We start from the raw sequence: 70,926 nt of genomic DNA on the forward strand, positions 1-70,926 counted from the left end.
TGGCTGAATGTAAAACGCAAACATGTAACATGTAATATTACATATACAATGATTAGACAATGTGTTGTTGTTATTCAGGTGTAACAACCCTCAATTTTTAAGAGCACATTTTTCCCACCAGGCCTGTGAAACAGATACACTCCTATTGATAGATGAAGGTCACCCACTTGAATTATTAAGATCCCTTTTAAGGCCAAATGATTATTGGATAAGTGTAGCAAAACACCTGAAAGCATTATTTATTTACCTTGTGTGTTATTATTGTTTTTAATGTCTCATTAGAATGTGATGCGTTACCAGAGTTTGAAAAAGTAGCACCAATTTGAATTTAAAAAATAAGAGTGTGACAAAGAACTTTGCTGAGTGATATAGAAGGGCCAGCAATTTGACACCCATCAAAATATGTCATGTTAGGATGAGTGGCTTTCTAGAAATTAGATATGGTATGTGATGTCTGTCTTCAAGAGATCCTTTTCACTTAAAGATTTAATAAAGTAGTATAAAGTAACCTCTTCAACAATCTTAAACCATAAACAAAACTATAGTCTTGCTTGAGATGTTATGCAACACACAAGATGCAACACACAAGATGCACACAAGGGATCATTTATAAAACTGGTTTGAAAGAACCATTCTATCATCAATTGCTCATTGTTCTTAGTGACTGTATTAGCTTGAATAGGTGAATGTGTGGACATATAATGCAAAAGAATGCACAGATGTATCTTGTACCTGCACATTTATGAGTTAAAGGATTTATGGCTTCATTTTAGATCTTATGCAAGACAGCATTATGACAGCATTATGATTCTGAGACTGTAATTATGCAAAATACTCTTCACCAGAGTTATAGGAGTGGACAACTCATGGTTTTGATAGAACAGTGACTAGAACATCTTGCTTTGGTCTGAGCACTGATCTCTGTCCCACTGTCCTACCTGTGCCTCCAGAGGTGAAACCAAACTCTTGGTAGCCATGAAGAAAGGAAAGTCAAAGGCACCCAAAGACAAAGGTCAAAATCAAGGTGAGTGCCACAGAAGAGAATTAGGCCTTATATCCATACACTAGTGAATATTGGAATCCTTAGGTGACATACAGACATAAGAAAAAAGTTAACCCTAGTTATCAACACAGTATTTTCAAACAGTGATATGCTCGTGACTATGGTGACATATTTTTGTACTTTGAATATGCTTTTCAATTCGGAAAATAGTGTTCAAACTCCCAAGTTTCTATATGTGATTGTCTCTGTTTTACACATTGCTGTAGTATCACTTTTCAGATTGTATAAATGTTACATCCCATTTCCTTATCTCTGTTCCCTGTGATTCCTAGATGAGCCAGCTGTCCTGGAAACAGAGGACCTGGACCGAAGGTTTGGAGGCGGCCCAGACCCTGACACCATCTCCCTGGCCTCTGTTACTGCGGTAACCACCAATGTATCCAATAAGAGGTGAGAGGAAATCCTACCGCGAACATTCAATTCTGACACTGACAAGTTAAGCATCAACTTCAGTATTCTATCTCCAACACATAAGTAGAAAATAACTTTGATTTGTACAAAATTGTGCAGGTCTAAGCCTGACATAAAGATGGAGCCTGGAGCTGGAAGGCCAATGGACTTCCAAGTAAGTTGTCAGTAACCCCAGATAAAATGCATCACATCTCCTAGTTAGTTAAGGGCTGCATGCCACACTGCTTAGATGCAGACGTTTGCAATGCCACAGTGCCCTCTGCTGGAAATACATTAAAAATAGGTCACACAAGAGGCCTTCACCTATCAGCACTCAGTGTAGGATCTGATAGGATTCCATGTGTACTGAAAGGGGGTCATTTCCAGTAAAGAAAATTCTCAATCAAATAAAACACTCTGTGTTTTTACAGGTGAGTGTTACAGTCATTGAGGCCAGACAGCTGGTGGGCCTCAATATGGACCCAGTGGTCTGTGTGGAGATTGGAGATGACAAGAAATACACATCAATGAAGGAGTCGACCAACTGCCCATACTACAATGAGGTGACCATGACATGAACGATCTTGATATAAAGTGCTTTGATATGCAGTGTGGACTGTTTTGAAATGAAAAAAAAAAAAAGTTGTCAATGTTCAGTCATTAACCATGATCCTCTTTTTCCATTTCTCTTTCAGTACTTTGTATTTGACTTCCATGTCCCTCCTGACCTCATGTTTGATAAGATCCTGAAGGTTTCGGTGAGTCTTCCCGGCTATTGAATGTGTGGCTGAAATGTTATCCTGTTTACCTGTCCGTAAGGCAAACCTAATTTCTTCCCTCAGGTCATTCACTCTAAAAACCTACTGAGAAGTGGCACACTGGTCGGGACTTTTAAAATGGATGTGGGCACGGTATACTCACAGCCTGGTAAGACTGAGAGTGGTACACATTACCGTTGTGACCCCAAGACCCAAGTCAATCTATAAGATTACTACTAAATTAAATGGCTGTGATTTATATATTTTCAGAGCATAACTTTTACCACAAGTGGGCCATCTTGTCTGACCCTGATGACATCACGGCTGGCTGCAAGGGCTATGTGAAGTGTGATGTTGCTGTGGTTGCAAAGGGCGATAACATCAAGACACCCCATAAATCCACTGAAACAGACGAGGATGATATAGAGGGGTAAGGATGAGTGCAGGACTATACACATCTCTAACCAATGCCTCCAACAAAAAACAAACAAACTGCAAATAACACACTAATACAGGGGGCTAACTTCAGGGGTACCAGTGCATGCTAATACAAAATATTAGGTTAAACATAGAAAAAGAGGGGACTGTGATTGGATAAATTGAACTGTATGGCTGCTGGAACACTGTCTGTCTGTCTGTCTGTCTAACCACCTCTGTCAGCTACATGAACATGTAGATAACAAATACATTGTTATTTTTTCTGTCTTTTTCAGGAACCTCCTGCTGCCTGAAGGTGTACCCATGGAGAGACAGTGGGCACGCTACTATGTGAAGATCTACAGGGCCGAGGGGCTGCCTAAGATGAACACCAGCATTATGGCCAATGTGAAAAAGGCCATCATTGGAGAAAACAAAGACCTATTGGATCCATACGTTCAAGTCTTGTTTGCTGGCCAGAAGGTATAACTGTTCATTCATATCACAGAAAGAATTCTAAAAATGATGCATGTGGGATTAAAATGTCTGAAATATGGATATAATCTCATGACAATTTTATCTTGACCATTTCAGGGCAAGACCACTGTGCAGAAAAGCAACTATGAGCCAATATGGAATGAACAAGTCGTCTTCACGGAAATGTTCCCCCCTCTATGCAAGAGAATGAAAGTCCAAATCCGTGACTCAGATAAAGTGAATGATGTGGCTATAGGAACACACTTCATAGACCTTAGAAACATTGCTAATGATGGTGACAAAGGTGAGACTTCTGTTGATTTACTTAAGAGCTGGAAGCAATGTCAATAAAAGACGTCAGACACTGTTGAGTTTAAATTAAACAAGAGGTTTGTAGGAACAGAATATGTTAATTATAGATCATGAGAAATAATTCTTTACTAGACCTTGAAAATGTGTGCGCATCAAGTGAATTGATGAATCTGTTGTGTGTCCAGGCTTTCTTCCAACTCTGGGCCCTGCCTGGGTGAACATGTATGGCTCCACAAGGAACTACAGCTTGATGGATGAGTACCAGGACCTGAACGAGGGCCTAGGAGAGGGGGTATCATTCAGGGCCCGTCTCCTAATCAGCCTGGCTGTAGAGATCCTAGACACAGGCTCCCCAGACGTAATGAGCAACACAGAAGTGCAGGTGGAGGGAGTGCCCAAAATTGCTGAGGTGCATCTTCTCTTCTCTCCTGTCCACCTGTTTCTGAACAACTAAATACAGCAGATGGAAGACATGCTATTGTCATGAGGCTGTGAAAAGTAAATTATTGAGCACCTTTACTTAACAGCAATGCATTATTTAAGCGAGGCTGGGAATAGCAGTCTTTTGTATGGAAGTGAATTAGATATGCACAGGTGATTTGGGAGCTCAGTGGGACGTGGAATTTATAATCCTCATTCAAAATTCTATGTGTGAGATAACACTAAGAGGAAAACAACATTGATACAATTGGCAATTATAGGCCCATTGCAATTAGCAAATTATAACAACACACATATGTGTATTACCTTAGAATATATTTGTGTAGTCTGCTCGTTTGCGATCGATAGCCTACCATCCTTTCACAGTGAAGATTGGAAACGGTGTCTTTCCAGCAGCCACAGGCATTGTGCTATACCGTATCCTGGTTGCAAACATGTTGCAAACTTGCGACTAGGAAACCCCGCAAAAAGCTTTGTATTCTTAACGTCGGTGTAGGCCTATCCCTAGCCCTAGCGATAGGCCTAAGCTTAGCCTTAGCGATATATCGTTGATACCTCGGCGCACAAACTTGCTTCTATTTGGTACAGACGCAGGCCACTGCTGTTGCTGTTTACAGGACTAATTGTTTTGCTAGTTTGCTAGCTCGCTAGTTTCAGACAAGTTAAAGCTTCTAAGGGATAATACGTATTGTTCATACAATCATACAATATACATAAGTTACTTAAATAACTAAGTTGGGTAGGAAAACTGACCCTCTAACTGAATTTTCTTTCCCCCAGAATGCCACTGGAAAGGTCGAGGAATTTTTACTGTATGGGGCCTTCCTTGAAGCCACCATGATTGACAGGAAGATTGGTGATAAGCCAATCACTTTTGAGGTTACCATAGGTCAGCAGTTACAACCTTTCTCTTTTACTCTTTAATATACTTATACATTGCCGTTCAAAAGTTTGGTCAATTGAAATTTCCATTCCACTCTATTATAGACAGAGATCAGTTGCATTGTTTTTTTTTTTTTTTTTTTATCAGGGCAGCAGTTTTCAGATTAAATGATGTGCTTACAAAAGCATTCTCCAATGTTTTCTCAGTTAGCTTTTTAAAATGATATCAGAATAGTAAACAGAATGTGCCTTTGGAACATTGGATGAATAGTTGCTGATAATGGGCATCTGTATATTTATGTAGATATTGAATTAAAGATCAGCCATTTCTTTAACATTAATTATTACAGTACATTTAGCAGACACTTCTTGACCATTAATGATGAAAACAAGGAAATTTCTACGTAACTCCTAACTTTTGAACGGTATAGTGTAGGCCTAAGTGTATGGTCGAAGACATACTAACAAAATCTTAATTTAAACAGGTAACTATGGGAACGAGATAGATGGGATGATAAAGCCCAAGTCACGGAGGAAGAAGAAAGGAGGGGATAGTGATGAAGAGGAGACTGACTTGATCCAGGGCTCCAGTGATGAAGAGATGGAGGATGATGGAGATTTAGTGTCCGTAGCATCCACCCCACCCATGAAACCCCTCATCACAGATAGGTACGGTCAATCATCAAGATGAGAGGCCGGTAAAGACAGAACTTTTATACATTAAATAGAAATGTTATCCACTGATACACAACACTGACATATTTTATGGTTCATGTTTAGGAACTACTTCCATCTGCCGTACTTTGAGAGGAAGCCCTGCATCTATATTAGAAACTGGTGGCAAGATCAGAAGAGACGCCTATACAACTCCAACATCATAGACAACATAGCAGATAAACTGGTCAGTTATTTGCCAGAAACCCATTCTTGCTTTATTGAACTTGTAGAAAGGTTGAAAACTACATAAGTAGCGCACCACATGATAATGGATTATTTTGCTTTGATTTAACAGGAAGAGGGGCTGAATGATGTGCAGGAGGTCATAAAGACAGAGAAGGCCTATCCGGAACGCAGACTGAGAGGAGTCCTGGAGGAGCTCAGCAACGGCTGCAGGTTCAGACAAATCTAACTGTTTCTGTGCACTCTGCATCCAAAGCAGATGCCACCAAGCTCTCACTGACTGACAGCTCTTTTCAATAATGAACAATGTGATTTACTACTGTCAAGCACACTGTTAATTGTCAAAAGCAATTTCTTGGTATCTCCACATTATTGCTGACATATCCTTATCCCACTTTCCCATTCTCCCAATTTAGTCAGTTCCTTAACCTGGCGAATAAGGACCAGAACCAGACAGGAAAGACCAAGCTGGATCGGGAGCGACTGAAATTCTGTATGAGGGAGTTGGTAAGAGTCCTGAAGTAGTTTAGAAGATACAGTATATGAGTCCTCTGTCTACGCTATCAGATGGTACATACATAAATTGAGTATGCTGATTGCAGTCAGTACCTAACAAGCTGTCTGTCTCTCTCTTTGATGTCACATCACAGGAAACCTTGGGTCAGCAGGCCAAGACCATTCGCTCACAGGTGAAGAAGAACACAGTAAAAGACAAGATAAAACTGGTGCAGAACTTCTTGCAAAAGCTTCGCTTCCTGGCAGTAGAGGTAAATTTCCTTAATGAAGAAGTATGCAACTTTCCACTCTCTGAAACATTATTTTACATGTACATTTGTTCATTTAGCAGACACTGTTGTCCAAAGTGATTTACATATGTCAACTTTATAACAAGGGGTTTTATAACACTTGTTCCTGAATTTGGGGTTAAGTGTTTTGCTCAAGGGCACAACGGTGGAATCTGAGAATTGAACCCACAACTTTCAGCTCCTAAACCACTACACTACCACCGCCCCAATTTTCTAAAGAACTAGTATGGATGGATATCAACTTCAAATGAATTTGGCCTATCTTCCAAAAAGCCTATATTTTAAAACTACTTTGGATTAAGTAATTGCACTTCCTTATCACCTACTAAATCACATAGCTAGTATATTATATGTATATTTCCATCTCTTCTGTACTGATCATTGATTTCCATTGCTGTCACAAATAAATTAATATTAACTGGTGTTTAAACTTCTGCATTATATGTTATTAGCCACAACACAGCGTCCCAGACATTTTTATTTGGATGCTGAGTAACAACAAGCGCATTGCCTACGCCCGAGTTCCTTCCAAAGACATCCTTTACTCTCCAGTGGAGGAAGAGAAAGGGAAAGACTGCGCCAAAGTCAAGACCATTTTCCTCAAGGTATGCATCAGGATTTGGGACTTTAGTTTTATCCTCACGTTCCCCCAGTTCATATACCAGTAAACATTTAACTATCAAGACAACTATATACTACTAACTTACCTGCCACTAATCTCTAGATTCTGGACTCATAATGACACAAATATCTCTTTCTTACTCTCTTGCTCCAGCTGCCCGGTAAGAAGAGCTTTGGGCCAGCAGGCTGGACGGTGCAGGCCAAGACTGAGATGTACCTGTGGCTGGGCCTGAGCCGGCAGCGTAGGGATTTCCTGAGCGGTTTGCCCAATGGCTTTGAGGAGGCCAAGGTCTCCACGGGACCTGGCATGCAGACTGCCCCACCCATCAGTCTTATCTATACCAGTAAGCCTCCAGAACCACACCATCCAATGCAACAGAATACCTACAATATTTTATACTTTTTATACACAACCTGAGCAGACCTACATGAACCGTGTTCACTCATACTCAGCTTTCGTTAATGTAATAATACCTTCAAGGGATGAAGGTTAGGGATAACACTTCACAATTGCAGAGGCACACTACCTGTAACAGGGATACAACCACCACCACCACTTGGAGTGGAATTAGAAATAGACATGCTGTTCATAAAACCAAAATCACGGCTTGAAATGACCCAGATCTATAAATGTTCTCCCCCCAGTGAAGCAGGTCTTCCAGCTGAGGGTGCACATGTACCAAGCACGCAGCCTGTTTGCTGCAGACAGCTCTGGCCTTTCTGACCCCTTTGCCAGGGTATTCTTCTCCACACACAGCCAAGTCACAGAGGTAAGTCATACACTCTTACTAGAAACACACATTAAGGGGAATAAAAATGCCTAATTGCCTACAGATGGAACACCCTCAGGAAGCTTCACACTGAATGATCTGTGATCAGTGCTGATTATATGATTGCTCTGCTGTAGGTCCTGAATGAGACTCTCTGTCCAACTTGGGACCAGCTGCTGGTGTTTGATAATGTGGAGCTCTACGGGGAAGCTTGTGAGCTGAGAGACGATCCACCAATCATTGTCATAGAGATCTATGATCAGGATGCTGTGGTATGTTGACATGTTAACACTCGCGCTTGCACAGTATCATTTTAGTATATCTTAATCACATTGTTAGTGCCTTGTTTCTTGCATGCATCTGTTGGTGTTTGTGTAATATAAGCTCTGGGGCGCGTTTTCCAAAACCATAGTTGCTAACCTGTTAGCAACTTTGTTGGTTGGCAATGGGAAACCAACTATGGTTAGCAACTATGGTTTTGGGGAACGCGCCCCTGAATGATATTGTGGTTGAATAGGGCAAGGCAGAGTTCATGGGAAGGACATTTGCTAAGCCCATCACCAAGATGTCAGATGAGTATTATGGACCCCCACGCTTCCCTCCCCAACTGGAGTACTACCAGATCTATAGAGGAAACTGCACTGCTGGTGAAATGCTGGCAGCCTTTGAACTCCTACAGGTGATGCTAATAGGACACACACACATAGACACAAACATAATAGACACAAGCTCATAGACACAAACAAAAACTCACACATTTGTATTGATTAACAATAGAAATTCAAAATAGCTGACTGCTGGTGTGTCTCTTGTAGATTGGTGCTGGTGGAAAGGCGGAGTTGCCTCCTATTGATGGGCCTACTGAGTTGGACCGTGGGCCCATCCTCCCCGTACCTATGGGCATACGCCCTGTCCTCAGCAAGTACCGCATCGAGGTGAGGGGCTAAAGTGGTCACCTGACTGAAGATAATTCAATAATTAATTCCAAGTTTATGTATCTGTGTCATCGCATATTATTATATGCACATACTACAAGCTAAATTGTCACATACCACAGCCAAATTAGAAACTTTGTGGTATAGAAACTCTATGGTGATGAATATCCAGTTTTGTATGGATATGCTCCCCTTCTTCTTGTACACTGTTATATTAACTGTCCTCCTTCTTGGCTACAGGTGCTGTTCTGGGGCCTACGGGACCTGAAGCGGGTGAATTTGGCCCAGGTGGACCGACCAAGAGTGGACATTGAGTGTGCTGGAAAGGGGGTGCAATCTGCCCTTATCCAGAACTACAAGAAGAACCCGAACTTTAGCACCCTTGTCAAGTGGTTTGAAGTGGTAAGCTGTTAAAATGTAGCACTACACTAGACATTCATAGTAGTACAGTGAATAGGTATTTTTGTCACAATATTGGAAAGTCAGAAGAGCATGCAGCATTAATTTTCCACACAGCTCTTACCCACTTGTGCACTTGAAGCACACAGCACTGAGAAAAAGAAAGACAAAGCGTGTTTACAAATACAGGTCTCAAAAGTAGTTATTGTTGTGTCTGAGTGACTTTTTTTTGACATACCAGAGTAACATTCCTGTTTAGTTGTGGCATTCAGAGAACTGAGGAAACAAATTACAGGTGGTGGCTCATTTCACAAAATTCATTCATGCAAAAAAGTGAAATCGAGGGAAATAGAAATACGGTAAGTACACACGGTACGGTTGTGTGTGATCCATTTGGTAATATTGACAAGGCTTTGAGGAGGTTTTGTTCAATTCTGTAATTCTAATTGAATAGGATGTACATACAGTAGGGTTGAGGAAATAGAGAGAAGAGTTGTGATTGCACATGGCTGAGTTGGAGGGACCGTAGACATGCGAACAGAGGCATTGTAGACGGTGGCTACTGTATTTCAGCTTGCCTGCTGACCACAGCCCCTCACTGAGCCTCTACTCCACAGGACCTGCCCGAGAATGAGCTTCTGCACCCTCCGCTCAACATCCGCGTCGTGGACTGCCGTGCCTTCGGCCGCTACACGCTGGTGGGCTCCCAGGCTGTCTCGTCGCTCCGCAAGTTCATCTATCGTGCCACAGACAAGCACGCCAACAACTACTCTACTAATGGTACACCCTGCCCCGCAGAGACAGTGCTTCAGTATATTGGACACTACGGTGTCCTTATTTGTACTATTTTATAATTTAATGAAGAAGGAATTGATATGATTAAGGCCATGATATGAGTTTGGGTGATATTTTTGAAGTAGGCAATATCAGAGGAAATGATGCTCAGATTTTGTAATGTAAGGGCAGAATACTGAGAATCAGGATATTAATCTTCCAGATGAGATTATCTGTAACGCGGAGCCAGAGCCTCCAGTGAAGAAGATGGAGACAGTGGTCAAACTCGACTGTGTACGTTTCTTCCAGTGTGAAACACTCCAAACACCCACTGTCTCATATGTTTGACTTACTACAGTATACAACCAGATAGTTTGCATTTCATTCTGTTTACTCTCTTTTATTAGGGGTCTGATGCAGTGGTCAAGGTTGATATGGTAAGACCTTAACACTTAACATTCTGTCGTTGATGTTGTTGAGTTGTATTTGGTGTTATGGAAGGTTTTATTGGTTCTGAGGTGTAATTTGAGCCACTCTGAAGAAATAGAAATGCTGAAAGGAATGTTAAAAAGGAAAGATGGTTTGAAGGATGGTTTTGTTCTTTTCCTTTACAGCCAGATGATGACAAGAAGGGCAAGAAGAAGAAGAATAAGGGAGGCGAGGTGGAGGAGGAGGAGGTGGACGAGAGCATGCTGGACTGGTGGTCCAAGTACTTCGCCTCCATTGAGACACTGAAGGAGGTGAGGGTGCTGGGTCGCAACAATAATTCTCACTGTTTCACCTGAAACCTCATATGTGGAATTAAGTGAACAAACTCCAGACCTTACATGACTTCATTAAAATACATGACATTTGAGTTCTCTGCCCCCCCTCCTCTCTCTGTCTCTCTCTCTCTCTCTTCGCCCCCCCCTCTCTTTGTCTCTCCCTGTCTTTGGGTGTGCTATCAGATATTAAAGGCCCAGGAGGCTGCTCTGGCGGAAGCTGAGCGTGACGAGGATGCAGATCCACCACCTGAGGGGGGAGGTAACATCACTTACCACGGGACACATTACTCTGCAGAGTCCCATGGCCACTCCAAGCATGGCACCATTTAGTAAATTCAGTTACTAGGGGTTTGGCTTGCATTTTAATAGTAGTCGCATTCTATTATAAATATTCTGCTTTAGGGTGCAATGGATAATGATACAACTACCAAAATATAATAAATATAACTAACATAATATAAACTAAACAGCTTTAATAAAAATTACATTAAATGAGCTTGGACCCACATATGATGTATTCATTTTTGAACCATATTAGCTGTTAGCCTGAGCTCTGAAAAGTCTAAGCTGTTTGTATTTTAACCCCACATTTAAGCATTTTGAGATGTCTTACTCAGACAGCAAACATGTCTATCATTAAGCTGTACCTCAGGTGTCACATTGACCTAAGAGTGAGATTCTTTTAAGATGCAATGACCCAAGGAACCTCTAGACTAACTCTGAAAGCAGAAACTTGATTGAGCTGAAAGTCAATTTATTTGCAGATGCCCTCCCATTACTGCTCTTACCCAAGTCTTTGCATGCTCCCCTATTTAAGCATCAGCAAATATGTTCCCAATAAAATCTCAGCAGGAGTGACTAAATTGACTTTGTAATAGGTGACTTTGAGCAGCCATTTCCCTCTCCTTGTAGCAGTAGTGCTTCTAGAGTATCCCAACTTCTCTCCTAAATCCCATTACTGCATAGAGCGGTAAAATGTGAAAAAGACATGAATGGGGCAATAAACACATAAAAACATAGAGGCCTCTGTTTTACCTCATCTAATTGTGTTCCAATCTAGATGTGCAAAACAGAGGCTCTGGCCCTCCACTCCCACTGGCATGACACACAAGCACATGCCTGCCATGAAAGTTGTCAAAGGAAAGTCTGGTGTAATAAATGAAAGTAAATAAGTTAAATAAAATCATAGAAATGTATTAACAATGAACTAATTAAATTAAAATATATAACTCCACATAACAACAACATGTAAAATAACTAAATAACTATTAATTACATAAAAGGTAATTCAATATTTATTTTAAATAACATTAGTAACAACTTTAGCTTTTAAACATGCTGTATGAGAACAAACAACGTGGAGTATAAGGGATACCTACAGTGTACAGCATAACTAATTACTGAGACCCCTAGTTGTAGAATCCAAAGGGGAATACTTAAAGAAAAGTACATTGCTTGGCAACTTTCATGAAGAGTTCATGTCTGGAGTGCTGTGCCTCCACCTCCCCTCCCTACCCCCCTGCCTCACCCCTGCTCAGAAATCAACCCTGATGAATCTCCTGTAAAAGGAAAGAAAAAAGGGAAGAAGAAGAAGGCGGCAGCAGCGGCGGCGGCAGCAGCGGCGGCAGCTTTGGACGGGCCGGCGGAGAGGAAGCGACCCAGGATCGATGAGCTGAAGGTGAAGGATGCAGAGACTCTTTCAAAAGCTGGCCTGCAACATACCTACCTGGTTGAGAGGCTTAATCACCAGTCACCAGTCTGTTGCTTTTCCCCCAACAGAACATGTCTACTTTGAATGTGCAGCACTATTGTAAATGAAGAGCCAAGTGGACAAATACACTTATTTAACAGAATTGGATAGCATACTGTACATTATTTGACCTGGTTTTTATCTATTCAGCTCATGTGTTGAAACTCTTCTGTATGTATTTCTGTCTCCTTTCATCTCCTCTCACCCTGCTTATGGTCTGACCTCCTCAGGTGTACAACAGGGAGTTAGACCATGAGTTTGACGGCTTTGAGGACTGGCTCCACTCGTTCAACCTGTACAGAGGGAAGGGCGGTGATGATGATGACCAAAACATGCCTGATGAGGACAGACTTGTTGGCAAATTTAAAGTAAAAACAAAAGCTATGGCTAGACGTGAGATCAATGAACAGTAAGAGAGCTTGGTTTAGTTAAATTGTCATTTTTGTTCTGTGACAGGGCTCCTTGTGTATATACAAAGTCCCGATGTCAGATGAGATGTCCAGAGAGGTTGGCTATGATTCAAACATGGGCATGTTCCAGAACATTCCTCAGAACAACCCCATAAACATTTTAGTTCGAGTGTATGTCGTCAGGGTAGGTACAGCAAAGTCAAACAGCAGCATACTGCATACAAATGTCAATACTTTTGTTTATGATTCTTATCCCATCTTTCTTTAGATCACCAATTTTCCTATTTGTACTCTTTCCTTTGAAATATGCCTTGAGATTTGTTTCTAATTTTCCCTTCCTTCCATGTCCTGTCTTTCAGGCTACAGATTTGCATCCAGCTGACATTAATGGGAAGGCAGATCCTTATATAGCTATCAAGCTGGGAAAAACTGAAATCAAAGACAAAGAGAATTACATCTCCAAACAGCTGAACCCTGTGTTTGGAAAGTAAGTCCTAGGCTACCACAAACCTACAGAAAAGACTCACTGTCCATTTCCAGTGACCACTGATGTAAAGACTATAAACTATACACAAAAAACACACTAGAACAGACTTGATGTTCTTCCCTTAGGTCCTTTGACATTGAGGCCACGTTCCCAATGGACTCCTCCTTGACAGTCTCAATCTATGACTGGGATCTAGTCGGCACTGACGACCTCATCGGCGAGACCAAAATCGACCTGGAGAACCGCTACTACAGCAAACACAGAGCAACATGTGGCATTGCCTCAACATACTCCCTGTGAGTTCTCAGTTACTTAAATCAACACCACATAGTGTAGTTCTTTGGGGGTACATTGAACAATGACAAGATGTATAAATACCAGTTCTTACACTGTGTTGCATTGTTGATCTGGTGAATAAGTGTTTGTGGATCTGATTTGCTGCACACTGATGTGTTTGCTACAGATATGGTTACAATGTGTGGAGAGACCCGATGAAGCCCACTCAGATCCTGAGTAAACTCTGCAAGGACGGCAAGGTGGATGGGCCCCACTTTGGCCCCGGGGGAAGGGTGAAGGTGGCCAATCGTGTTTACTTTGGACCAACGGAAATAGAGGATGAAAACGGTGTGTTGATGTAATCAGGGACAAAGTTTATATGCAGAACATCGTTTTTCTGAACTGACTAAAGCTCAGGAATGACTGAGAACTAAATGGTTAATTTTTTGAACATGCCTGAGCTAACTGGTATCAAAAGCCCTGCTAAAACGATCGGCACGAAACTTGGGCGTTGTAATTGATGACCGACTTAACTTCTCTGAGCATATAGCTTCTATTGCAAAATCATGCCGGTTTATGCTTTACAACATTAGGAAGATCAGACCTTATCTGACACAAGATTCCACACAACTTCTTGTTCAGACCATGGTCATCTCTAAGCTGGACTATTGTAATTCACTATTAGCTGGCTTACCCGCTTGTGTAACAAGATCATTACAGCTGATTCAAAATGCTGGAGCACGCCTGGTCTTCAATCAGCCAAAGAGGACACATGTAACTCCTCTCCTAGTTACTCTCCATTGGCTCCCTATAGTAGCCAGAATTAAATTTAAATCTCTCACTTTGGCCTATAGGACACTAACTAGATCTGCTCCTAGTTATTTTAATTCAATAATCAAGCCTTACATCCCCAACCGCCCACTGCGGTCTTCTGGTGAGCGTATGTTGTGTCGACCAGTCATAAAAACTGGGTCTAATTCCAGACTCTTTTCTTCAGTGGTTCCATGTTGGTGGAATGAACTGCCCAGTGCTCTCCGTTCCTGTGGTAGTTTTGGGTCGTTTAAGAGGGGTCTAAAGACATTCCTATTCAACATATACTTAGTTGTTTAAGCGCTTATGTGTTATGGTTTATATAATGTTGTTTTATTTTAATTGGGCTGTTAATTAATTTGACATTATTGTTTATTATTGATATTCTCCTTAATGTAGTCTTAGCATGTTATTGTTTTTATATTATTGATTGAATTGACATTATTGTTTTATTATTGCCTTTCCCCTTTTTTACATTGCTTTTTTTATTAGGCTATTGATTGAATTGATATTATTGTGTACTACAACTATTCTCCTTACTATATTTGACCTAGATTTTAATCTGTTCCCTGTTCATTTTTAAATATTATTATGTTGTTTTGTATTTATATGTCGCTTTGGACAAAGGCGTCTGCTAAATCCATAACCATAACCATAACCATAACCATAACCATAAAAACATGCAATAGCAATAGCCATAGAAAACAATTGTATGATCAGTGGTATATGGTTCACATAGAAATATTGATTAAAAGTATTAAAAGGTCCTCTCTGAATTCACTGAATACTCACTGTTGGACAGGTCTGAAGAAGCAGAGTGATGAGCACCTGGCCCTGACCGTGCTGAAACACTGGGAGGACATGCCACGAGTCGGATGCAAGCTCGTCCCCGAGCACGTGGAGACGCGCCCGCTGCTCAACCCAGACAAGCCCGGCATTGAGCAGGTAACCAGGGCTACCTATGGACTGCTCATGTAAACATGGGCTGCTGGGTTTAGGGCTGCAGTTTGGCCCTGTTCCCAAATGGACTATTAGTATGGATTTACGGCTTAATGTAGAGATAGCATATAGCGGAATGGAGAATTTAAATTTGACTAATATGGATGAGTGTCTGTGTCCCATAGGGCAGGATTGAGATGTGGGTGGACATGTATCCCAAGGATATGGCAGCACCTGGTCCAGCCCTTGATATTTCTCCACGAAAACCAAAGAAGTAAGATACCAACTTGATGATTCTGAATCCCTGATTGATTGATCAATTGATTGAGATCAATTCTGTATACCGGTATAATGACTACCTGCAAAATGTATATCAAAAAGCAAAAGTATACTGATAAGTACATCTATACATGTAAGGTGTACCTGTTCTGCTGAAGATGATGTGTGCCCCCCCCCCCTCCCCCTACAGGTTTGAGTTGAGGGTGATCATCTGGAACACAGATGAAGTTGTTTTGGAAGATGACGACATCTTCACAGGGGAGAAGTCCAGTGACATTTTTGTCAGGGGGTAAAAAGAAATTTGGATATTTGATATTTACTCACATAACGTAACTTAACTGAACTCTGTATGAGTGTTATGCCTTTTTTAGGTGTTTTATGAATGGTCAACAGAACATGTACTGTATGAGGAAAGCTGAAGGTCGATTATTAAGTGCTGGTGTTAACTTACTCTGTGCCAGTTGGCTCAAAGGGCAGCAGGAGGACAAGCAGGACACCGATGTGCATTACCACTCACTGACCGGTGAAGGCAATTTCAACTGGCGGTTTGTCTACCCCTTCGATTACCTGATGGCAGAGGAGAAGATTGTAATCTCCAAGAAGGAGTCCATGTTTGCATGGGATGAAACAGAATACAAGATCCCACCCCGGCTCAACATTCAAGTGTGGGACGCTGATCACTTCTCCGCAGATGACTTCTTGGGTGTGGAGATTAATTTTTTTCCATCATGTGTTCACCACTTTGGATTTTACTGTTTATCTGTCTGAATATTCTCACTGAGAGAGATGAAATTGATAAATTGAAAAAATACTTTCTACAGTATTATGAGTCTCATAATAAGCTTATAATGACCTTATAATTGTGGTCTTCTGTCCTTGGTGGTTCATGTGTTGTTTTGTGGTATGCTAATTGTTGCCATTGAATTCCTAATATTCCCTTAGCTGTGATGGGCATTACGCACAAAGCGAATGCCCACACAACAAATCAACAGACAATAGCAATAACAGGCTGACCTCCCTTACTCCCTTAATTAATGAGCATTAAAATCATAAGAGTGAAACTAAACCTTAATAGGTCATGAGACTTCATAACCTGTCTTCTTAGTCTTATTACTGTAAGATATATGTTGATTTTCATACACAGGGGCAATTGAGCTGGACCTCAACCGATTTGTTCGTGGGGCCAAGACAGCAAAACAATGCAGCCTTGACATGGTTGAGAATGAGCAGGACATGCCAATGGTGTCCATCTTCAAGCAGAAGAGAATCAAGGGCTGGTGGCCATTTTTGGCCCGAGATGAGAATGATGAGCTAGAGATCACGGTATGTGACACTTTAGCTTTATCACTCTTACACACACTAACACTGAACTAAAACATGAGGAAGCAAATCACCATCATAGCAGCCAAATCTACATAGCATGGCTTTCCCTACCAGTATTTTGTAAGTTTGAAGGGTGAGTGTCTGAATTTCTGGGAAATAATTTGACTGAAGCATATGGTGACGGGAAGAATTTAAAGAGAGTTATATTGGGTGTGCACATAAGGAGAGCCTGTGTTCTGTCCCTCAGGGGAAAGTGGAGGCTGAACTGCACCTGGTCACCGGGGAGGAGGCGGAGAAGAGTCCAGTCGGAGAGGGACGCAATGAGCCAGAGCCGCTGGAGAAACCAAAGTAAGCCCCGTCAGGGTCCACTGTCCACCTCACTCTCACAAGGACCAGTCTTCACACCCAGCAGGTCCTCACTCACCAGGTCCACACACCTCATGATAACCCATACCACCTCTCCTTTCCTTAATGAACCCACAGGAAGCAGGGAATTTCTTTCTTCAAATATGGTTTTCTCTGAGCTAGATGTCATCTGCTCAATTTATTGGAACCACAGAAGCGTTTTCTTTTATACATCAGGCCCAGGTTTCAAACTGTGCCTCTCCGACGTTGGTAGAGCTATAATTAAGCAACAGAACGAATTGTGTTACACTACACCCTAAAATGGATTCCTCCCTGCATCATGGAATATTATTAGTCAATTTTGGCAAATGACAATTTTGCGTTCATGGTCCGGATTTTGCAAACATTCACCTTATTTTTATGGTAAGTAGCTGTTACAGGCTCTTGTACTGCATGTATAGGCTTGTACAGTAGTCTTGAATCAAATTATGCTATTAGTCTTATTTTAAATATCAGGCATTCTTTGGAATTGGGACCGGCATCACTTTAAATATCACCAAGTTTCCTTGTACATCCACAAAGCCTCTTAATTAATTTACTGAATTCTGATGAATTCAGCCAACCTCTGCTTGGGACTGCCAGAGGTCTGTCTCTTGCAGCCACCTGCATACATGGCACCTGCTGTACCAATATGAACAGCCTGTTATAATCAGGTTTAACCTAATAGTGCGTGCTTTCACTCAAGGCAGCTTGCACAGAACTATTTACATACATTTTTCAACATTATGCCTTGCCAAAACATACACTCTTAAAAAGAATGTGTTGAAAACAACACAACTTGCATTCTTGCATCTCTGTGTCCAGACAGGAACAACACGGTTTGTGTTGTTTCCAACACATTCTTTTTAAGAGTGTATGAACCCATGACCATGAATGACTGATGAACTGTAGATCAAGTGCATTGTACATCTACCTGTAGAATCTACAGTACAGCACGTTCAGCATGTGAATGATCCAACTAGTGCCTCTAGAGGCCAGTTACTTGAACTTGTAGTTGACAAAAGTAGTAATTTAGTACGTATTAGTCCAAATTCTAATACCATATAAAACCTGTATTATAACATCCACATGATAAGGATCCTTTCTGACTGACTGTGTCTCTGCTTCACCAGTCGTCCAGACACCGCTATGTTGTGGTTCCTCACGCCGCTGAAGGCCATCCGCCACCTGGTCTGTACCCAGTACAAGTGGCTCGTCATCAAGATTGTGGTGGCGCTGCTGGTGTTGGCCATGCTAGGCCTCTTCCTCTACAGCATGCCGGGCTACATGGTGAAGAAGCTGCTGGGAGCTTAAGGACGAGACAGGGAGAGATGCAGAGCATGAGATGAGAAGGAAAGAGCGAGGGCAACTGTCCCATAGTCATACCACCTGTTTTTAATATGATCTTATATATATGAAAACATAATGTAGAGAAATCATGTCAGCAAAGTCAACTTTAACCTCGCTTATTATAAAAAATACACATTTTGATAGGAACTTTTCAACACTCTTTTACATCTAACTTCTATGACTATTTAAACAAATATGTTTTAAGATTTAACTAAGATTACTAAGAAAGATGAACAGTTTACTGAAACAACCTGACACTCTCTAAAGCCCACACTAAAAAAAGATCTAAATTAAAACAATGTTTCCCTTCTTCTTTCAGCAACGAAATTGCCTGCACTTAAAATACATTAGATTTAGATTAGATTTCAAGCTTACCTATAGATTGAACTGTGATTGTGTATTATTTGTATTTATTGATATTTCCCACCTTTTCTCAGAATCAATAAAAGTGTCCGTAATGGTGTCTTTACTGCACAGTGTGCAGTAAATGTGTGCTTTAATTCTGATAATGGGAAAATAAATTAAGAAATAAAATACGTTATCTGTTTCAACATCATACAGAAATAACCCTTGCTTCATAAGACTAAGGCTAATAATGCTTAACTGTCAATTTTACTTCAAATCTAACATCAACTTACAATTCTTGTTGCCTAACCTCTCCTACTAACTCAAACCTAAACCTGCCCCTTAATCTTAACCCCAGACTTTAACCTGATCTTAAACCCTCAACTACAAACACTTCTGAGTCTGTTCAGTACTCAATGTAATTCTGTCTTTACAAATGACTATGTTCCTTTAACCCCAACACCTCGCTTTACTTTCAGTTTAATGCATTGCCATTTTCTTTCCATTGAATCTTAACAAAAGACACTTTTCTAAAAGCTTTTTTTTCCGCAAACTGGAATTCTTAGGCCCAAGGGATGCCTCTAGTGACCATCATGAGGACAAAACACTCTAATAGAGGACGACACCATCAACAGAGTCTGGCTCAAGTGAAAGCCAATCCTACTCTAGTTGACACAAGAGAGTAGTGCTGTTGGTGGAAGACTAGAACAATCTATTGAGAGCAAGTTGTAGACAATAAGAGGGTAGATGCCAAGTAGGATAAACAGGCTATCCGGTAACATATGAGGGGCAAGATGTCCATAAAGACAGGTAGGTTCTGAAGTAACGTCCAGAGCTGAGAAGGTGAGTGATTGGCCTAACCCATGAGAGTGTAGCAGTGCAACAGCTACTGTATAGTAGGGCCCTAGAGTCAAGTGTCTGGAGATATTTTGAAGCTATGACTCTTAGACAAGGTAGGTGAGAATAACATCATTGCAAGGTGTATGGGAGTGTGATTGAACTGGATCAGAGTATTGAAGCAGTGCTGATAGGGACAACTGGACTAGGGAGACACTGACAAGTGCCTGTTGGTCTGATAGAAAGCACAGGCTTGACGTCATGCGTAGTCTGTCGGATAGTTGTCCTCAACCATAGATAAGACCAATCTGCACATCTTCTTGTGGCTCAACTGTAGGACTCATTCAAAAGGTGAGTTTCAAGCCTTTGTCGTGGCAGTGTGTCTGCAGGGCTTAATGTGTTCAGGTACGTGCCTGAATTCAGGCGTGAGCTGGTATGCATAAGAATTGAAAATAGGCAATAAGACTACAGTATATGACATCCTCATCAATGTCTGATAACTTCAGGCACAGACATTTCTATTGCTTTATGCCCTGTGTCTATTTCTGAACACAAGCACCTTTCCAGAATGGGAATATTTTAAGCCATACAGTAGCAGAATCATGCGACCACAGGCTGTAAGAAATGTTGGATCTGAGATTGCCACATAACAAAAAGAGATTGCCACATAACAAAATTCAGCTACAAACATTACACAGTACTATGCATGTATTTTATGTGTTGTACAATTATATGTGTAGTGTAGAGACTTTACCTTACACCATGACCCAGTCCTCAAAGTAAATACAGGATGTACTTAGCTAGCCATGTCAAACCATTACTGTAGTGCTGTGTTGATCATCGTTAAAGGATTGGAATGCACTGAGATGCTCTTTAGATCACAGATGTCCAAGATGTTATGAGTTCCTTTACTTGCCCCGAGCTGCCACAACTCCCAATTTATTTATTGTAAGGCTTCAGTTGTGATACAATTGGCAGAAGTTTCCATGTTTAATAACTTGCCAGTATTTAATACAGATGTGCTTGGTTTAAGCAAGGAAGCTAAAACTAGAAGATGAACTTTAAATGTTTAGCTATGTGCGACATGCAGTGTGACATAACAGGCAGGCTTTTGAGTGAAGATTAATGGCAACTCTGTTGAAGAATTGCAGTAATTGATTACTTCTAACACTTACAAGTCATTTGATATGGACTGTTCCCAGACTAATTAGCAGGAAATGAGGTCACTCTGTTTATTTGAAAGGTCAGCTGAGTTGAGAGATGCGGTCAGGGTTTGACAGTGGTGAAACAAATATATCAGTGTTTCGTTTTGTTTATTTTCCATGCTTATTTCTCTCTTTTCTTCCAGCAAATCATGAATGTTTGTGTTTCAATTAGATGTTTCTTGTTTGCATTGGGGGTAAAGCTAATTAAAATGTATTTATATAGGCCGTTTTCTGGCACAATGGCTACCTAATAGTTAGGAACAGTCTATGCTATGAATAGTCTGTTATGTTTTATACTGCAATGTGACATGGCAAAATGGTAGTGGAAATGCGAAGGGAATGGCAGAGCATGACCCATCAAACCTTTACGTGATATTACCCTCTTCTTTAATGCATATAACCCACTTCAGTGCCAGAAGAGCTTCTTCTGAATGACATATGATTTATAGGATGAAGAAGAAGCGTCAACAATTAAAAGGGCTCAGTCACTGACTGAACGCATAGAAGGGGATGATCTTGTTTGCAAAACAAAACATTCACTGAATGAATGGATGAGTGTACATTTGGAACATGAACAAAAGGATCCAATCAGATGTAACTGGGTAAGGTAACTGGGTCTGTCACGCAGCAAATCAGGGAGCAAGTAAGCATGAAGTAACCTTCACAACAAACAGTCTGAGGTTAAGATATCACAGGTAACCTATCACAGTAAATATCAACAGTACATATCAAATATCAAATGAGCCATCCAAAAGTTCCTAATAATTTGATTAAGAGGAGGGATTCTAATTAAAAGTTTAGAAGAAAAATAAAGCAGAGAAACTTATTTGCGACACTGTTTCCTATTATTTGTTTTTTTTCCCGTTCATTTTTGGTCAACGTTTACCGGGTCACCGAAACACCGGGGAACATGAAACTTGGTGGACATGTAGCCCCACTAGATTTTTACAGAAAATGCGTTTGGTCCCCGGGGGGCATTCCCCGCCCACACTGGGTCCCCCGAAACCCCAAAAATGCAGTTTTTGCCAAATAACTACTAGGGCCTCATTATGACCGCCGCGCAGCGAAGGTTTAGTCAGATTTTTTTTTTTTTTTTTTTTTCTTCGCATGCCCAAATTTCTGTCAATGATTCCCGGGACACTGAAAGACCGGGGTACACGAAACTTGGTGGGCATGTAACCCCACATTGATAGCATGGAACCATCGTTTTTCGTTTTGATCTGTAGCCCCCCCGCTGGACTGGACCCCCGAAAGGAGGGTAGGGCAGACACAGTTTTCTGTGAATATCTCGAAAACCGTAGGGTTTAGGAGGACCATTTTTTTTTTGTATGTTGATCTCAAGGGGCCATGTCAACCCATTCCATAACCACTCATTTCATGTATAGCGCCACCTAGTTAAACACAAAAAAGTAAAAATTAGGTGTTGTAATTGAAGGTATCTGTGACCTAACAAAGTCAAAACTGTACAAAATTGGAAGTGTAGGATCATTATGACACCCTCTGTATGCACGCCAAGTTTCGTGGAATTCCGTTCATGGGGGGCCACACAATAAATTAATTTATGTTACTATACACCAACTGGCCTGTAGGTGGCCGGAGACAGTTTTCTGTGAATATCTCGATAACCGTAGGGCCTAGGAGGTCCACCTTTTTTATGTATGTTGGTCTTAAGGGGGCATGTCAACCCATCCCATTACCACTTATTTTATGTATAGCGCCACCTAGTTAAAAATGAAAAAGCAAAAAATTAGGTGTTTTCATCACAATATCTCTGGCTGACAAGGTCAAAACTGCACGAAATTAAAAGTGTAGGATCATTATGACACCCTCCGAATGCATGCCAAGTTTTGTGTACTTTCGTTCATGGGGGGCCTTACAATAAAATAATTTATGTGTACATTTAGTGACGTACACCAACAAGGATTCCCGGGACACTGAAAGACCGGGGTACACAAAACTTGGTGGGCATGTACCCCCACATGGATAGCATGGAACCGTAATTTTTCGTTTTGATCTGTAGCCCCCCCGCTGGACTGGACCCCCCGAAAGAAGGGTAGGGCAGACACAGTTCTCTGTGAATATCTTGAGAACTGTAGGGCCTAGGATGACCATTTTTTTCCGTATGTTTGCCTCCAGGGGTCATGTTAACCCATTTCATGTGCACACATGTGCACAAACAGATACACACACACACACACACACATACATTCACAGTAATCATACGTATGACACATACTCACACAGTAGACATATGTACGCTTGCATGCACAGGCACATACGCAGGCACACACACAAGCACGCACACACACACACACACACACACACACACGGATAACATAAACATGTACATGCACACAATTCAAGAATTTCTCAGAATTATGAACAGGCAAGATGGAGGTGGGGTTGTATAAAATTAATTTTACATGTGAAATCTATGAACTAATCATGTTTTGGTACTTGTTGTCTAGCAGATATCAGTGAGAATTGAGTATGGATAATGCAATTTAGTGAGACAGAATGATATAGGCCTTTCAGCGTGATTTATTTTTGTGGAAAAAATGTGCTGGACTGGGCGGCGGTCATATTTTGTACCGATCTGCGGTACATCTAGCTTATAAAAGTGTTGCGTAGAAACCATCCTTTATTTGATCTTAGATCATTTCTGAAATGATCGTACGTGTGATTCAGAGAACACGAACGTACGCACAAAAAAACGTGCGTATGCCACCCTTCCAGATGTGCCCAAATCACAAATGAACGTCAAATTGTGCGCAGCCGGATGGTTTTAGGTCTCCGCCTTGTAAACACCCCCTCATCAATATCATTAGCATATGTTTTAATGAAATCAATGGCCTAAAAGCTGTAGCCTATGTAAAATTATATATTGAAAACATTGTATAGGCCTAGCCTATGCCATCTGATGTTAACTAGCCTATATGCGTCAGTTCGAATAGCTTAACTAAAACTAAAGCAAAGCTTTCTGGAAAGAGATCGTATGCATCCAAGTCCATTGTCCTCTGCTCGCTTTCATTCCTTTTGCTTGCAGTAATGTGAATAATCAACCTTTAGTAGCCTATGTTTAGGCCTACTTTGTAGAAAAAAAAATTGGGTAGGCCTACCTTATGAAGGAAAGACCTAGGCCTACAGCATAATCCTGTACGTTATGGTACAGTAGGCTACTGTACGTTTCCAATATGACCCAGGGTAATATGCTGATTTAGTCTACAAAACAGAGGACTAAATTAAGCGTGATATGTCATGTAGGCTTAACGTTTCTTTTAGGATATGTTTTTGCTGAAAAAGTACCCTAGTTCGCCGGTCATTATTCATTCATTCTGCATATCTTTGCTATCATTTTCTTTCAATAATGTCCAATGGCTTAAACATTGTCCTTTATTGTTTGCTTTAGGGCTACCTTTATATTTTAGCCTACATTATTCAACTCACGTACTGTCATCTGATATTGGGCACTGCCAGTCAAAAAAAGCAAACAGGTGCGCGCTCTGCACCTCTTTACGCAACTCCGACGCAACACTAGATATGAAGATGCCTTGCTTTCAGAAGATAACTTCCGTCCCTTGGTTGTGTAGGCTATATATGATATAGAATATCTATAGCATACATTGTATAGCTTACATTCAAATATTACCTTTCTGTTACGAAGCTGTGAATAGGCCTATGAGCGCAAATTAGGATGTAGTGGAGGCTAAACGCGAGTAAACACAGTTTATCCACCTCTGACATTTCAGAAATAGAGTTTAGGCCTACCCACCTCTTATTAGAGTTTAACCACCTCTCAAAAGAGTTTATTCACTTTTAACATTCAAAACTGTATTATCCAATACTATCCTATATTCCCAATACTGTACAATAACCTCCACCATTATCAAACATGTTCTGAATGCCTTTTAAAAAAATCCGATACCGCATGGCGCAGTCTACCTCACCGAGATTGCAGAATTCATAGTTCACCCACCTTTTATTTTACCACTACATCCCTGGCACAAATGTACTTTTCCTCTCCTAAACGAGGGCAATTGGACATTTTATGGTCAATATTAGATTGGTGAGAACACTAAATATAGCCTACTAGATCACCTGTAAGAATGTTTCAATCATTCTATCGTAGGTCTTGGTGTTTTTTTTTTAGATATAAGTAGGCCTAAGCTATACGTTTTTTCACTTTCTTAAGTGGGCTATAGTTCTCATTAGCAGTTTTATGCTAAACCATGAAACATTAAGCTGCGTCCAAAAACGTCTTTAGAAATCTTCTGATATTGATCATGCATATGGCAAAGAAAGACATGAGATCGTTGGTCTTCACTGCAAACTCTGCTTATCTAACAAAATCTGACCAAGTGTTATTAATCTTATATCAAGATAGAAAAAACTAGTTGGTATTGTTTTCAGTATAAAGAGACTTACCTAGCGCTTTCTTGTGAAATCATTTGACTTAATTAAAAAAAAAGACTTATTTTAAGACATTTCATCTTGAAAACAAGCAAATTTGTCTGCCAGTGCATTAAGCAAATTTGTCCTAAAAACAAGCAAATTTGTCTGCCAGTGCGTTGAGCAAATTTGTCTTGATAAGACTCCTTAAAATAAGTTAAAGTCTTCTTAAATTAAGTCAAAATGATCTTTTGAGAGGGCGCTAGGTAAGTCTTTTCATACTAAAAATAATAACAAATAGATTTTTTAATCTTAATATAAGATCAATAACACTTGGTTAGAATTCATTTTTTGCAGTGTTGGAATTTTGATCGCACTTAGTTGCAGTACCCCGGCATTACCACAAGGAAATGGTCGTACGTCAAGTTTGAACCTGACGTGGAGATAAGCACTTTTCCACATCAAAGACGGTTTTTATAAATCTGAGCGTTGGCATGGATTTGAGCGTATGCACGGTCTAAGATCAAATCTGTGCGTAAGAACGCTTTATAAATCAGGGAACTGTTGCACCCAAGATGACAAAATATTTATATGTTGGTCTCAAAGGCCCACATCAACCTAGCTAACCACTAATTTGCCAACCGTTCCGTAAAATACAGTAAAATACATCGTCCCGTATTTGAAAGGAAAAAGATGTGTTCCGTATTTAGCTGATATGGAACGCCTTTTGTATAAGTTATTATAAGTTATACTATGAACAAAGAATACACGATGCATTGCATGAGATAAAGAGAAACCTTGCTGCTGTCATTTATCCTTCTCGGTTTGTCTATCATCTCTCTCCCAACAGATAATGCACTTTTCATTTGAGCCACTTGGAGTCACGTAAATTACGCTGATAGTACGTGAGATGACATGTCTAGCTCAGAGTTTTACAGTGCATCTGTGCTACAAGACTACAAAATTATTAATTATTTTTGCATCAAAATGATTCTTGTTTTGCACTGGATAGAAAATGAGTAGGCTAGTAGCCTATTAATTCAATACGGAGGCATCATTGACATTATCGACATAAGAGTGACATGACACTGTCATGAACATATGACACTGTCATGACACATGAACCCTAACCCTAATCCTAACCTCCAACCCTAACCCTAAATTGTTATGACAAAAACCGAATGTCACTTCATAACAGAAGCGTTATGTCATAAATGTTTATGACTTGTTTATGACACATTCATGACAGTGACATGTCACTCTTATGTCGATACTGTCAAGTAAAGTGTAACCGTTTTTTTTTTATTTGTTGTATATTGTGAGAATGTGCGCTCGTTTTATTAAATTATGCTCATTTTACGAGATTGTGCATGAAATGTAGTATATTATCCATTCATTTTAGTAAATAAGCTAAAGTGCGTTCATTTGACACAATTTAGTAAACAGGCCCACAGTTTTGTAAAATGATGCACTATTTAGTAAAACAATACACACACAATCTTGCAATACACACACACACACACACACACACACACACATAGCCTATATCAACCCCCCCCCCCCCCTTATTTTCATATCAGAAAGTTGGCAACCATAATTGCACCCCCCAGTAAAAAAGGTAAATGCAACATTCGCTTTAATCACCACTATCTTCGTTCTGAACGGCACCAAATTTTATGCGTATGATACCCTGACAGCCTCTGGGGGTATGCCAAGTTTCGTGGAATTTCATCACATTTAGTGACTTCCAACCCACCGGCCTGTAGATGTTGGTGTTGAGTGAAGGGTTGCTAGGGAATGTGGAGATATTACACATACACACACACATACACATTCATAAATTGGGACACAGACACAGAAGCAAACACACATAGAGAAGCAAACACACACACACACACACACACACACACTCCTACAGAGGCACACACACACAGTAGCACAAACACAGGTACACCTCCACACACACACAAACCACACAAACACACACATGAACACGCGCATACACGAGTGAACAGACACACAAACACCTAGAAGCACACACACTTACAGAAGCAAACACACACACACACACACTCACTTACATACACATATCATGAGTTGCAAGAGTAGGGGATGGAGTAGGAGATGCAGACAAAATGACAAGAGTGATTTCTTTTTTGTGAAGAGAATGTGCAGAACTGTCTAGTTTAGAGAATGCTAGTGTATTTAGAGTAGGTGCTGCAAGTTGCTGGTTTGAGTCCAGGAAAGTGCAAGGCTGACCCACATGGTCACCACAACACAGGTTACATTGGTGCCATGACCTGGATGGGAGTGATGTTTAGGGGTGTGAGTGCAATGGTAGCCAGCTGGTGCCTAGCTGTGTAGTATGCACTGTAAGTTAGGTAAAACCTCCCTCTCGAGGCATGCTAGTGAGATGCTCAGCTCGCATGGCTCCTAATCCAAGGTGCTGCAAGTTGTGGGTTCGAGTCTGGGCTAGTGCAGAGCTGTGCCACGTGGTCAACACAACATAGGTTACACACAGAACCTTTGCAGTGAAGATTTTTTTGTGAAGTTTTAAGTAGGCTATCCTGGTCTGTATGGTCCATGTACTGTCTATATTTTCAGTCACCGAGAAAAGCGATCAAACCAGCACAATTATTCTCTGCCTTCTCTGAGAATAATAACTCATAACTCAATCAATCATTAAAACTGTCTCAAAACTCTCAATGTTTTTTTCTTCCCTCACCAGCCGTCCAGACACTGCTATGTTGTGGTTCCTTATGCCTCTGAAGGCCATCCGCCACCTAGTGTGTAACCAGTACAAGTGGCTCGCCATCAAGATTGTTCTCGCACTGCTACTGCTGGCCATGTTCGGGCTCTTCCTCTACAGCATGCCGGGCTACATGGTCAAGAAGATGCTGGGGGTCTGAGGAAATTAAAAAATCAGTACCTGCATACCAACTGTAATTTGGTAGCTGCAGCAAAATTTAGAGCATTGGAAAATACAGAATGCAATATTCTCATCAGCTTTCCAGACAGTTAGAGTGACGATGGCTTAAAAGAAAGTTTTTTTTAAGTTTGTTGGAATTGCCTTTTGATAGAGTCAATAATAAGGAATCATTAACTGATTGTTTGGCAAACATGCATGAGCCTACAGTAAATAGCATAAATGGTTCACAATGTCTAAAAACAACACAAGTTTATTAACTAATTCGGAACAAACACTTTGTATTGCCAAGCAATACATCAATTCGATGTAGTGCTGTTGTTGCCATTATTGTTATGCTGACAGCAGTACTTGCTAATGAAATCCTATATGTATTTATATGAGTATGTATGTTGATTTTGGCTATGTGCTTATTGTGTTGTAACTAAGTTGAGACTCTTATTTGCTGTGTTAGGACATTTAGCTTTATAGATTATTGTAGCTGAAATAGGTCTGATGTGTTAAGTCACAGTGTGGAGTTTAGAGATAGTATAGTTATTAAGTGGCTTGGCACCAACTGTTGGTTTTAAGAGCTTGCATTGTATGTTGTCGATGTCTTGAGTCTTCAATAGGTTCCATCTTTGAGAGCAACATATTTGATGTGAGTTAAGATATGTAAAGTTGTGAGTCATTTGTAAAACAGTGCAGTGTTATTTGTTGCCTAGTTCCATTCTTATCCAAAGAGACTTTTGACAAGGAAAAGGGGTCCAAGGAGTCATCCTTGCGGAACTAATCTCTTGTGAAGGCGTTTTATTGAACATAATGGCAATTGTGAAGTGCAACCCCAGAAATAATAGATTATTTTATTAGTACCATTGTCATTGTTAGTCATAAATATTTTTATTTTAATCAAAAAATAGAATTAAACCTGGATTTGTATGTCTTCCTGTAGTGTGCAGTAATTGGTGTGATAAATGAGTAATGAAGAATAAAGGAAACATATGCAAAGTAATTCCTGTCTTTTTTGTTGTAAATCACTTGTTTTGAGCCACACTACCATATCCTTGGTTTTCCTTTAACACTGAAATGTCCTGGATGTAGTTTTTGTCAAAATGCTTTTAATCAAATGTCAATGTAATTCTGATATTATTGCAAAAAGACTATTTTCCTCAGTGTTTATGTGCAGTCTAAGGATCTTGTTTCTACGTTTCAGGTGTCTTAAACATTTGTTTACCATTTTAAGAGGTAGAAAAATGTGAACAAATTCAACAAACACTCCTGATGTAGACTCAAGAAACACACTTGAATATTTGGAAACATCGTCTTTTTATCGCACCATTAGAATTATATAGACCTTGAAGCATTTTATCTTTTAACAACAAAAACTACATAATGCATCTCTTGACTTAAAATGTTCAATGCTAATCCTGAACATCCTATTTCAAACCCCAACTCTTTGTTTTGTCTTCATCAGCCGCCCAGACATCGCCATGTTGTGGTTCCTTATGCCACTGAAGGCCATCCGCCACCTAGTGTGTAACCAGTACAAGTGGCTCGTCATCAAGATTGTGTTCGCACTGCTGATTCTGGCCTTGTTCGGGCTCTTCCTCTACAACATGCCTGGTTACATGGTCAAGAAGCTGCTTGGAGCTTGAGGAGGAGATGGAAAAATCAGTACCTGAATTTTTTTTTTACTCTAATGCAGTGTTGGTGATAATGCTAGCAAATACAGAAATACTTATGTTGAAGTATCTCCACAAAGGGACTTCATAACATATGTATATGCATTGTATAACTTATGAAACCAGTCAAAAGTAAGTGATTTTAGAGTAATTTAAAAAAAAAAATTAAATCCAAATATTATTTTTCAGTGTAATAGACAAGTAAGGGTTACACTTTACTTTACAGTGTCGACATAAGAGTGACATGACACTGTCATGAACGTGTCATAAACAAGTCATAAACGTTTTTGATATAACGCTTCTGTTATTAAGTGACATTCGGTTTTAGGGTTAGGGTTAGGGTTAGATTTAGGGTTAGGGTTAGGTTTAGAGTTAGGGTTGGGGTTATAGGATTAGGGTTAGAGTTTAGGATTAGGAAATTAGAATTAAAAATTTATTTTAGTGTGTAGTTGGTTTTACTATTTGTGCACTGGCCAGTTGTTCTCGCCCCACTATTCCCATCTAAAAGTCAAATAAAATAAAATAAAATAAAATGGAGTAGAAGTTAAAAAGAAGAGATAAAAGAGAGGAGCTGTAAAAAAAGACACAGGGTGGTTTAAAACTTTAATTTAATTTTTCATTAAGACCTTGTGGGTGTAGTGTTTGAAGTTTTAAAATCCACAATCTCTCTGTTCTTTTTCTCTGTAAAATTGTCCAGCCTGGGTTCCCTTCAAGGCCACAGACCCTCAAATGTGTGATGGTGTGTGTCTGGAAGTGTGTGACGAGATAAGTGTTGAGTGTATTTTTGTGTATGTTGTGTAGATGTTGTTTGAGGCGTATGCGTAGTGTATGTCCAGTTTCCCCGATGTATAACATGTGACAGTGAGTGCAGGTGATAACATAAACTAAATTGGGAGTGTCTAAATTTAATGGGTTAGTGGGTGCAGAACAGTGACTATGGATATTAGTGATAAATAAGTGAGGGGTGAAATGTAGGTTTTCTTTAGGGGGTGGGGGTTGTAAGTGCCGGGTGAAGGTGGTGCGTATGAGGAGGTCTTTGAGGTTTTTATTGCGTCTATATGCGGAGATGAGTGTGTGGTGTTGGAAGGTGGGGTGTGTTGTTTGGAATTCAGTATAGTGTTGTTTCAGTGTGTGGTGAAGGTGTTGTATGCCGTGTGAGTAGGTGCCAATAAGGGGCAGGAGATGGGGTGGGTCAGGGTTGGGGTTAGGAAGAGGGTTGGGGTTAGGGTTAGGAAGAGAGTTGGGGTTAGGGTTAGGATTAGGGTTAGGGTTAGGGTTAGGGTTAGGTTTCATGTGTCATGACAGTTTCATGTGTCATGTCACTCTTATGTCGATACTGTCAAGTAAAGTGTTACCCAAGTAAGTTACCTCTGAGTTGTGAACTAACTCGAAGAACATTGGCTTAATAGAAAACATGTCTATTGTATAAGTTCTTAAACCCAACTAGCCCAAAATCCAATAGGGGTTCAAGAAAATAGCGTTTAGTCTAGGACAAGGCTTAATGTATGGGAAACTGGACTAATGTGTTTTGTATGGTGTATCAACTTCACTCAACCTCTGTGCACTGAAGGGTACAGTAGTTTGTTTTAAACTTTTGACAGGGACTTTGGTGAAAAAAAACATAGTTTAGTATATCTGAGTAGTTCGTCAGTATTCAAAAGATGCTAAGATGAAGTGAAGTGTGAGATTTTCTTTGTAATCTTTCTTTAGTTTGACCTTATGCACAAATTGGTCCTGATGAGAGTGACACCAGTTCTTATAGGATCTTTTTAGGTATTCATCATGTTTTTTGTGCAAAAACGATACCCCCTGAAGTCAACAGCATTAATTATTATCTTTATGAAGCGTCATGGTACTTGTAGAACAAAGTCATTGATATACTCAAATGACATTTACTTATCTGCATACTGGAAATACTTACACTACTGATACTTTACTATAACTTTTTACAAGTTATATACAATGAGTATGGGTATATTATGAAGTCCCTATTGAAAGACATCAAATAGTATTTCTCCTGGAGATATTTCTAACGTGCACAGCATACCCTGGTTTTGTGTGTTCTCTGTATGCTCCATTCTAAATGTCAACTTTAAGCAGGTAGACAAGCTAGCAGTAGATAATTTTAACTGCTCTAAATGTGATCTATACTGATTAGCTTCTCATCATTTACATTTTAATTTGTTTACATTTGGCCTCCAGCTGTTTTATATCCAAATGCGTTTATTCAAGACATTAATAAATGCATGAATTAACAAAGATCAACCAGTTGAGATAAACAAGTGAAGGAACTTACCCATCTCTTATTTTGCTCTGAGTAAGCAGCAAGGGCTTTTGCACTTTGGAACATTCGATAAAGTATTTTGCGCATGAACAATTAAAAACCAAGACATTTTGACATTTTCACAACAGTTTATTTACTCAATAAAACTCAAACAGATGCAAGTTATGCAAACACTGATGTGGCCATCTGTTATTTCTCAAGTCACTGTGAGAATGGTAATGAGTTTCCCGATACTATTGGTTGCAGATCTGAATGAGAATGAGTTACCCTATTCTATTGGCTACTGATTGAAATGAGGGAGAGCGCCTCCCAATGCTACCAGTCAAGAATCAGAATGAGAGTGAGCTTTATACAGTCAGTGCTGCAGCACTGCATGTGTCAGTGGTGCTGTGCTTAACTGCAGTGATCCAATTTTGTTGTTTCTTTTTGTTGAAACAAGAGATGATCGCCATGGCTACGACCGATGAAAATGTGGCTGCACAAGCAAATTAGGCAGGTTAAAAGAATTAAATGCTGTGGCTATGTTTTTATTCAAAACGCCTTCCACAGAAAGCCTTAGCTTTAGCACCATTTAGCTCTGTTTGGATCTCACTCTGTATATATGGTGCCCAAACAATACCCTGTGCATGTAGAGCAGATCTGATGCTAGGTCTTGCAGAGGTGTGCCAGTTAGGATAGAAGCAAACCTCTTAAATACCTACTGGACTTGTCTTTTCTAACGTGCCGGCACGTGGGACAGAATGTTTGTAAGAAGTTTTTGAATCGTAAACAAGGGACTTGAGGTGATGGCAGGGAAATGGCCGGGATACAGACCCCATGAGATCCATAACAAACTTTGATGCAGTAGAAGACACCCACAAAATATTCTCCTTACAATGTCACCACCTGCTGGAGAATACTGGGTGGATGTCAGTCAGTGGCACTGAAGAGATTTGTCAGAAGAGTCTTTGAGATTTGGTTATACAGCTCTATCATTGTATGTAGTATGTTGTATGTTTTAACCAGCAACAGGTGTTTCTGATAAACGGATTGTTGTGTATTTTGACAATATACCAGTAGCCCACCTTTACATCCAAGCTCTCGGCTTCAAAAAAGAAACTGACAATGTGCTGGACACACCTTTCTCCCAATATGGTCAGTGCTGCACTATTATACATCCTGACTATGTTATTAAACGCCCCATGGGACTAGAAAAAAGCATCGCTTGTGTGCAATTTAATAAATATAAAAACAAGTAAAACAGAAACTGAGCAAAATTAGCAGCAAAACATGATAACATGGAATCGTACCAATTTAATCTACACATTTATCTTACCAAAAGAAAAAATAAATTCACAGTAACAATGAAAACTTTTGCACCACCATGCTGAATAAACACCGTAACGATTTCAGGTTTGCACATCAACTCCTGAACTCCACACCAGTTGCAAAGGCAGTGGAAATAAATAAGACCCTTTGATTGAAAACAAAATTATTTTTACAAATGCGTCACTCATTCACTGTCAATGAATCACATTCACATGCTCAGCCATTGTAGATACAGATGTGTTTGCAAAAAGATAGTCAGTAAGAGATCCTATCGAAACTTTCCTTTCATTTCCGATTGTTATTGTCTGTTGCGATTGTTATTCTTCAATTTGTTTTGCTTACATCACTTTTCAATATCAAACTTTTTTTTTTAATCAATTAAATTTTATGAAAAATCTACCTAACGGGAAACGGAAAGCCAACATCCCAGGAGATTCTTCTTGCCTGCGTGGGTGTGGGAGTCAGTGAGAGTTTTTTGTTCTGGACTGAGGTACACAAGAGCATGGAATGAGGATGAGTTCATGCTGGAAGAGCCGTTTTTGTTCGGTCTGTGTGGAGTCCCGTGTGGAGCCAATAGACAAAAAAAAAAGCAACAGAAAAAAGGAGGCCTTCCGGATCGCAGCCAATCTTTCGATCACTCCCTCTCTGACTATTTACAAAAGGGTTGCCCTTTGTGCTACTCACCCACCCCGACCCCCACCCGACCCCACAACATGGCCTGGATTTTTTTCTGTTTGTTTGTACGACATTGCGGTGGATCATGCTGAGGTGTTTCTAAGATATGTTAAACTGCTTTTTGCTACGGTCTGCATGCCTGTCGGGGTCTGATGTTAGTCCATGTGGTGAGGTGGGGTGGCAGACAGACAAAACAGACAGACAGACAGACAGACAGACAGACAAGCAGACAGACAGACAGTATGACTGATACAAGGGGAACACAGAAGATCATAGGTGCGTGCAGAGGAGAGGAGGGAGGGGAGGATTTCAAAGTGGAGTAAAAGAGGGGGACCGACAGGATGAGAGGTGATGGAGGGACAGGATCAGTATTCATCCTGGTCCAGGTGGGCATGTTCGTCAAGTTCATCATCTTCTGGAGGCGCGAAGCCATCCTAGAGAACACAAATGCACAAAACACAGCTGAGCTTACACCCTTAAGCATAGAGAGCATAAACTCCAAAATATCAATTAAGGTTGAGATACAGTGATTTGTTAATACTGAAATCTCCTCCAGTGTAGTCCTTTGGGATTATAAGAATATACAGTGAGACAACCAATCAGTAATAGTCAAACATGCTGCTACAAACATTTAAAGGAGAAATCCGGCAATTTTTCACATATTGTAGATATCTGTTTCTGGAGGTCATGAGTATTGTCGGTACGAAAACCCCCCGAAAACAATCGGTTTTACCAAGCTCTAGTTGCTGCAGCCAACAGTTAGAGCTTACAGGCAGCCTGTTCATGCCCCCAGAGTGTAGCACTGTAGCAGCCTGGCTACTTTAGCTGTTGGCTGCAACAACTTGAGCTAGGTAAAACTGATTGTTTTGGGGTTTTTTCATATCGACAGTACTTGGTGACCTCAAGGGATGGATATCTATGTGAAAAATCGCTGGATTTCTCCTTTAATTTTATGTTTTTTTTTATGTTCTAACTTCTGAAACTGCTTTCACTTTAAAGCCTTAAAGACATCAGAGCTGTCTGGGAAGCAGTCAATGAGCTGTTAGACAGGTTGCGTACCTCTGTAGCATAGAGTATGTCTATTATTCGGGAGAGGATGGGGCTGGATTCACCCTCATTTTCTTGGCAGATTAGCTCAATGTCCCTCAGTTTACTGAAGTAGAAATCTCTTTCCTTTTCAAGTCCGTCCACAGTCAGTTTCAGTTCCATTAACTTCACAGAACAAGAGAGGAAGAAAAATGAGAGGACAGTCAGCTGATTCATTTTAGTCAGGAACACACATTCAGTATATTTACTTTGACTGCATGGCTGCGATAGGTATATGGTAATATCAGCCAACATTCTTGCTAACCTTGTCGACATAGAAATTTAATTATTTGACACTGGTGACCAAACATTTGCCAACAAATTAGATTTTATTTGGTAGAAATGTGATGTCAGACAGTAATACCAACAGCCTCTCAACAGGCTAACAGGCTTACAGCTATAATATAACATTGAAAAGCATCAAAGAGCCCACAGCTATCATATCACCACTCTAACGGGGCTTCCTTGACTAAGTGAAGTCTACCTTTTCTTAGGACCCTACCTGCTGATTGAGCTCCATGATCTCGGCATCGCTGCCTCCGTTCCGTGAGAGGGCCGGGTTCTTTCTGATGGTGGTGTTCATGACTCTCTGTGGCGTGGGCATGTTCTTGGGGACTGTTGGTGACGTTCTCTGTGGTCCTGAAAAAAACCCAAATGAACAAGGCTTAGTTAGCTAACTGCCAAAGCAACATTCAAACCCTCTGAATGTAACTGGGCTCATGCAATCAAAGCAGGATATGAAGGGTTTTTTTTCCCAAGCTGCTCACAAGTGTAGCATGTTAGCTGTGATGCGCAGCTGTGCCTCTTCCCTACAAAATTAATGGAATGCTTTTCAGTTGTGCAATGTTACAACACAGAGAGACAGGGGTAGTCTAGACTTTCCACAATTTAAAGACCCATGGTCCTCTCTGGCCCAATTCTCTGTGGATTCCACCACTCCCCTAAAAAAGCTAAGTATTCCAGATTAGAGATTTTCAATCTAAGGAAACATTTCACTGATAACAGAAAGCATCAAAAGAATCCCAAAATATTCCACATAATTCCCAGTTAAAAAAAATGAGAGTGAGAGTGATAGTGTGGGGCACTCAACACTATCTAGAGGCATATTTGCAAATTTGCACTACCATGTTCAGCACACTGCCTTAAAAGGGCTTCATCCGGGTCTGCAGGAGAACACCCTGACCTTTCCACGTGTCCCAATACCTCCCTGTGAGTAGCCCCTCTCCGCACCACCTGTCCAGCAGGACACATCACAGCCGCTTCTACAGTATCAACATGTTGCTGTTTCCTGTGCATGAGTCACAAAGAAGCTGCGTGTCGAAAGGCTATTTCTGCCGCTCTCCTAAGAGACTTCACGGCTATTTCAAGTTGACAGTCAGCAGTCTCATAATGACTGTAGAGAAACTATTTCACCCATAGAATTAGAAACATGTAACTTCCAATTCTATGGCTGCACCACTAGCTCTTGCCCAAGAGTACAGTCAACCATGTGTCTTAAGGGTCTGGCCAGTGAGGGCCAATCTGTGTGCCTGGAATTGGAACCAGAAACAATTCCTTCATCCTATGACTTAGATAGGTACCCAAAGGATTTCGAGTTTGGGAAAGCCTTTCCAAGAGAGCACACTGCCACGCTATAGTGCAAAGAAGCAAAGCAGGGTAACAGAAGCTAGCGTTGAAGAGTCAAGATTAAATGCTTAGTGTGGGGATAAAGATATTACTATAAAACTGGTAAATGATAATAAGCATCTTTAGGTCATTTATTTCTAGTGATATGCCCACCACTAAAGATTCAGTTTAGTGTAAAATTGTTTGTCACTTTACATAGTTAAGAGGTAGATATACTTAACTAATCAAAGCAAGCTTATGAATGGAGGTGTCATTCTGGAGGTCGTGCACTGACGTGAGGCCAGGGCGTTTAGCGGTCAGCGGTAACAAGGCAGCGAGAGAAACAGGAGCAGTGGGTTACCTGGGGGGCCACAACTTTTCTTGGGTTTGTGGGAAAAGTGTTCACCTGGATTAGGCGGAGGGGCCACATCTTGGCCCTGCCTTGCCTGCAGTGGGTCGTACTCCTTGCCGTCGTAGTTGGCTTCGAAGAATTTTTTAAACCACTGGACGAACTCAAAGTTGTCTTGGAATTTACCCTTCACAAGCCTCTCCACGGGAATAATCTACAAAAGCCATGGGCAAAAAAGTACATTGAGACCTCAGTTAAGCATGGTGCCGCCTGGAACAATCAGAATATTGTTACGGTAGCTCAGTCAATTTTTACTAAAAAACTAAAAAACAAAGAGCCTTGTGAGCACAGTGACTGAGCAGAAATGTTTTCAAATTAGCTGGCTACAGAATGTGTCTAAATATCTAGTCTTGCTTTGCTTAAAAAAAGCTCTCCTGGGTAAAGATGATCTGTGGCACTAAAACTCAAGCTTGTCAGAAGACAAAAGAGCTATTCCTTTGACACTTGTGACTACAGTTGGCAGCTAAAGATGAATAAAAATAAAGCATAAGGAGGATGGAGGAAAAACAAGTGCAATATTCACTTTGAAAACAGCCAAATGAATAGCAAAAGCCTGATCATTTTCCCCCACATTATTTGCACCTCAGGAATTGTGAAAGTAAGGAACAGTGGGAATGAAATATAAAAATGTGCTGACTTTGTCGACGTTCATCCTTTTGAAGGCAGCCTGGAGCACTTTAAAGTTGTGGATGTACTCATGCTCCAGCTTCGCTTGGAACTTCACCTTCTTCAGCAGGATGCAACCAGGGAAGAGCATGTCCATGAACTGGCAGTAGGCTGCCCCTACAAGAGTGAGGGGGGGGAGGCAGAGAAGAGAGAAGTGAGTAGGAAAGGGAGGTCAAGGGTGAAAGATGAAAGGTTGAGGTAGTTAGCACATAGGCTAATCTACACCCAGCAAAAATAAAAAGCTGTTTACACGTCTAGTGGTCTATCCTTACTGCATTTGTCAGACAATAAAGGTAAAACAAATCACAACAATTAGGATCCCAAAGAACCATTCACCTGATTAGTTTATTAAATCCTGATATAGGACAATACAGATGATTTATCAAATTAAACCTCATGATTAAAAGCAAGTCTGTGCTGATTACCCTACACAGTGCCCTTATCTTCATAAATAAGACCAATCTACAGGCATTATCAATGGACCAGACAATAAAGACAAACCCGTTAGACATACTGTGGGTGACAAAATCATAATCTACAGGTCAGTAAACCTGCTGAATACAGAGCAGAGTCAAGAGATATTGAGTCAGGTTCAGTAACATGGACCTAATCTAGAGATCAGTAGAGCTAACAGCTGAGAAACAGTGGAGACATTCTTGCTGTGACTCCAGAGAAAGTGAGGGGCCTCACCTGAACAGAGCTGCTCTATCTTGGTGTAGATGAGCTGCAGAGAGTCATTGACCCAGGCCAGCATGTCATGTCGGCTCAGGTTCTCGTTGGTCACAGAGGTGGAATACACGTTCACAGCCATGATTGACCTTACAGTGACCAGAGACACACAAACCAGTCACCAGCAGGGTCAGCAGAGTCACTCCTGAATGTGTTCACTCTCCTCTCTTGCTTTCCACAGACTGTACATCCACATACACTATGGTTTATCATCATATTAAACAGGAACATTTCAAACTCATACAAAAGCAAAATTAGGACATTAAAGAGTATTCGTCTGTAAAAACTGTAATACAGGACAAGGGCGTGCTCATAAGTGATAATGTATGTGCTGATCAGTGGGACACAAAAAAGGGGAAAAGCAATCACTTCTTCAACTTCCAATCCACTGCTGTTAATCCTTTCAGATTAGAGGGAGTTCTGCTGTGCATGTGTCAGATACTTCGCTTGCCACATCTGGTCTTCCTCACCACAATCAAAGGTGGCATGATGGTAAACATGGATGAAATAGTAGAGTATCTATACAGCAACTCACATTTCCATTGATGTTTTTTTTTTTAATTTTTCTTTTTTATGCTAAATTATAAGCAAACATTGTGGAATGCTTTGATTTTATCTGGCAACACTCGTCCAGCATATTACTCAATATATAATAACTAGTTATCACTTTTAAATTATTCTATTTTTAAATTAACACAATAGTAAAAACTATCGACTTCGTCTTGCGAAACTATGCTATCTCATGCTGGTCCTCGCCTGCACGAGAATACGTCAAGAGCAGCGGCCTGTTACACCCTCCTCCCGCGGTGCGCAGTGCTTTGGACTACACACGCCGGATTCATCCTCAGCGGCGGCACAGATATCCATTGTAATCTCCCCGTGTATAATATTGCAATGTGGCGATGTTTGTGCGTCCAAAGCCTATGCAAACATCATACAGTACCAACAGAAGCTCAAACAACCATGCCAATTAAGTTATGGTATCAGTTCCAATGACTGCCCGTTTTGCAATGACAGTCATGTTATTCTTGTGCGCAGATCCGAGGTAATGTGCTGTGTAGGCCTCCGTGAGCTAACATCCCAATATTCTGGCTTGGGTTGGACACATTCCTTCACCTCACTACGCAAAATAAAATAAAATTGTGTGGCTTCCCCACGTTTGCAAGAAAATACATGCACCGTTATTATAACAGAAACAACCGATTCGACCCCCTCTGCAGGCCCCACCGAATATTTACCCACAACATTGTTACTGTACGCGAACATTTTCAATGGATGCAAGACACGCCGCTGACACAATAAATCACATCTCTTAATGCCTCAAGTCTAAGTTAAAATCAGTTATCTGGGAGTAAAACCGCATAAGACTATAATTTAACATGTGTATCTCACTTACAGTGTTAAGAGTGCGTCCGTCTGTGCCGTTATATCGCTGGCGGTATACCTTCTGTCAGCCCCCAGCTCGCAGATCCTCGGCTGATGGGAGACGGCCACCCCGTGCGCCTGCAATAAAGCCGTGGCGACGGCTTAGCGCATGCGCGCTGCAGCCATAGAGGCGCAGCTTTTACGCAGGACTGGCTGACCGAGATACGGCGGGGCGTATCGACAGTCTGGCCCCTGCTCCAACAATTTAAAGCACCGTAATTTGTCTACAATCCCTGTCATGTCCACTGCCATTCATCATATAAGAACGGCGGCATTGGCTCATGCGAAACCCAGAAACCTGTTTTCTTTTCTTTTTTAAAACACGTTTTATTCCAATTTATAAATGTCCAATTTAAAGAGTAATTCAAAGACTGCACTTAACCAGTAGACTTGATGATGCTTTATTTGCACTTACTTGTGTGGTGAACATGTTTAAAACCATAAAACCATTAAGTGCATAACAGAGCACTGGTTTACAATACAATAAGAAAACAGTGCATTAGATTATTGAAAATAAAATAACACATACATGAAAATATTGAGCACCAATAGAAATTTGTACACCACCCTCATCTGTCCTGTCATTCATGAGGAAAAAATAAAGACTTGGTCCAAACATTCACTTCAGTGCAGATCTTTTCACATGTGAGAGTCGGTTTTTGTATCCTCATGGACAGAGAAGAACAGTGAGAGGACAGGAGAAGTGGAGGAAAGGATGGGATAAGAAGAAGAAAGGAAAAGAAGAGGAGAGAACAAAATAAAAGAAAGAAGTGATTAGAGAGTGGAGCCCGGCAGAGTTGACACCAAGAGCTAGGGGTCCAGTCACTTCAAACTAGAAATAAAACTAAAAATAAAACATGTACCTGCTTCCAAGCAGGATCAAGGCCAGTTGCAATTAAAACTGTAGACATACAATTGTAAAGTTTGAGAAAAACAGATTAAAATAGGCTGTAACTTGAAACAATCATACATTAGTACCATATTCCAGTGCTTTAATTTCTAGTAAACGTAATATCCTGGCCTACCATTGTGGTGGTGGAGCATGAGTGACTCAAGACCAGAAGTACAGAAACTTGTGCAGGAACAGTTTTGTGAGACATTCGTAGGCATTACTGGACATCAGGTGGATTAACGTTGTTCAAGTGAGGAAACAGGCCACAGGAAGGTGCTACATCGTGGCTAGATTGCTGCCAACAGACTTAATAGGAAATATGATCCACACTAAGGCTTAACATGTGATAAATCTAACCGATTTCAGTTCATTCAATTTGACTTCCATTTTTTTTTTTTTTACAATACGGAGGTAACCAGTCTATTGATCAGAAAATGTCAGTGAACTATAGAGGCATAGGTGCAGGCTAATGGTCATTCCAGTCTTTACACACATATTTCCAGCTGATTTCACTCCACACAAAAACAATAGGAAGGCAGGAACGCTTTTAAGAGTACAAGTGCAACTCCAAATGTACCATAATGAGGTAAACATACAATTATGTGCCTGAAGAATAAAATATAAAAAATACTATTAGATCAATCCAGACTGACTCAAATAAATAACAATAAGGAGGTCTGGTACGTCTGAGAAAAACTCAAAGTCACTGAAACCAGACACCGCAAAGAAAGATGGATGCTGTGTGGTTAATGAGGTAACAAAAGAGATGAGTATAAGCTTCAAACCTCTGGTTCTAATTGGACCACTGATGCATTCATTCGATCATATAACCCTCATATCCAAATGTCAAAATTCACTTTCTTTGGGACTTTTCTAATTGCAGCTTTGTTTCTACACATTTCCTATAACTCACATTGAAAACAATCAAATCATTCACAGGCAACAATGAAACCATCCAGGTATCTTTCTGTGTTGAATTAGGCAGAATAGTGCTACTTTTTTTGCTCAGTATTTATTGTGGGGTGCACCATGAGCTTTAGATACATGAGGGGGCCTGGTGGGAAGTAGGGGGTGGGGGTCTTCCTAACGAAATCTGGCTCAGTCGTTTTGGTCCAGGAGTGGTGTGTGTCCGAGTTACCAGATGCCGCTGGAGCGGCCACCGGGGGGCGCCAGGATGCGGGCGGAGGCCCTCTTCGGGACGTTATCATCAATCTGGGCACCTGCCAGAACCAATGGGAGAGAGACCACACAGATTAGCCATATAGCATTAGCTGCAGTAAGCAGGGATCCCCTTTGTAATACGAGGATTGCATTACCTTTAAGAGGTTGTTGCTGGTGTGTGCTTATCACACAGGCTTAACCAGGACACTTTGTACTGTGTGATGTCTGATTAGTGAATGTGTTGGTGTCTCTCTCTCTCTGTGTATGTGTGTGTGTGTTTGTGTGTGTGTGTGTGTGTGTGTGTGTGTGTGTGTGTGTGTGTGTGTGTGTGTGTGTGTGTGTGTGTGCGTGTGTGTGCATATGTGTCTGTGTGTGTGTGTGTGTGTGTGTTTGTGTGTGTGTTTGTGTGTGTGTGTGTGTGTGTGTGTGCGTGTGTGTGCATATGTGTGTGTGTGTGTGTGTGTGTGTGTGTGTTAGTATTTTTGTGTAAGTTGCATGTGCTTATGTGTTTGAGAGAAACAAATACAGAGAGAGAGGGAGAGGAGAGAGAGATAGAGAGAAAGAGAGAGAAAAAGAGAGAAAGAGAGTTTACCAGATAGACTGAAGCTGGACTCGTGCAGGTCTCTCACTCCTCCATGACGGGTGGATGGGCGAGATGAGGGCGTTTCTCCATCTGAAGCACCGCAGTCCTTCTTTCCTGAGTTCACCGCCGCTACGTCACCCTCATAGGGAGTACGCTCCACTCCCTTCAGAGCCTGGCACTGATCATCACACACACACACACACACACACACACACACACACACACACACACAAGCAGATATCATGTTAAAATCACTGGAATTACACAACTCATTTCTGCTAACGTATGCTAGCTTTTGGGCACTACTGCACTGTTGCCAACTGGACAGCACCTTCTCTCTCTGGACCATCTTCTTGTACAGGTAATCAGGGAATGTCCGCAGGGGGTAGAACTTTCCAGAGCCCTCGGCACAGGTGAAGATGCCATTCTCATACACCACACGGCCACGGCTGATTGTGACCAGAGGGACGCCATGGCAACGCAAGCCCTCATAAAGGTTTACGTCTCCTCCTTGCACTTGTGTGTCCACAGAGATCGTCCTAGGAGTGCGCGCGCGCACACACACACACACACACACAGAAACATACAATCAATACTTCCAGTAGCCTACCACAGCGCTGGTTATATTTGATGAGTTTATAAGGAATACGTACTGTATAAGGAATACGCTTTATCTAACATTGACATAAAGTAACATTGACACAAAATGACAGTGCTTTAGTCAACAGAGCAGAGCTAAACGTCCAGCAAGGGAGCGTCCTCCCTAGACAGCAGCATGCTCTGTACCTGGCTGCATCAGGGTCCCAGACCACCACATCGGCGTCAGCCCCTGGGATGATGCGACCCTTGCGTGGGTAAAGGTTGTAGATTTTGGCTGCGTTCGAGCTGGTCACAGCAACGAATCGGTTCTCATCCATTTTACCTCCAACCTGGAAGCCAAATACAAAGTTGTCTTACATTAATATTCGTTTTCACTTGCATGGCATCAGCATACTATTTAAAGATAATCTAATAACAAAGATAACTTATGGCTAAGTTGTGGTTTGTCATGTTTTTTCTGATTTTCATCCCTTACCACTCCTCTCTCCCAGATGACACTCATGCGGTCCTGGATGCCAGGGACTCCGTGCGGAATCTTGGTAAAGTCATCTTTGCCCATGGCTTTCTGCTTGGTGGTGAAGGGCCGGTGGTCTGACACCACTACATTTAGAGTGTCACTGATGCAAGATAATCAAATCACCTTCATTTAGACAACAGTCGCTCTACTATTATATCAGATCACACATGACATCAGATATTCATCAAATCATGTTATAGAGATACAGTAGATCAGATTAAAGATGATTTGCAGACTTTTAACCCTCTCTCTCAGATAAATGGCTCTTGTACCTAAACCCTTACTAGCATCAAAGAGTATAGAAGTAACTTACTTACTTAAGTTACTTCTATACTCTTTGCTAGCATTGTTAGCTCTAAACATCTAAACCACATCTAGTGCAGGAACTCTAGCTGCAGAGCCTGTAACGACCAGGTACCGGAGGGGTGGACTCACTTTCCCAGGAGACCCATTAGGTAGTTAGGGGTGCTGGGGTCGAGCCTCAGGGGGGGCACAGTGACGTAGGCAGCAGCGTGGACCCAGTCCTGGTGGTAGTACTGGAGCCCGTTCATCACAGCGTGGGCCATGGTCGTCTCGCCATGGACCACCTTCCCTGTGTGTGTGAATGAACACACACAAAGACACACCTCACACACACACACACACACACACACACACACACACACACACAAAGACACACCTCACACACACACACACAGACACACACACACACATACACACACACACACACACACACACACACACACACACACACACACACACACACACACACACACAGACACACACAAACAGAGAGATATCTGTCTTAATCAAACTAGCATAAAGTAGATCCAATGACAAATGTTATTTAAAATAGTACACCATTACCTACAAATATACACACAAAAAGATATTATCTTTAGTAGGCTTTGCGCTCTGGCAATGACAAAATATACAAATGATTATGGCACCCCTTGAATGATGTTGGCCATTGTGACATTATGATAATTATTATCATATTGTTTTCACCTACCTTGCATCTTGGCAGTAGCCACAACATCCCCAGCAGACATACTCGAAACATTCACCAGGTAGATGGGGCAGTGTGCCTGTGGAGAAATATTCATATATTCACCACCCCAGTATAAATACTGTTCCAAATGAATTGTCTACAGTATTTGGCACTGTAATGTTTTGGATGTTTCTGTAATGTCATACTCACTCTGTTGGCAATGGTAATGGCACGGTGGGTAGCTTCTGCCTCCAGCTGTGGATGAATGAAGATTTCAACCATTAAAGAGTGAGAATTCTCCTGCACTAATGAGTTATAGCAGTTAGCGCTGGCTACATGTTAGAACTAGTGAGACCGCAAGAGAGGAGTCAGAATTCCAAATCCTCACCTCCTCTGGGCGGCTGATCTCAATGCCCTCTGGGCCACTGATGCCGAGGTCTAAAGCCTCTTTCGCTCCCTAAAGGACAAAACAAAAAGGCTTGTGACTGAATGCATTCTCAAAGGAGACAACACCTCTCAACTGTGGTTCTGTTCTAGTCGTTGGAAGACCACGAGCATCTCTGACCTCAGCAACCAGCTCTCCGTTCTCGGCGTGGACACGGGCGACGGCGCCGATGTCCTTGCAGTGCTGCAGCACCTGGAAGAGCTCGCTGTCCCTCAGCATGTACAGGTCCTTATAGGCCATGAACATGTGGAAGGAGTTCACGCCCTTCTCCCGTACCAGCGACTCCATCTGGGCACGAACCTGCACCATCACAGAGAAGCAAGGGTACACTCACTCAGTTATTGTTTGGTGTTCAGGGTTTTTGACATTGGGTTAGGGTTAACAATAAGGGCCAGTGCATGGAGGTACAAAATGATTAAGAATAGTAATCTTTTCTCCCTTTGTAAATGGTCTGAAAGGCCAGAAAAACAAATACCTGCAAACACTACACTCTTCATGGAAACGTAAAAGGTCAAAATCATTTTTGCTTGGATGCAGGTCAAAATAGTGTCGTATTATCTCAGCAAACTGTCCCATCTTACGTAAATGCAGTGCCCCTGTGGCCCAGCAGAGGATGCCAACATGCTGAGAGATGGCATCTGTACAACACCACACCCCTCTGTGCCCTGTTCTGTCACAGCTAGATTTTTCAGCTCGCTCTGGTGCTAAGGCTGGTCCTCTGTTTCAGTTCTTGTAAAAATGGAGGAACGCTGGGGACATCTTGGTCCCCTAAATGAGACGAGGAGATGCATACATGATCCTGTCCTGGCTGTAACTAAAAGATTAGATGTAGACATTGTGACTGAATGTCAATATACAGATGGAGGTGGGTTTTTGTTTTTCTGAAAGTGTGTAACCATTGTTCAACTGACGGGGCAAGGAGCTGATAATGCCAAAGCCATGGATTTGCATCCATTGAAGCACACAGAGTTGTACAACATGTAGTCCTACTGTCCTGCAAGTTTTGAGTTTCTACTGAGTCGTTTTTGTGAGGATATCAGTGAAACTCAAGCACACATTAAGAATGTGCACTCCTGCTGTATCACTCTGAACTGTGTCTGTGAGGGTGATTGGTGCAGTGTGGATGTAGGGCAGGGATTCTCAGGTGTAGGTGTGGGGTGCGGTGTGGTGTGGTGGGGTGTTTGTGTTACCTTGGGTCCCCACCAGGTGACGCCCACATGTAGGGCGTAGTCACAGCAGGTCTTGGCATCGGCCACAGAGCGAGTGTTCTCATACGCGTCCAGCAGAGACTCATTCCTCTCGGGCAGTACCAGATCAATCACCATAGTGGTGCCTCCAGCCAGAGCAGCCTATGGAGAGGGATTACAATGAATAGATTAGATTAGAACAAATTAGATTCAGATTAAATGTCATTGAGCAGGTACAATGCAGATGTAATGCAATTTGCATCTAACCAAAGGTGCAAAGAAATTGCTTTATTTACAGATAAAGGTGTAATAAGGGATTAAATTATACTATACCATGCTATATGCAAGGTATAAGTACAGAGGTAGACAATTTATACAACTGTTTATGTCTAAACTTCATATTCATATATGAAATTTCATATTCCTATGGTTTATGTTACATGAAACATACAAAGGAACTTTAAAAAAATATTCTAAAAATAAGAAAATGTAAATAGATAAGGTATGAACTAAATACACCATTATAAGAAATAAGGAATGTGTGCGTGTGTGTGTTCTCATGAGTGTGCATCGTTCCTGAGTGCCTTTGCTCTTTAAGCCTCGATGAGAGGCAAGTAGGGGGTGGGGGGCACGAGGTATTTGACGGCCATTGTCTATGAGCACAATGAGTCAACTGAAAAGACTTTGCAGCAGTCTTTACAGCAGTCCCTCCGTCTCTATGGCAACAGAAACCGATCTGCATTTGTGTATGTGTAAGGCCACGCCCACGACAACCGTCAGGGGAGGAGTATGTATAAGAGGAGGGTGTACGGGAAGAGAAAGAGAGTGAGAGTGAGAGAGAGAGTGATATTGAGAGAAAGAATGAGAGAGAGGAGAGAGAGAAAGAATAGAGAAAGAGGGAGGGGGAGAGGAGAAATGCCACTTGTATCTGCAACACCAAACAATGACCATTTAGAAACAGCTCACTCATTCTCAAGTCTTCTCAAGCACAGCTTGGTCCACTGTGTGTGTGTGTGTGTGTGTGTGTGTGTGTGTGTGTGTGTGTGTGTTTGCTTGTGTGTGTGTGTGTGTGTGTGTGTGTGTGTGTGTGTGTGTGTGTGTGTGTGTGTGCTTGGTAATGCACTGTGACGGTACTAAGACCAGACTTAAGCCCTCATTCAGTCTCTGTTAAGTGAGCTATAGAAACTGCCTGGTTCTACAGTATATTCACCTCTATAATACAGCAACAGTGTATTGTCCCAATTAACAAACTGTCTATAGAAGTAAAGTGCTAGTGGAGACTATCCCGATTCAATACAGTGCACTATGCCTAACTGTAATATTCAGAACAGTGTGGCACACGCTTGATTAAACGTCCCTACTACCCCAAGACATATTCAAATCAATGTTGTCCTTAAATATAAACTGATTTGTGTAAGCTTAAGTGTATTAGCCTGTGCTTTGCCAATCTACGCAATGGGGAAAACAAGTCCATTTGCGTTGATAGAGCATCCTCTCAGAATTCCCACGAGAGCACCACTTGTGGGATTTGTTGGGATGGGGTGGGAGACGGATATGGGAGGAGATGAGAGGTGGAGGAAGGAGACAAGGAGAGAGGAGAGCACACATAATAAACTTAGGAATTCTACTGGATGTGTCAAGAAGGAAGAGGAGAGAAGAATAGAGAAGAGAGGTGAAGAAAAGAGAAGAGGAGAGAGATTGAGAGAAGATAATTAAAAATAAATTGAACCAATGAATCCTACAGGGAGAGGAGACGAGGAAAGAGGAAAAGAGCTGACAGCAGAGGAGAGAGGGAGGAAGGGGAGGGGAGGAGAGGAAAGGGGAGGAGAAGGGAGAGAGGGAGGGAGGGGAGGAGAGGAGAGGAGAAGGGAGAGAGGGAGGGAGGGGAGGAGAGGAGAGGAGAGGAGAAGGGAGGAGAAGGGAGAGAGGGAGGCAGGGGAGGAGAGGAGAGGAGAGGAGAGGAGAGGAGAGGGAAGGAGAAGGGAGAGAGGGAGGCAGGGGAGGAGAGGAGAGGAGAGGGGAGGAGAAGGGAGAGAGGGAGGCAGGGGAGGAGAGGAGACGAGAGGAGAAGGGAGGAACGGAGTAAGACTGATGGGATTCAGTGGGAAGAGAGAGAGAGAGAGCAGGAGAGAGAGTAGGAGAGAGGGAGGGCAGCCACGCTGGGGAGTGTGGAGATGAAAGGGGGTAGCAGATGGCTCCACAGACGAGTGAAATACCCCCTGATCGATTTCCCTCTCCACTTTCACCCTACTGTTCCACTGAACCCCACCACAGACACACATGCACACCCAATCCCGTTCCCCCACCCCACTCTCAAAGCTGTTTCACCTTCCACAAGTGTCCTAACAACACTGTTGACCCATTAGTTATTACGCCGCGCCCCTTCAATCGATTTCCATGCATATAGCAACACATACATGCATACTGTAGTTCACAATGCCCCAATGCCCCAAAATAACATCCAATTTGACAATGTACATTATGTAACTTCCAACTAGTTTTGAGGTTTGTTGTCTTACAGAGCACTGATATATAATGCAGACATTGCAGACAAGTGCCATGTCTGAGTATATTGTATATGGCCTGTATAGACTAATATATCGAGCAATGATCTCTTACAATGGTCAGTAGCCCCCCCCCCCCTTTTTTACTCAGGGGGGTGTTTTTGGTAAATCTGTCTCGATTACACAGGACTAATCAGATGACGAGATAAGAACTGTGAGACAGTTTATAAGCCCTGTGCGTGTCAGATGGTGCTGGATCAGTAAGACGATACACAAGATGGCATCAGTAAGAAAGTCAAAGCCAATCTGTGGGTGTGATATATTCCTCTTTCATCTGTACAGGAGGAAAATGCCAATTACAGTAAAGACTGATGAAGCTCAGCAGAGAAAATCTACAGCCTGTCATTTAGAAAAGTGCAGTAACTGAGCATCCAATGAAAGAATCTATTTAGCCAAAAAAGTGGTGCACATCTCAGCTTTGGAAATACTTGAAGCTGATCATTGAACCCCTGGTCAAGTCATCCTTCTGCACTGACAACCTAACATAACAGAACCACTCTGTCAACTCTTTCAAGTTATTTTTAATTTGAAAAGAGTTTATTTTTAGCACCTCATGCTCTCCATGTGCACCGGCTTCCATCAGCCTTTTTCATGGTGATTACGGGCTGAAGGCTTCTCACAGGGACAGAATCCCAACTAAGACAGCCCCAGGCCTTTTGGGGTGGGATCTCGGTTTGGCTCCTTAAATTGTTCTCAGACTCAGACTCCACATCACTCTGAGATATTCAGATATTCAGCAATACTGTATATCCATGGTGTAGATGTGGAGAATTATGCAGAAGAGAATGCAAGTGGGAATCTAGGCGTGTTTAGAGCTCAAGGCAAAATATTCTACTTCTTTTCCATGAAAAATATAATATTTTAGTGGGTCGGCGGGCTGTCGTTGTGAACGACCCTCTCCAGTAAAAAATCTGTTTGACTTCCAGTGCTGTTGCCCGAGGCAAATGGCAATACTGCCTCAACCAAGACACTCAACAGAGCATAGATGTGTGGGGTACAACATCTGGAGCAAACACTTTAGCACAGTATCTCAGGAAATGACCCAAATCTCCAATTCAAACCTAAGTACTTGCACCAGAGGCAGCACATCAGCGCTGATAAAGGATTTACAAACCATTCTGCAAGTGAGGCAAGCGATTAAGTCAATGCAGCTGCAATTTCAAGTCATCAGAGCATTTGCTGTATATTCATCATGTCAATATTATCACATTGACTTGCACTGTTACATATTGGAAGATGACACTGTTGTATGCCATTCACTATGTTAAAATGTAAGTCTAAATCTAAGTAAGACTATTTTTGCATGCACAAAAAACAGAGTGACCCCTGCATGGGCTGATAGGCACCCACCTTGGTACCACTGTAGAAGTCATCGGCGGGTGTGGCGTTCATGAAGCTCTGGTTCAGGTGCACGCAGGTGTCCAAACCACCGGGCATCACCAGCTTTCCCGAGGCATCAATGACCTTGGCGCCACCTGGAATCATCAGCTCCTTGCCCACCTGCTGGATGACTCCGTTCTCGATGTAGACGTCGGCCTCCTGCGTGAAGTCATCGTTCACCACCTTCCCCCCCTTAATGAGGATCCGTGCTGTTGATGCACTGGAAGACATGATTCTGACAGAGAGGGGAGGAGAGAGGAAGTTAGAAGAGAAAAAGTCAGAAGAAAGAGACGGATATGAAAACGGAGTCAAATGGAGAAGGAAAGAGAGGGAGAGAGCGCCGGGACGATCCAATGGAGAGAAAGACAAAGAACAGAGAGAACACAAGAGAAAAGGATACCGAGAGAAGGAGGGGTGGGAAGGTTTAGAAGATCCAATAAGAAGCAGTGGAAGAGACAAGGAGGAGGGAAACCAAGTGATGGGAGAGATAGAGAGAGAGATAAAGACACTGGAATAATTAAGGGAGGCACAGCAGACATGAGACATCAACTCATTGATATGAGGCTAGCGCTGATGTGACATCTCTTGGAGGCTCGGAGTGACAGACCTCGAGCGAGACGTGTGATGATGACATCAGTCTGGCAGTCGAGTTCAGAGGGGAAGGGAAGAGAGAGAGAGAGAGAGAGAAAGAGAGAGAGAGAGAGAGAGAGAGACATTCTTCGGGTGCTGCCTCTCAGAGCACAGCTGAGGAGCGTCACTCGGTTCTGACGATGAGCACACGGTCTGCGCCTGTCTCAAACTAGGCCACCCCCCCCCCCCCTCCACCACACCCCAAGAGTGCTTAGTTTGAAGGGTGGAGTAAGTGCTACAGCATGTTGGACTGACTGACTGGGAGCTGATGTTGGGGAGAGAGCCCAAGTGGGCCTCTTGCCCAGGCTGAGTTATCTAAGAGGTGGTGGTGGAACTCCAGTAAGGGCTTAATGCACAGTCAATATGAATAGGCATTTGAGAGCTTGTGTGTGTGTGTGTGTGTGTGTGTGAAGTGTTTGTGTGTTGTTTAGTTGTTGTTGAGTAGTAATTGTTTAAGGTGTGAACAGGAGCGTGAGTGCATCTGTCCATAATTATGCATGGTCTCTGTGTGTGTGTGTGGCTGCAAATCCATGGCTGGCTGAGTGAGCGAATGAGGCTGTGTGCGTGCCTGTGAAGCTTGTGTGCGTGACTATATGTGTGCGTGCATGGGTGTGTGTGTGGGTGCGGCAGGACTACGGCATGGTGGTCTCCCCCTCCCTCATCCTCCCTGCTACTGCCTCTGCTTTAGGGGTAGAGAGGAGGGAGGGCGCGGGGGAAAAGCCCCATGGAATCTGTACCAGTGCAGGGGGTACAGCACCACTCAGCCCATCTCCTCACTCCTTCTGGCACCTCATGCAAAATAAAACACAGATCCATTTGCTCTCAGTCAGTTACCACATCTGACCCATTTTCTGAATTATATCACACCTCTCTATTATGAACTAAACATTACACATCACTTTTATTTAAACGCCTACTGGGACCTCAGAGGGTGTGAGTAAGCCTTCCTGGCGTAAATCATTTGAGCACTCACAGTATGGGTTTTTGTTGAAGATATATGGCCATTATGTTCATTATCAGTTGTAATACAATTTCAACAATACACTGAGATGCATATCTGCACCATAATGAGGCATGACGATGGCAGGTGGCTAAAATAGACCACATGCCTCCGGGTCGTAAAAGTGATTTATCGAGGAGGACGTGCTCTTAGGTTGCTTACAGGATACTTTCAACGTCCGGGACACAACTCATGATCATCAATCACTGGGTGTGGATGGGGTGTTTCCACAAACTTCATTCTAATAAACATTATATCATTAATAAGACCGGATGCTTTTCATGGGGTTCAAGCCATGCAGGGTTCTCAGAAAGTGAGACCCATCCCACAATACGCTCCCGAGTCTATAACACACAAAGAGGAGGCCAAACCCTATTCTAATAGAGACATCGTTCACACTGAACCACGGCAAAACACCACACAACATTAACAGGCTGCCCTATAAAAACACAGCGATGATGATGATGATGCATGGGTCATTAGAAACATACATAGCAGTCTACCGACTGCATAGCCCAACTCATTGTTCACCCTTTATACCTAGCCATAAGTAAAACGTTGCACCATCACCGAGACAGCCAGTCTCTTAAGGTTCAGGAGATATAAACACCTATGGCATGGAGAGATTAATGAACATAGTGTTGTATGTATAATGTAAACGAGAGAATGAAGAGACACCGGTCCCGTTTGCACACACCCGGCGCACAACAATGCAATTCAGAACATTGCAACTAACTAGCTACCTATTCAGTGTTCATCATGGCCATAAAACCAGTGACACCAATTATTATGTGCCTTAGACCGTAATATTGTCTAGATTGCTAGCTGGTGATATGATATGTTAAGACACATGGTAATAGAAATAGTGCGCAAGAACCATACCTTTCACGGCAACGTTCCCAAATTGATCCTTAGCGTACAATCAATAGCAGCAAACAATGACCGCCGATGCCACCCTCCAGTAGACACGAGCAGACACCAGCAGATGCTTTCCCCGGTCCAGCCCGCACAGCACACCCTCCACTCGCAGCATCCAAGCGGGCGACAGGCAGGAGCTCCAATCAGCGTCTGGGCGTAAGGCTTTTCCCCCCGCCTTGACCAATAGCGTTGCTGCTTGGGCGTGCCGTCTCATCCGGGGCTTGTGCCAAAGCCCGTCTCAACAGTGGGTAGAATAGTCACGGGGACAGACAACCGCAACAAGTCAGGTCTACTAATAAACTTTAATGCACATGCCATGCAAGGGAAGTAAGAACGAGTGTATAACGCAGGGGGAAAAAAGATGCCATCCCTTGTTGACCTGCATTGACCCTAACCCTCTGTGGCTGTTGGTGTGAATAGACGAGACAGGAGGCAACACAATCTTGTTACGCTCCAGACGCAGGTCATTAATAGCTCAGTAAAAGGCTTTAAAACATTAATGAGTTTGTGCCTCTGGGGAAATGCTCTAACAGACCCTAAAGAGAAAATGTCACAATGACAACTCGCCTTTGCTTTAAAAAATAAAAAAAAATCCGAAAACTTATTAAGCCAACTTAATTATTCAGTGTCCTTAGGCCTAGTCATCTGATACAGGTAGGTGCTGTGTGGAATAATCCACTGTTAATGGACTGACGGTGAAAGTAGTCTGACTTGGTCTAGTAGTGGGTCAAAAAGAATAACAGGAGCAACTTTTGCACAAAAACAAAACATTTATTCAAGTGTTCTCCAGCACAGGGACATAAGGCTCCCTCCCCCCTCTCTCTGGCCGCAGAGCAAGGAGAGAGAGAGAAAGAGGGAGAGAATGACTGCTACATCTGCTGTATGCGCGGAGATTCGAGAGGGCAGCGAGACGCCGGAAACAGGTATGATACATGAAGAAATAATCACAAAAAGGGATAAAACAGAGACACCGCGATATATAAAGAATCCGAGCCGTCTCCAAGAGTTGTAGCCAAATAAATATAAAAGTTGTTGATAACAAAAGACAGAGTTATATATATATTTATATATAAATCAAATCCAACATGGGGGGTTGGGAGGGGGCTGCCTGGAATGGGAGATTAAGAAGCGATGCCACTGGGCACTAAGCAGATACATAAGTGAACAGTAAACATGATTACAAAAATCTTTTTTTTTCTTTTCTTACTTCCCAATATGAACGCATGATTATACCCCACAGATAAGCACCAACTACAGCCATGTCTACTCTAAGACAATATAAGAACCTGTTCCATTATTTATCATTCAAGTACAAAGTTAAATGCCTTTGTTAACATACTCATCAGAGGAGTGAGCTAAGCCACAGCGCTTAAACCCAGACTACAAGGAACTTAAAAACAGTCAGACAAGGTTTATTTTCTCTTCCAAACAATATATTTTTTATCCTCAATTTGATAAAATGTTTAGCACCTTAGGAAACACCTACAATCCCTCTTTTTAGTACAATAGAAAAAAGAAAAGCCAAAGAAACAAACTGAATGCAGTAAAGACAGAGGGAGAGAGAGAATGAGAGAGAGAAACTGGCTGAGGCGATGTAGGGCTGTGCGGTCCAGATGAGACTGTTCTAATTGTCCTCATCACTTCACAAACGCATCCTCTCCCTGCGTGAGAATTAAAAAATAAATTCATAAATATTTTTTATTTTTTAAAAGGGCGTCATATTGTCCCCTCCAAAAGGCTTCATAGCTTATGCTGCTCAACATTTTGTCAATAATATCCAAACAATTTCATCAGGTTTCTTTTTTTTTTTTTAGATCTGAGTATTCATAATTCCTTGATATATATTAGCAAAGAATTATATTTGTACATCTCATAGGCTATTTCCAAGGAAATCCAAACAGCGACAGGAAGAGGTTATGTACAAAATGTACAAAAAACCCAAGACAAGCACGACATCTGGGCTTTGTGGTTGAATCTGAACAAGAAAAGGGGGACTCTGCATTCAAATTCTAAAATTCTACTGGTCTGAATGAACAACTCTATTCAGTGCTGTGGAATCCCACATATCAACTGACCCAGGAGCAATTCTGTCCCTAATCTGGTTCTTGATTAAGGACCGGTTCTGTTCCTGAGACAGACACAACTTGGGGGAAACATTTTCTCAAACACATGATCAGAATTCTGCTGCCTCATACAAGCGCCATCATTTCCTATAACTCAGCAAGAATAATTACAAAGCAGGTGAAATGTCTCAACAACAATCTTTTTTTTTTTTTGGGACAAAACCCTGCATTTTCAAATCCTACTATAGAAAGAAAAGAGAAAAAAAAAAAAAAAAGAAAGAAATTACAATCCAGATTACAATCATTTGAGTTCATATTTGAGTTAAAGTGACAGTAAGTACTACCTGGACACAACCAGGGGGTCTCGGGAGACAAGGGAAGAAAGAGGTGCCTGCCTGTGCTGGGACTTGGGAGGGGAGCGGGTTTAGAGGTCCCCAGCTCAACATCACCACAGTGTGGTAGGTCGAGGGACCTAGAACATTCTGTGTTAAAATCCTCCTGCTGCCTATGAGAACAGATTTACTTCTACATTTCCGCGCAAAACAACAAAAAAAAAAGGTAAAAAATAAAGATCACTCTTTCACATCGACTGGCACAGCCCTACTGGTCACCAGAAACATCATACACCAGATTACTAGTTTCACATCATAGAACAAAAAAACGAGAACCAAAAAAACATTCACATGAATCAAGAGGAAAAGAAATCTTAAAAATACCAGAGAAACAACAGAAAGATACGTATAAAAGTGCTCAATATAGTTGGTAATAAAGCACAAAAGTTGCTATAAAAGGTAGAAGAACCACATGAAGCCGCACCATATATGCTGAAGTTTGCACCTGACTTGAGTTTAGCTTGTGGAGAGGGAGTGGGTGGTGGGGGTTCACCTGCCACACACACATCACACACGTGCATGTACACACACCCGCCCACACACACACACACACACCCCTCTCTTGCTGCCGCCACACCTGCTGCAAGTGTACAGTAACGACGATGGTCTGAGGGACGCCAGGAAAAGAGACGCACGTCCTCTCAGACGTCCATCTCAAGGAAAGAGGGCAGAGAACAAACAGCTCAACCCATGCGGCCAATCCCAGACCAGTGGCCATGGCAACTGAAGACTTGCAGGTTCAGTAAAAAAAGCACCAGTTTTGTAGTGTTGCGTAACAGTAAAAGAGGTTGTAAGTAGTAAAAAAACAGGCCTTTGAGGCTAAAGTGAGCTATGGCATATTGGTCTCGTTCATGTTTCCCCGAGCCTTGTGCCTTTAGTGAGGCGTTCCAGCAGGCCTGCCCTACAGACGGCGCATGGGTTGAGGTGTTTTGTTCCTCCGCGGAGCACCATTTTGTCACCTTATTACAGTAGTACCTTTATTACTTTCAGTTGTGTATAGAAACTGTAAACAAAGAGGTATATGAGATCTGGTGTTTTGGATTCATGAAGACAAGTACTCTCCAGACACTGAGGACACACGTCAGTGATGGAGGTCTCAGAAAACTTTGAGTGTTTGCCGACCATGTAGGTATGGGTGAGTTAAGATGTTCTCTAGCAACGCCAATGAGTCTCTTAACTTCCTCACTTGGACTCAGTGTCTGGAGAAGAGAACTTTGCCTTGTGTATAGCTTGCACACATAGATCAGTTCAAACACTGGATAACACTGCTAAAAAGTCAAAATGAATATAAAAACATTAAATAGAATAAAAAAGAATCATTTTTTTAAAACAGGAAAAAAAAACATGAAATATCTACGTTTTGATGGTTGACTTGTAAATAATACAAGAGTACAGTTTCAAGGCTCTTGTTAATTCATCAGACGTCAGTTTTCTTGTGATTGAGCTTTTTTTGTAGGTTTTTTTTTAGATATTTCTATATATCATTGCAGCGTGTGTTTACAGGAAGTTAAACACAGGCAAAGTATTCTTTGAGTGGTGCAAATAGGTGGCGGATCACGGGGACACTCCATGACCTGCCCAGAAGCCTTTGCCTGGCTAGTCGGCTCATGTTGGACACATCAGTGTAATGGACAGGGAATCCGAAGATCCTGGAAATACACACAAACACAAATGTCACACACACACACAAATGTATACTGTATATGATCAAAAGACCCAGAAAATCTCATTACAAAACTCTAACAAGGCTGAGATAATATCTTCATACAATTACATCAGTCGACTAATCAAAAAATTAAAAGAAGATGTTCATTATGTGCCATTTATAAATTATTGTAATAAATCATTCACAGATTTAAGGGGATTAAGACATTTCTCCTAAACTAAAATTAAATGGCAATTTTTTAGCTATATTTCATGCTTTCATAAAAATATTGTAGATCACATAGGCACAAGACAAAACAGACAGTATGGCAAGACCATTATGTCCAATCAATGTCCAGTAGGATGGAGCAGAGTAGCTTCTTACCTCTCCATCTCAGTGCACCAAAGGATGTCCTCCTTCTCGTTCATGAAGACAGGGAAGTGCTGGTCTTTGCCCTGCTTGATAGAGTTGGATCTGGTGGTGATGGTCCTCACTTTGTCAAACTAAACCAGGGTGGGGAGAGAGTGTTACTAGTACAGGTGAGCCAAGATCAAATGGGATTTCAATGGCATGTTCTATTAAGCAATAATGTGTAGATTGATTCACACAGGACCGCACACAAAAAAAAAAGTATTTTGAAATAGAGAACACACACACACACATACACACACACACACATACACACACACTAACTCATTCACACAGCATTTTGTACAAGCACACATACCTTAGCTGTCCTGCCATGCTCCAGACAGTCCTGCAGGTCTAGTCTGTCTGTGCACATAGCTGTCAGAGGTCTGTCAACAAGAGACAATCAACAAACCAAAATGTGAGAACGTCTACACATGGAAATGTGTCTTTACCAGTACCATACTGTGAGTAGCCTATATGTATACAACATGTGTTTGGCATCTCTGAACTGAGAGCAAGGCTACCACATCACTCACTCTTCTCTGACCAACCTGTTCATGCCAGGCAGGTTTCCCCAGAAGTAGCGGGCACGGTGGGCCGCAGACACCTCCTTGGCATCGATCATCACAGGGTTGCACTGAGAAAAGGTGGGCAGGGCTGGGTCAGACGCTAATCCCTCAATTGCGACATTTCCACCTGGTGGCATTCATATGTAATCCCAACGCACCAGGACAAAACACTGACCCCAGGCCAGCAGTGACACACTGCGAGGCCAAATGTGAACTCTCAGAGGATTTGTACAAAACAGTGCCACCTGGTGGTGACCAAAATGTGGCTTTAGCTACACAATTTAACCACCAGGTGGCAGTCACAGCCTATATATTCCCCGCTTTATCTGTGGTCAGATCAGAGAGGACGACTCACCTCCAGGAAGCGAGAAATGTCCCTCTTGTCGCTGACACCCATGGCCACCACATTCTCAAAGAGCCAGAAGAAAGGGCGGTGATCACCCTCCTTGGGCCGAGCCTCGTGCAGCAGGCGGTAGAACTCGAAGAACAGACGACCCGTCCCCTCTGAGAGAGCAGATGAGACAGGTTAGAGAGATGCTGAGAAGTTTTGCTGACTATAACAATCATCCTTCTGGACACAGAAGTAGTGCTCAAGTTGCTTGCATTTACACATACAGTAGTTTAATGAATCATCCTTCTAGACACAGAAGTAGTGCTCAAGTTGCCTGCATTTACACATAGTTTAATGAATTGATTGAGGTGTTCAGCGTGCAGCTATGTTCAGTTGCGGAGTTTGCAGAAGAAAAGGGCTGCTATCAGAAATGTTTTAAGGGAAATAGGTTTCTTCCTTCTCAGTGGTACACAGAGAGGGTAGAAGGTCACTGCTGAATGCAGCAGTAAACTCGAATCACAGATGTCACTGTGTGAGGAGGACTGACATACCAAAGAGCCCCTTCCTGGCGGGGTTTACGATGGACAGGTCGTTACAGGGGCTTCCACCGATGACCAGGTCAAACGGGCCCCACTCGTGGATCTGAGAGGAGGAGAGGAGGAGAGGAAAAAAACAACTTTCAGGTTCCCTTGGTGCAGGCTAGGCCAGAAAGACACATATCATCGCTAAACCTCAGGAAGCAAGACTGACACATACATATCCCAAACATATCATTGCAAAACTTAAGAAATACAGACTGACACATTTACACATATCAGACATCATGACTAAACCTGAGGTAGACTGAAAGACAGCAGTAGCAAGTAGACGTTGACAATTTTTAGTATGTTTTCAGAAAACCCTCAGGAAATAAGGTTATTTAGTCTAGAATGCCATAGGATTCTATTGCCGTTTTTAGCAGGAATTTTAGGAGTAAATGGGTTAAGGTGTTGCGAGGGAGGTTTACCTAACGTACATACTGCACAGCTACGCACCAGCTGGCTACAGTTACAAAGGCAAAGAGAGGAGCACAGCTGACAGAGAGGACACAGGCTGGAGAGGCCACTCACGTGTTTGCGCGTGACGTTGCGGATGTCGCCCACGTACATGATGCGTCCTTGGTGCCTCACCAGACCCACGGTGATGGAGTCCTCGCACACTTCCGACGCCACGTAGCGCTCCACCTGGATGCCCAGCTCCTTCAGCACCAGCAGCCCTGCTCAGAACACACAGGTCAAGGGGTCAAGCTAAGGGAGAAACCTAAATGTCATACCATCTGGAAAAGCTTTTGGAGTTTGAAGGGGCGTAGTAATAATGTATCCCACAGCATTTGCTTATCAAAAAGCAGTGGAGAACTATTGCTGCACCCACAATGTGAGACGGCCAAAGACAGCCAAAGTAACCCATCTAACTTGTGGTTCAGAGGAGTTGTGGCTCACCTGTAGCAATGCCATCAAACAGGGAGAGCACACGGATGGGCTGCCTTTTCTCAGCCACGACCGGAGGATACAACTTGGGCGGCTCCTGGGACAGAGACCGAGAAAATGAACAAATGAGAAACGTGTCTAATTATTACTTGGGCACAACGCTGGAAATTTGTTGGCTCTAAAAATGTTTTTGGCTGAAAGTAGTCTGAAGGTATTAGTGCTTGCCCTTAAGGGATCAAGGTCCATGTTCAAGAAGGCCTCTGTCAAGTGCCTTTGGATACTCATACGTTATGGCGCAATACAAATAAAACTGAAGTGAAGTGAGGTGGGAAGTGAGACGAAGATGGAACACAGTAACTGTGAACTACTGAAACTCCCATCAGATATATGCGCCAACAATAACTGTTTTAATAAATTGAACTCAGCAGCAACTACACTACTAGTGACAGGCCTGTCCAATCTCCTACATCAAATGCTCAGCCAACATCTTGACTCAAGCACAAACCTATATAAAAAGTGGTGTCATGTCACGTCCTTGTGTCAAGCCTGTATTGTATGTGTTTTTTTGAATGGATCCTGAGTCAGGCAATGAAGATGTACAGAATGGAACAGTGGCCGCTCATACTCACAAAGTCTTGGTCGTGGTTGTTGGCGAAGAAGTGCTGCAGACGGCTGGGCCAGTCACCCCGGCGCACCAGGAGCCCGTAGAGCCCCGTGCGGCCGCACATGTAGCAGTTCCAGGGGTCCTCTTTTATAGCTGCCTGGGCCGCGCCTGGTCCGACCAGCAGGTCCACACATTCCACGCAGAAACACCTGTGCAGGTGGAGCAGACAGACAGGACCCACTGATCTCAGAAGAATGTAGTAAGTGGTGGTTATCACCATGCAGACTAAAAGGCATACATTTCTGTATTACATACATTTCTACATACATTTCTGTATTCACTTATTACGTGTGTAAGATGTGTGAGTGTGTTGATTATGTGCATTACATTTGGCTCTGAGTTCTGGTCATCACCAAAGAGAGCCAAAGACTTTCTTCTCATGCTTATACATTATGCACATACACCACATATCCCCCTCAACATACACATACAGTTCACAGTGCCATAAATTAAGAGTTTTCCCATGCCTATCTACACACACACACACACACACACACACACACACACACACACACACACACACACACACACACACCATACCTGTCAACACTCCCGTTTTTCCCGGGTTTCTCCCATATTTCAAGGTCATCTCCCAGCACCCTCCCGTTTTGTTATTGTTATTATATTTGTTATATATATAATTTGCATGGCCATCAAACTTCATTTTAAAATCATTGATCCATTCAGGTTGCCAGATTGTGAATGAAATACACCCTACACATACACAATCACTTAGTTTCAATTTCAACCGTTTTGTCATAGGCTAAAACCTGGCAACCCAAAACCCAAATAAGGAAGCGGGTGCCGACTGCGCCGCCTGAGTCTCGTTTGTAAGCAAGCGAGCTAGTTGAATGGCCTACTCCAGAACTAGCTGTTGTGAAATTGTTGGGAATTTAATTGATTAACACATTACATAAATTGTTATTGAGTGTTGTTGATACACTGAACTTGTGCCCTCGGAACCAAATCTGACAGCAAGCAGCTTTGGAGTTTTGGAAGTAGGCTGCAGGCAGGCAGCTGGTGGATACATAACTGGCATGCGTAAGGTAAAAGCAACAACCGAAATGCAGTGTTGAAACACGTGTATGAAAAAAATCTCCCGTTTTTGGTATGACACACACACACACACACACACACACGCACACACACAGACACACACACATGTACACACACACAGCCACTCTGACCTGCAGCAGTTGTTGTTGCCGCACATGAGCACTTCCCGACCTCCACAACAGATGGTGCAGTAAGACTGGTAACCGTCATCGTCGTACTGATACGCGCACTCCAGGAAGCAGTTCTGTCAGCAGCCAACAAACCAGCCATCAGAAACAAGCAGTAGGCACACAAAGGCATGAGCTAATACACCACTGTATGGATGGTAGTCCACCTTTGCTTAAAAGTGCCAGACAAACCCAACCTGTGTTCAATTACAGTAACTGGCTGAGGTAATCCTCTGATGTAGTCTGACCTAATCCAGTGAACAACTGTAACCTACTGTTTTCATTACAGCTTGATGTCTCACTAACCATAAAAAATTAATGGCTTTGCACGGACATGCGCATGAGAGAGGGAGAGTCAAAGAAAGGAAAGACATAGACAGAGGAAAATGAAGGAAAGGAGAGAGAGAGAGAGAGAGAGCGTTTACCTTGCAGCTCTGACACATCCCTCCGCCAAATAGTGGGTGTTCCAGGGAGACGTCCAGGGTGCCGCACGAAATGCAAATATCTGTCAAAGCAAATCAGCCAAGAGAGTCTAATTGGAGGACAGGTTTAAACATAAACACCAAAACAAAGTGCCATATGTACCCCATATGTAAAAAAACAAAACAAATGGGGGCAATGTGTTCATGTGTACCTTCTATGTTTCTGGTTTTCTGCCGTACTTCAAACACCAGTCTCTCTGAGAGGAAACACAAGTGAGCAAACAGTGAGTGCTGGGGAAAGTGCAGAGTCATATCAGCATGTCCCACTCAGGTCTCGTTCTCCACACTAAGCTAAGTCTCGAGTCCTCTGTGTCCATAAGCACCGTACAGATGACCACTGGCTGCCGTGGTCAGGACCCAGGTACGGTCAGCTGCCAACTCACCTCGCGTCCTCTCGTCGATGATCTCTTTGACTTTGGTCTTCTCGGCCGCTGTGCTCTTGCGGGGCCTCTTAGCTGGAGGAGGCGTGTAGGCGGCTTCGGGTTCCACCCACATTTCGGGATACACCTCTTTATATGGATTACGCTCCTCTGCAGGGAGAGGGAGAGGGAGTGGAGGAGGTCGGAGGAAGAGGAGAGAGGGAGTAAAGGAAAGAGAAAGAGAACAGAGAGATTCAGTACTTTATAGACTTCAGACTTCACTTCACAGTTAAAAAGTACTTCACAGGCACTATAAACTATGAAAAATGTTTAATTAAGGATTCACAGTAAATTATATTTAGAAAAGGTGGTGTAATAAGGTTCAGGTGTATTGCTGTAGGGTGTCTGTGCTCATTTGCTGGGTCTTGGCATCAAGTCTGCTTGTACACCCTGTTACCCTTGATGATATGACTGAGAATCTGGAATGTGGAATGTATGGTTGATTTCTGAAACCATAGATAAGGAGACTTCTATTGTCTTCCAGTCTTAAAGTGACCACTTGTGCATTTATATTATTTACATTTAACATTTGACAGAAAACAGTGAACTACGTGATGAAGAGTGTAGGGAAGGGACTTCAGACTTCAGAATACGATGGGATGGTCAGTTTTGGGGCTGCTGTGGGGGGCGGGGGGGCACAGTGTGATGCTCTTGCCTTCTGGCGGCTCCAGGCCTTTGGGCCCACTGGGTTGGAAGCCGGTCATGGCCCACTCGATCATCTGCTTGTTCTGGAGCTCCACCGACTTGGACGTGTCCGTGTCGTCACTCTGAGGGCAGCCCATGAACACCTTCCCCGCCCTCTGACTCGCTGCCTGCAGTGGCATGCAAAAACATGCATTAGCACACCAGCCTAGTCATAAACAACATTGGCGAATGATAGTAGCATAAAATTCCCAGAGTCCCAAAGGCTGGGAAAGACTGAAAGCACCCCGAGTGCTGATTTTGTGGCAATCTAACAATCAGTTTTGACATACACACTTTGAAATACACAGAGAACAGAGTGGTCGCACACACATTCCTACAGTTAACCCAGAGCACCATCCCAGCTGTGCGTCATTGCTCCACTTTGCTTCCTCACCTGCAGCACCTCGTAGATGGCTTTCTTGTACATCGGCTGCTTGTTGTAGGTCGGCTGGTGAAAGGCATTGCAGAAGGAACTCAAAGGCAACAGCTTCTCCACACATACCTGCACATGGAGAGGGGGACAACCACAGGCTACCAGAGGCTCCAAAAGCTCCACTCAGACTGGCCCAATAGGACCAGTATCATGTAGTGTCCAAACCCAGACAGTGATGCAGGAATACACTGATATTCATTGAACAATCTTCTCCTCCTTTATCTCATTAAGGTCAATGTATTTTAACCATAGACTGTATATGATTTTAACATATATGTATATATGTATATATATATATATATATATATATACCTGCAGACACGACTCACCACAGAAAATTTGCCGTCACCGAACCACATGACCCAGCGCGTGCCCTCAGCGGCACGACTGCGGCCGGTCATCCACCAGGACACGATCCGACCAGGCCACCAGGAGAAGCCGCGCAGTTTCCCCCATACCAGCTCACCGATGCCGAAGCCACGGCCATCCTAGGTGCACATCCACACACACACACACGCACGCACAAACACGCACACACACACACACACACACACACACACACACACACACACACACACACACACACACACACACACACACACACACACACACAAATATACATACACACACAAGCATAACACATTAACATTGGCAGGAACATCATAGCACAAGTACAAATGTGCAAATGTTCCTTGGCATACATATCTACAGCGTTTGCAAGTTCACAAATCAAACGAACAGACCAACATATTCATGCAAGGGCACACAAGTCCACCCACAAGTCCACACACACATACGCCCACAATTGCACTTACTTAATCACAAATTTGTGATTCACCAGTAGTGCTCCTGTTTTTGTAATGGGAAAATGGTTTGGAAGAAGGCAGCTAGGATTCTGTTTAATAAATACCTACTGTGATTTGCACATTACTCACAACAACGATCCTTACATGAGAGTGAACACCACATTGTACGGACACAGAATTTCCTTCAAGATTTCAGTCAGTAAAAATGGTTGAAATTAGAAAAAATATCACTTTAGTTAGTTACTTCCTGTATAGTACATTTCCATTCCAACTATAGAACTAACAGGGAGGTTACACTAGGCGCATACTGTAACTGAAGCGCTCCGTTCGTGACACGCAAAAATAGTGGAACACACAGTTACGTGCCTGGTGCAGCCTCCCTGTAAGAGTCTATATGGCAACAGCATATGACAGAAAAAGGGAACCAGCTCGACTTTGGGTTTCCTGTTATATCACCAGGTCATGCCCTTAGGCCTACTGTACACATGCACTCTGCTCTGTGCATACTACAGCACCATGAACATGAGCTCTGAGCATACTACAGCACCATGACAGCCATAGCTTCCTCTATGAATGGCAGCTTACTTCATACTCTGGCTCCATGTCTGCGGCCTTGGGCGAGGTCTTGTCCCCATCTCCGATGGGCACGGGCTCGGGCGTGGTGGCCACGGTGGGGGAGGCCGGGTCAGTGGGCTGCTGCTGCTGGGGCTGCTGCTGGGGCTGCTTCTGCTGGGGCTGCTTCTGCTGGGGCAACTGGGACAGCAGCTGGGGCTTGGGCTGTGTTTGAGGCTGTGGGTTGGGTTGGCTCTGGGGCTGCTGCTGAGGCGGCTGAGGCTGATGCTGAGGCGGCTTAGGCTGTGTCTGGTGAGTGGGGGGTCTGGGCTGCGTCGGAGGCTTGGCCTGGGGATACGCCTGGTGCTGAGGCTTCATCTGAGGCTTAGGCTGGGACTGGGGAGGCTGGGGCTGGGGCGGAGGATGAGGCTGGCTCTGGAGGGGCAGGGGACTCCTGAGGAGCAGCTCGTCCTCCACCTGTGCTTCGTCGGCCATGTCTCCGTGAGCCTCCAAGCTGCTCATCACAGAAACTAGTTTGGCCTTTTTCTCTGCCTGCACAACAAGGAGACACAGGGGGGCACAACAGTAAGGTACGCTGGCTTCCGTCCTGGACAAAGACACCGGTACCCTGGGTTTATTACGAATTCTGTCAAAATGTTTTTGGTCAATAAAGTTTTAAGTTTATAAAGTACAACTCCTACTATGTGCTCTAATAGGTGGAGTGCCTTACATACAGGTAACTCTTATTATCTTACTTGGCCCCTGGTATTCAGTATGCGTCTAAATTAACAATAGTGTTATTAAAAAATGTACATACAGATAAGAAGACATTGTAATTCATACCAGATAAGAAGACAATGCAATTCATTCAAGAACCTTATTTACAGGTATCTCTGAACATAAGTTATGTTACAGCACATCACATTATAGTATTAGTAAAACAATCTGAGACCCAACAGCTTCAAAAGCTGAGGCTACTATGAGGTCAGAGTAACATAGACTTGCATGAGGCTCTACAGGTAGAGTATGTCACACCTGGAGCCACAGGTATTAGTCTCTTTGCGCTGACTGTGCAGTCTAGGTTGTGAGCACAACGAAGCACTGGGACTGAGCCGATGACCTTTAGCATGACTGGGAGATACCATCTCACACTTCAAAGACATGAGTGCTGGGGGTCAATCTCAAGCATGTCTCTTAAGACGCTTAAGACCAAAGCTCTGTAGCCCCTGGCCTTAAACTTGAAATTGAAGACACAGCAATGTTTGGTAAGAGCTCTACCAACACTTAATGGAAACTTCTGTGCAATTTTACACCAGCTGTTCATAAGAAACAAATAACAACACACCAAAAATGCACCTGACAGAACTGAATCCTGGGGCCTAACAAAGAGGCTAGGGATCAGCATTTCTCCTACAAGTAAAAATACATTGCACAAAAAAAGATTCATCTCATCTATGGCCTGCCGAGAACAGTATAACACTCGACTTAAACCCAATATCCATAAAGTATGACAAACACATTCATGAGAAGTTATAAGTTATTCATAATGCCTCATGATGATTGATATACTGTAAGTATAACTATGTATAGATTGTAATGACTGCACTCATGCATTTTATGATGTTAGGCCCCACAGTTTAGAAATTCAAGTCGTCCCCCCCTCCCCCGGACAAGCATCCATGACAATAATTGCATATGGCTTAGGCTACAACATCATAACACTTTAAGTTTATATAGATGTACCTACTGTATGTATGTATGTATGTATGTATGTATGTATGTATGTATGTGTATATATGTATGTGTGCAGTCATGTATGTTTACAAATAGTTATAAGGACTTATGTCAGACGCTATGATGCATTACGAATACTTTATTAACATTTATAAATGTGTTTGTAATGCTTTGTGGATACTGAGTTTAAGTAAAGTGATTACCAGGAAGCTTGTAGTAGAAATGAGGTAAAAGACAGTGCTTATTGATAACTGTTAGCCCCATTAAAAACTTGTATCTCACAATGTGCTTGATGAGAGTAAAAAAAACTATTTCTGACCTTCTGAACCTTTGCTGTGTACATACCAGAGAAACCGAAACAGAGCCCTCTCTGAAAGACAGCAAAAGCCACACCAAGGATTAACTATTACATTTTCTTCCACACTTTCTCCAGGTAATGCATAATCACTCACACGTTTACATTACCTTTAAACGTGCCTTTAAACTTTAAAAACAAGCAGTCTGACATTACATCCATATGACCTTCAAAAACAGTGCACAGTGTAAATGATCATGTTAATTACATGTCAACGAGGCAAGGCTGCCAACAGCAACAGGTCTCTCTCTGCTGTCGAGCCCCACTCCTCTGAACTCAACTCAGCTCTGGTGCGGAAGGTAAACAACAGAGGTGCTTACGAGATCGCTGGTGCACAGCTCCTTCGCTCGACTCAGAAAGCTCTTTAAGGAACAGGCGGCACGGGTATCCAGAGAGTCGTGAGATCAGAGGGAGAAAAAAACAAATTTGACGTAGTGCAAAAAAAAAAAAAAAAAAAAAAAAAAAGCGTTTGTTTATCCAGTAAAGCCAGTCTGTTTTTCGGACATCTCTCTGCGTCTTTTTTTAAACGGAGAAAAAAAAAATAGACAATCGGCTGTGCGGTGCGCCTGAGTGGCTGAGCAGCGCGCGGCACGGCGCGGCGCAGTGGACTGGAGTAGAGTGGAGGCGCGCTCCCGTCGGGTTCACTGAGTTTGCTGGAACCTGATTCTAAGCCATTAGGTCAACAGCGGAGGACGCGGGCCAAGCCATGACTTAAGCTGCTCACCGCAAATCCCACACAGCTGCACACACACCACAACCTCTCTCTCTCTCCCTCTCTCTCTTTCTCTCTCTCTTACTCTCTCTCTTTCTCTCTCTTGCTCTCGTTTTCAACGCGTGCGCGCGCACACTCTCTCTTTCTCACACACACACACACATAGAATCCCTTCACTTTCGCTCTCACTCCGTTTCTCACTCTCTCTCTACCCCCCTCTCTCTCCTTCTCTCGTCACTCTGCTGCTCACACACGCACACACACACACACACACACACATGCATGCACACATACACACCCCTCCTCTCCTGCTCACATACACACACGTGAATGTCTTTCGCAGCTGCACTCGTTCTCTGTCTCGCTTCTCCAATTTCACTAGCACACGTGCAGCTCTGAGAGGGTGGGGAAAGAAAGGGGGCAGTGCGTTCGTCCGTGTGTGTGTGTTAGAGAGAGAGAGAGAGAGAGAGAGAGAGAGAGAGAATGTGTGTGTGTATGTGTGAGAGAGTGTGCGTGTATGTGTGTGTGTGTGTGTGTATGTGTGTGTGTGTGTGTGTGTGTGTGTGTGTGTATGTGCGTGTGTGCCTATGTGCGTGTATGTGTGAGTAAGGGGGGTTGGAAAATCAACTACAAGCTCTGCCCCATCTGCACTGTAACATTGTGTCCACAAAGAGACAGACACAATGTCACACAAATATTCTCACAGACGGACATGCTTACATACACTCTTGGACACACAGTCTCTCTCTCTGTCTCTCTCTCTCTAACACACACACACACACACACATGCACGGCACGCACACTCACGCAACTGTAACGCACAGCACGCACACTCACGTTAACTGTGTCTATGACTCTATAACTGTTAACTGTGTCTATAACAGCCATCAGTAACCTGTATTAGATTTGGGATTATGCACACCGTATCTCATACAAACCCCCCCCCCACACACACACACACACACACACAAATGCAAAGTTCAGCCCTGTTATCCTCTGCTCTCCTTTCCTAAACTCGTTCAACTCCCTGCTATCACCCTGAGTAAATCCTGCGCTCCAGATAGCTTATCTCCACTCTATATTGTTTCAGGAGGAGCCTTACGGAACACTAAGGAAGGTCTGCAGCCCACACCAGCGCCACCATTCAAACAAACAGCGGACTCCAGCGAGCGAGCCAGGACCTGAATTCAGATGGCAGATAGACTTAAGCACCCAGGCGACCACCACCACTATGGCAGCAGCAACAGCAGCAACTAGTGGCACGTATGCGGCACACAGCAACACAAAGACATGAGTGGCCTAATGTATGCAGAGGAGCCGGTCGGGTCGGCCTGCTCATTCTGACATGGCAGGAAACAGCTCGGAGATGTCAGGATCCATTACAGTACAAATACAGAGACCCTGCCTTAGGCAGGCTCCCTTTATGCTGCCTGGGAACAGAGAGCGAGGGAGAGGTAGAGAGAGGTAGAGAGAGAGAGAGAGAGAGAGAGAGAGAGAGAGAGAGAGAGAGAGAGAGAAAGATTAGAGGGTGAAGGAGAGAGAAAAAAGGGGAATGAAAGAGAGCGGAAGAAGGAGAGGAGGGAGAAAGTAAAAGAGAGAAAGAAGAGAGTTGAAAGGAAGAAGGCGAGAGGGGCTACTGGGCCAGTGAGGGAGGGCGCTCCAGGGGGAGAGTACAGTGAGCTTACAGTAGTTTGAGGAGAGTGGAGTGGAGTGGGGGGTTGGGGGAGGACTGCGCGAGTAGGGGGAGGGGAGCCGAGGGGCTATATGAACCACAGATTTGTTTCTGGGCTTTTGCCCAAACATAAACACCCCCTTTCAGAGACTCTGAGTCTTGGAGAAAGACCTAGAGACACTGGGAAAGTGAGAGAAGGAAAGAAAGAGTGAGAAAGTGAGAATGAGAGAGAGAGAGAGGGAGGGTGTGTGTGTGTGTGTGTGTGTTTGTGTGTGAGAGAGAGAGAGAGTTAGAGAGGGGGGAATGAGGAGACTGCCACAGAAGACTTTATTGCTTTCACATGCTTGACTTGATAACACCAGGAAGACTCATTCTGTATATCAAGTTGTTTATGTTCAACATAAAGATACAAACATGCCATACATTTCTCCGAGCCATCTGGGATCTATTTGACAGGAGAAATGGGAACTGTTGAATTTTCAACCCTTTGCCACACCAATGGCACACACAAGCTGCTTTCAGACACGTCCTCCGCAGTATATGCGGAACTTTGTCAAACGGAGGTCTGACCCTTCGGGTGATTCAGATATGATGCTAACCTGCGGACATTATGTGTGAACGACACCGACGCACATGAACAGAATCTCTGTGTGGTTGAACAGGTTGAATGTGGTTGAACACGCACATGAACAGAATCTCTGCATGTTCTTCACTTCGTTCAGACACAAGCTCATTTACATAATGTCCGTCAGAAATACTAGGAGGGGAGTAGTGTAAGAGCCGGTTCAGTTCGGAATTCCAAATAGCCGGTTATGTTGTTCAGATATACGGCCCAACTGATTGACATCCGCAGAACATGTGGACTTACATTTAGGTCTGAACGCAGCTACAAAGAGCTGAATACGCTCACTAACGTTACACAGCATCAGAGACACAGACAGATATATCATACTAAAAAAAGTGATACAGTATCACTGATATACTGATAAATGTAAATGATGGACAAATAACAGTGTAAATCTAATCTGTAGTGTAATCACCCCTAACCCCCAATATGAAATGTACACTTGTGCAGCATTGTTGCAAGCTTAAGACTTAAGGAGTCATTAGAAGCTGTTTCTCTGATGTTTGGATTATCAGACATGGATGGAAGTTGATTAAGGCAGAACAAGAGTTGG

The 70,926-nt window shown here is 42.6% G+C and overlaps 4 protein-coding genes across 7 annotated transcripts in view; 1 reads left to right on the top strand and 3 right to left on the bottom strand.

Moving 5' to 3' along the window:
• Positions 1-975: 975 nt before the first annotated feature.
• Positions 976-18,681, top strand: LOC143139325 (otoferlin-like). Its single transcript, XM_076299930.1, has 41 exons — positions 976-1,024; positions 1,336-1,453; positions 1,574-1,628; positions 1,885-2,016; positions 2,149-2,211; positions 2,296-2,380; positions 2,482-2,641; positions 2,925-3,111; positions 3,223-3,409; positions 3,603-3,826; positions 4,639-4,747; positions 5,226-5,409; positions 5,521-5,641; positions 5,753-5,853; positions 6,057-6,147; positions 6,291-6,407; positions 6,899-7,051; positions 7,222-7,411; positions 7,713-7,837; positions 7,975-8,109; positions 8,355-8,516; positions 8,653-8,772; positions 9,013-9,174; positions 9,789-9,951; positions 10,169-10,239; positions 10,353-10,382; positions 10,560-10,685; positions 10,893-10,968; positions 12,248-12,387; positions 12,690-12,827; positions 12,916-13,053; positions 13,229-13,356; positions 13,482-13,652; positions 13,820-13,980; positions 15,245-15,387; positions 15,567-15,655; positions 15,851-15,949; positions 16,122-16,363; positions 16,805-16,983; positions 17,231-17,331; positions 18,501-18,681. Exons 1-41 carry the CDS (start codon positions 976-978, stop codon positions 18,679-18,681), a joined length of 5,406 nt encoding a protein of 1,801 aa, XP_076156045.1.
• Positions 18,682-34,712: 16,031 nt separating this feature from the next.
• Positions 34,713-38,924, bottom strand: mapre3a (microtubule-associated protein, RP/EB family, member 3a). 2 transcript variants are annotated; one of them, XM_076299932.1, is made up of 6 exons: positions 38,804-38,924; positions 38,085-38,230; positions 37,445-37,601; positions 35,936-36,072; positions 35,407-35,559; positions 34,713-34,781 (listed from the first exon to the last, which is right to left on the bottom strand). In XM_076299932.1, the coding sequence occupies exons 1-6, from the start codon at positions 38,922-38,924 to the stop codon at positions 34,713-34,715; spliced, it is 783 nt and encodes a 260-aa protein (XP_076156047.1). The 2 variants fall into 2 exon arrangements, with proteins under 2 accessions (XP_076156047.1, XP_076156046.1); XM_076299931.1 differs by having other exon boundaries at positions 37,400-37,601.
• A 3,369-nt stretch (positions 38,925-42,293) lies between these two features.
• dpysl5a (dihydropyrimidinase like 5a) lies at positions 42,294-50,818 on the bottom strand. The gene is made up of 12 exons (XM_076299933.1): positions 50,558-50,818; positions 46,647-46,805; positions 45,577-45,756; positions 45,400-45,468; positions 45,222-45,266; positions 45,033-45,108; positions 44,456-44,612; positions 43,979-44,120; positions 43,690-43,832; positions 43,235-43,442; positions 42,913-43,081; positions 42,294-42,379 (listed from the first exon to the last, which is right to left on the bottom strand). The coding sequence occupies exons 1-12, from the start codon at positions 50,816-50,818 to the stop codon at positions 42,294-42,296; spliced, it is 1,695 nt and encodes a 564-aa protein (XP_076156048.1).
• A 3,708-nt stretch (positions 50,819-54,526) lies between these two features.
• Positions 54,527-70,926, bottom strand: part of dnmt3ab (DNA (cytosine-5-)-methyltransferase 3 alpha b) — a 39,012-nt gene continuing 22,612 nt past the window's right edge. For 2 of the 3 annotated variants that reach the window (XM_076299222.1, XM_076299221.1), the window contains 17 exons: positions 65,309-65,827; positions 64,247-64,405; positions 63,879-63,986; positions 63,456-63,612; positions 62,765-62,911; positions 62,534-62,578; positions 62,325-62,404; positions 61,864-61,976; positions 60,642-60,825; positions 60,025-60,109; positions 59,656-59,801; positions 59,098-59,188; positions 58,571-58,719; positions 58,183-58,283; positions 57,963-58,032; positions 57,620-57,738; positions 54,527-57,239 (listed from right to left, as the gene is read on the bottom strand). In XM_076299222.1, the coding sequence (XP_076155337.1) occupies positions 57,098-57,239; positions 57,620-57,738; positions 57,963-58,032; positions 58,183-58,283; positions 58,571-58,719; positions 59,098-59,188; positions 59,656-59,801; positions 60,025-60,109; positions 60,642-60,825; positions 61,864-61,976; positions 62,325-62,404; positions 62,534-62,578; positions 62,765-62,911; positions 63,456-63,612; positions 63,879-63,986; positions 64,247-64,405; positions 65,309-65,827 (2,415 nt within the window). In that variant the 3' untranslated portion in view covers positions 54,527-57,097. The remainder of the gene's footprint in view (positions 57,240-57,619; positions 57,739-57,962; positions 58,033-58,182; positions 58,284-58,570; positions 58,720-59,097; positions 59,189-59,655; positions 59,802-60,024; positions 60,110-60,641; positions 60,826-61,863; positions 61,977-62,324; positions 62,405-62,533; positions 62,579-62,764; positions 62,912-63,455; positions 63,613-63,878; positions 63,987-64,246; positions 64,406-65,308; positions 65,828-70,926) is intronic. The other variant, XM_076299223.1, reaches the window with a different exon arrangement.

Source organism: Alosa pseudoharengus, unplaced genomic scaffold (assembly GCF_046254945.1).
Source record: "Alosa pseudoharengus isolate Yale_2024_CS ecotype anadromous, Long Island Sound unplaced genomic scaffold, YU_APseudo_1.1 YU_APseudo_1.1_scf_22, whole genome shotgun sequence".
NCBI lineage: Eukaryota > Metazoa > Chordata > Actinopteri > Clupeiformes > Clupeidae > Alosa > Alosa pseudoharengus.

What these genes read in the sequence shown, in the direction of transcription:
- LOC143139325 (XM_076299930.1), top strand. Translation starts at nt 976, where the DNA reads ATGAAGAAAGGAAAGTCAAAGGCACCCAAAGACAAAGGTCAAAATCAA. An exon ending in ACTGCCCATACTACAATGAG is followed by an intron (nt 2,017 to 2,148) that starts GTGACCATGACA and finishes TTTCTCTTTCAG; the next exon opens with TACTTTGTATTTGACTTCCA. An exon ending in CACGGTATACTCACAGCCTG is followed by an intron (nt 2,381 to 2,481) that starts GTAAGACTGAGA and finishes ATATATTTTCAG; the next exon opens with AGCATAACTTTTACCACAAG.
- mapre3a (XM_076299931.1), bottom strand. Translation starts at nt 38,924, where the DNA reads ATGGCTGTGAACGTGTATTCCACCTCTGTGACCAACGAGAACCTGAGC. An exon ending in AAAGGATGAACGTCGACAAA is followed by an intron (nt 37,602 to 38,084) that starts GTCAGCACATTT and finishes TGGCTTTTGTAG; the next exon opens with ATTATTCCCGTGGAGAGGCT. An exon ending in TCATGGAGCTCAATCAGCAG is followed by an intron (nt 35,560 to 35,935) that starts GTAGGGTCCTAA and finishes TGTTCTGTGAAG; the next exon opens with TTAATGGAACTGAAACTGAC.
- dpysl5a (XM_076299933.1), bottom strand. Translation starts at nt 50,818, where the DNA reads ATGTCTTCCAGTGCATCAACAGCACGGATCCTCATTAAGGGGGGGAAG. An exon ending in CTAATGGGTCTCCTGGGAAA is followed by an intron (nt 44,121 to 44,455) that starts GTGAGTCCACCC and finishes ATCTTGCATCAG; the next exon opens with TGACACTCTAAATGTAGTGG. An exon ending in TCATCTGGGAGAGAGGAGTG is followed by an intron (nt 43,833 to 43,978) that starts GTAAGGGATGAA and finishes TTTGGCTTCCAG; the next exon opens with GTTGGAGGTAAAATGGATGA.